The sequence below is a fragment of the Oncorhynchus nerka genome, linkage group LG28 (assembly GCF_034236695.1).
Source record: "Oncorhynchus nerka isolate Pitt River linkage group LG28, Oner_Uvic_2.0, whole genome shotgun sequence".
NCBI lineage: Eukaryota > Metazoa > Chordata > Actinopteri > Salmoniformes > Salmonidae > Oncorhynchus > Oncorhynchus nerka.
In genome coordinates this window covers 77,960,391-78,032,479 of record NC_088423.1, presented here as the reverse complement: position 1 = coordinate 78,032,479, position 72,089 = coordinate 77,960,391, and the positions used below count along the sequence as shown (strand labels likewise).

The 72,089-nt window shown below is 44.5% G+C and overlaps 1 protein-coding gene across 1 annotated transcript; it reads right to left on the bottom strand.

Annotated features, from left to right (window-relative positions):
• Positions 1-58,628: 58,628 nt before the first annotated feature.
• LOC115112827 (serum amyloid A-5 protein-like) lies at positions 58,629-59,876 on the bottom strand. The gene is made up of 4 exons (XM_029639823.2): positions 59,767-59,876; positions 59,546-59,651; positions 59,181-59,319; positions 58,629-58,977 (listed from the first exon to the last, which is right to left on the bottom strand). Exons 2-4 carry the CDS (start codon positions 59,631-59,633, stop codon positions 58,839-58,841), a joined length of 366 nt encoding a protein of 121 aa, XP_029495683.1. The 5' UTR covers positions 59,634-59,651; positions 59,767-59,876; the 3' UTR covers positions 58,629-58,838.
• Between the last annotated feature and the right edge of the window lie 12,213 nt (positions 59,877-72,089).

Here is a 72,089-nt window from a genome sequence, read left to right as displayed (position 1 = left end):
TCTCTGTATACATCAATGATGTCGCTCTCGCTGCTGGTGATTCTTTGATCCACCTCTACCCAGACGACACCATCCTGTATACATTTGGCCCTTCTTTGGACACTGTGTTAGCTAACCTCCAGATGAACTTCAATGCCATACAACTCTCCTTCCGTGGCCTCCAACTGCTCTTAAATGCAAGTAAAACTAAATGCATGCTCTTCAACCGATCGCTGCCCGCACCTGCCCGCCTGCCCAGCATCACTACTCTGGACGGTTCTGACTTAGAATATGTGGACAACTACAAATACCTTGGTGTTTGGATAGACTGTAAACTCTCCTTCCAGACTCACATTAAGCATCTCCAATCCAAAATTAAATCTAGAATCGGCTTCCTATTTCGCAACAAAGCATCCTTCACTCATGCTGCCAAACATACCCTCGTAAACCTAACCATCCTACCGATCCTCGACTTCGGCGATGTCATTTACAATATAGCCTCCAACACTACAAATTGTATGCAGTCCATCACAGTGCCATCCGTTTTGTCACCAAAACCCCATATACTAACCCACCACTGTGTATGCTCTCGTTGCTCTCATTGGCTGGCCCTCACTTCATACTCATCGCCAAACCCACTGGCTCCAGGTCATCTAGGTCTCTGCTAGGTAAAGCCCCACCTTATCTCAACTCACTGCTCACCATAGCAGCACCCACACGTCGCACACGCTCCAGCAGTTTTACCTCACTGGTCACCCCCAAAGCCACTTCTTCCTTTGGCCAACCTTTCCTTCCAGTTCTCTGCTGCCAATGACTGGAACGAACTGCAGAAATTACTGAAGCTGGAGACTCATATCTCCCTCACTAGCTTTAAGCACCAGCTGTCAGAGCAGCTCACAGATCACCTGTACATACCCCATCTGTAAATGGCCTATCCAGCTACCTCATCCCCATACTGCATTTAGTTATTTATCTTGCTCCTTTGCTCCCCAGTATCTCTACTTGCACATTCACTTTCTGCACATCTACCATTCCAATGTTTAATTGCTATATTGTAATTACTTCGCCACCATGGCCTATTTATTGCCTTACCTCCCTTATCCTATCTCATTTGCACACACTGTATATAGACTTTTTCTACTGTATTATTGACTGTATGTTTGTTTATTCCATGTGTAACTCTGTGTTGTTGTATGTGTCGAACTGCTTTGCTTTATCTTGGCCAGGTCACAGTTGTAAATGAGAACTTGTTCTCAACTAGCCTACCTGGTTAAATAAAGGTGAAATCAAATAAATAAATAAATAAAAATCTATTTTCTTTGTAGCCCCCGTGCAGCTGAAAAATGTTCCCTCAACGCAGAGGCAACATTGCCTATCATCCGGAGCCCTGGCAGTCCCAACAAAACGCTCTTAAACCTAATTTATTTGATTGGCAGGTGTGTTTATCCGGGCAAAACATCCAAGCAGTTCACAGGCAGGACCCATCAAAGGCCATTTCTCATAGCCATGCCTTTACTGAGGAAGATTCAAAGGTTTGTTTTGAGCGACAAGGCCATCTATGGCTGAGTGTGTGCAGTTGAGTCATCATAACTCAGGGACAGATGCAGAGGTGAAGAGACTGCAGGTGAGAGAGGGGGAGTGGAGGTCAGAGAAGCCACTGTAAGAGACCGAGTGATTCTGAGAGTAGAGAAGGAGCAGCTGCATTAAAATTTGAGCTTTCTGTGGGGTTACAGGTGTCACGGGTCAACTGAGGGAGAGGAGTGGAGGGACAAAGACAAGAAAGGATCATGTGTTGAATTGCTTTTCAGAGCAACTGCCCCTAAAAAGCAACTTCTTGTTTTAAAAATGGCCTACGTGGCATCGATGTGGTCATAAATTCTGCCTGGACCAAAACTGAGATTTGTGAGACGATAGGAAAAAAATGGTATGTTACAGAAAGAAGAGTACTGTAACAGTTTTCCTTGGGTTGGGTTTATTTCAATCCTGTCCACATACCCACAGCTGGTAGCACCCAAGTAATCATCAATTTGGAGCACAGTGACCGAATAGTAATAACCATGGTCAATTTGGTTTGACATTTGATATCCCTATGAGGCTAGTTAGGGACCATCAGTAAATCACACAATATACATGGAACAATATTTTAAATGTCAATAGCTCCAAATTTCAATGACTTAAAAACCTTAAACAAACTATAAATTGTGAAAATTCAAATACAAATATTGAAAGCATTTAATGAGACAACTAAAAGATGTGCAACATGAAAATATTGTCCCATTTACATTGAGTCATTTATTGACGGTCCCTAACTATCCCCAGAGATAACAAAGTTGGTTTGACATTGGATAGCCTAACAGTTACTTCAAGATACAATACCTGGTTAGAGTGTTAAGTTATCTAGAAGGGTGAGTGGCTAACTGTGCACTGTTTAGACAGAAAGAATGTGCAAACGTTTGCCACATGCGAACATACAAGAGACACCCACATTAACCCCCACCCCACCCCAAGACAACTCTCGTTTGGCTTCAGTCATGGCCGCTGCATTTCTTAATGACCAAGCCAAAAAAACGATGCCAAATCAGGAAGTTCAGCCCCCTTTTAAGAGCAAAGAAAATAACACCCAAGTAAGGAGGAAGAATATATTTAGGGGTGGTGAGGAGAGAGAGGGGTAGAGGTTGGGTTGAGAAGGGGGAGAGGGGAGGATGAAAGAAATGTAGTATTTTCAGTCCAGTTGGCAGTTCGCCTGCAGCTCTTACACATTCTGAATGTAAAGTTGAGTTTTCCCTCCAATAAAACAAAAATATTTCTGAAAGTCCACTGCTAAAGATCTCAGAGGTGCTGTTGTCTAAAGAGAAGAGAGAGCCAAGAAAAAGCTGGATTGCAAGTTGCGGAGGCGAAAGAAACACACACCTGTCTAGGCGAGGTGCTGGCTAGAAGAGTAGAACACTTGAAAAATAAAAGGAGAGCCTCACACTAGGAGCACAGATGCAATAATTTAACAAGCTGTCTTTATCAGGGTATAATGACAAACGGATTGCAAGTTGCAACAAAGAGAAATGTGCATAACAATTCACACAGAACATCCACAACACCTCCAGGAGAGTATCCTACTACCAACAGAATGTACAGCTGAGTGAGCTATACAGAGCTACACTACATGACCAAAATTATATGGACACCTGCTCTTCTAACATCTCATTCCAAAGTCATGGACATTAATATGGAGTAGGTTCCCCCGTTGCTGCTATAACAGCATCCACTCTTCTGGGATGGCTTGTTGGAACATTGTTGCAGGGACTTGCTTCCAATCAGCCACAAGAGTATTAGTGAAGTCGGCCACTGATGTTGGGTGATTGGTCCTGGCTTGGAGTTCCAATTCATTCCAAAGGTGTTCGATGGGGTTGAGGTCAGGGCTCTGTGCAGGCCAGTCATGTTCTTCTACACCAATCTCGACAAAACATTTCTGTATGGACATCGCTTTGTGCATGGGGGCATTGTCATGCTGAAACAGGAAAGGGCCTTCCCCAAACTGTTGTCACAAAGTTGGAAGCACAGAATCGTCTAGAATGTCATTGTATGCTGTAGCGTTAAGATTTCAATTCTCTGGAACCTAGGGGCCTAGCCCGAACCTAGAAAAACAGCCCCAGACCATTATTCCTCCTCCAGCAAACTTTACAATTGGCACTATACATTGGGGCAGGTAGCGTTCTCCTGGCATCCGCCAAATCCAGATTCGTCTGATGGATTGCCAGATGGTGAAGCGTGATTCATCACTCCATTGAATGCGTTTCCACTGCTCCAGAGTCCATTGGCGGCAAGCTTTACACCACTACAGCCGACGCTTTACATTGCGTATGGTGATCTGAGGCTTGTGTATGGCTGCACAGCCATGGGAACCCATTTCATGAAGCTCCCGATGAACAGTTCCTGTGCTGACGTTGCTTCCTGAGGCAGTTTGGAACTCAGTAGTGAGTGGTACAACCGAGGACAGACGATTTTCACGTGCTACGTGCTTCAGCATTCGGTGCTCCCATTCTGTGAGCTTGTGTGGCCTACCACTTCATAGCTGAGCCGTTGTTGCTCCTAGACGTTTCCACTTAACAGCACTTACAGTTGACCGGGGAAGCTCTAGCATTGTAGAAATTTGACGAACTGACTTGTTGGAAAGGTGGCATCCTATGACGTTGCCATGTTGAAAGCGACAGAGTTCTTCAGTCAGGCCATTCTACAGCCCATGTTTGTCTATGGAGATTGAATGACTGTGTGCTCAATTTTACACACCTGTCAGCAATGGGTGTGGCTGAAATAGCCAAATCCACTCATTTGAAGGGGTGACCACATACACTATATATACAAAAGTTCATTCTACACATAAATTCACTTAGATCTCGCTCACTATATCTACACAATCAGTAACCATCAGGGTAACCGTGCTCTCCTTACAGTTAGTGCCAAAATAAACCAAAGAAATCTTATTTCAATGTTCTGCATGTGACACCATTACCCGATATTATCATCCTCCCATCAGCTCTTCCCTTCCCTTTCCTCCTCCTGTATAATCTAGCTGTGGTCTCTCTCTCTAACACAGATGGGGAGAGTAGGGATGGTGAGGCAGAGTTGGAGCGGGAGATGGGGATGAACCTTGATCTCTTAACAAGCTACTGACAACCCTGCTTACACCGGAACAGAACACAGACCTATACATTCACAAACACATTACATGACACATACATGCTCTGTAAATCCCAACTTCACCCAGACCCATTATTGAGGAGCATGCTCACACATACATTATGCACACTCTCTGAACCACATCACATCATTTCACATCAGTCCAGGGTGTGAGGGGAGAGGAGAAGAGAGAATTGGGAGGAGAAGAGAGAGCAGGATTATGGGAATAAAGTCATGCTACTGCTCTATAGCAGGGTCCCCAGAGGGGGCAGAGGTGTCTGGGTGCATTAGGCAGGACTCTGTGACAGGGCTGTGCTTGGGCGAAGGGTGCCAGCCAGTCTCATGGTGAATCAGTCACACTCGCACACAGGTCACGTAATCCGTGCACCTGACGGGGTTTACTAAGGGGTTTGAGTCTTTCCAGCACCGCAGCACTGTCCAACTCTACACAGGACTAATTTTCTCTTGCAATGACTGTTACGGAGAAACAGACACATGGGGCCCTATAAAATCTATTTTATTTTCCGCCTGATTTCGTTTATTTTTTTTTCCCCACATTCCGTTTCTCTGTTTTGTTTTTCCAGGTTTCCTTTTCCCTGGTTTTTTTCAGGTTTTCGAACTCAAAATCACACTTTTTTGATATAGATTTTGGGGTTGTAGTTCATTCCAGTGCACACCGAGGAATTTTGTAGCACACACAAAGTTTGCTAAACAAATTGATGCAAATAATCATTATATCATTCTGCTAGGTAAGCATAGGCTACTTTGTAGTTAACATTTAATTTAAAAGGTTTTTGGGAAAGCTTTCCATCTACCAGAAGATGTTTCATTAGCATCATCACTAACGGCGACACAAAGTGCTAGCAGGCACTACACATACACAGACAGGGGGAATTCTCATTGTCTCTTCAGACGGTGACAGGAAATACAAATCACTGATGCATTCTGTTAATGTCTTATAATAAACTTGACTAATTAATTCATTTCCAATACATTTAGTTGATTCCCTACTAAGTTCAATGTTTAATATTGTTGGATTTTATAGGGCCCTTACACACATCTCTCTCTCTCAGTTTTTCAGTCCCTCAGCCAGACACACACAGACGCCTTGGCCTTTGGAGCCATGTGGAAAGGCCAGTCTTTTGTGGTCAGATGCATACACCTGGGTCTGATAACCTCAGTGCAAAGATAATTAGCCAGTGGCGGTGCCTCCGTCTGGCTCTGTCACTTTAAGGTCCCTGTGTGGAGGGCTTTATGACTTCATTACTGGCAGTTAAACCCGAGAACAGTGTTAACCCTGCCCCACAACACAGTGATGGACTGGAGTGCTGAGTGCTTTTGACAGGGGAGTCCATTAAACATAACCCCAAATGGACACACCTCCTCTGGCCCATGCTTTTGCGTCCACAGCCTGTCTGGCCGTTGGGCTGGGGGCCTGTATGTGGAGCGATATGTCACTCGCGCTCTCTTTGACTCTCTCTGTTTTCAGGAGTCTGTCTATTTAGGTGTCTGCTGTCGGGTGCCTGCTCGTTGTCTGTTCTTTCACATCTGGTCAGTTCGTCTGTCTGGTCGACTATCTCTCCAACCATCTGTTTGCCTGCCCATCACATAACCCTTCTGCCAACATCTTGCATATCCATCTCTCTCCCTCTTATCAGCGTGGCAATAGGTTAGTCTCTGTGTCTCTGTGGAGAGAGACAGATGTGAACAAGGGAGAGATGGAGGGGAGAGAAGAAGGGGGCGAACCGAGACAGAGATAGAAAGGCAGAAAGAGAGAACAGAAACAGCCTGGGGATCATCAGATCATCACTCTGTGTGTCTGTGTGGCAGAGGGAGAGAGAGAGTGGGGTCACAGACAGGGAACGGATGCCATACTGAACAAGCGTTACCACCCATTAACATGCATTAGCACTTTTAAAGGGTCCTTTATTAGAGGCAACACTGCTGGAATGAGCTCGGCCTCCCAAGGTCATGTTCAGAGACAGCGAGGAGGAGAGATGTGAACCTTTTGTTAACATGGCTATTCTGAACTTCACTGCACAACTCTACAGACCTCATGTCTGGGACAAAAATAGTGCAAGATGAATTTAGGCATTAGAATAATTTTTACTGTTCGAGTACTTGCATGAAAAAAATGTGTCCATTTATCATAACCACTACAGATAACAAATCATAACAGCTATATTGCCCCATATATGCCCAGCAACAGCCCCAAAATATCACTGCTCTAGAGGAGATCTGCATGGAGGAATGGGCCAAAATACCAGCAACAGTGTGTGAAAACCTTGTGAAGACTTACAGAAAACGTTTGACCTCTGTCATTGCCAACAAAGGGTATATAACAAACTATTGAGATAAACTTTTGTTATTGACCAAATACTTATTTTCCACCATAATTTGCAAATAAATTCATTCAAAATCCTAAAATGTGATTTTCTGGATTTTTTTTCTCATTTTGTCTGTCATAGTTGAAGTGTACCTATGATGAAAATTACAGGCCTCTCTCATCTTTTTAAGTGGGAGAACTTGCACAATTGGTGACTGACTAAATACTTTTTTGCCCCACTGTATACAGTTGAAGTTGGAAGTTTACATACACTTATGTTGGAGTCATTAAAACTAGTTTTTCAACCACTCCACAAATTTCTTGTTAACAAACTATAGATTTGGCAAGTCGGGTTGGGACATCTACTTTGTGCATGACACAAGTAATTTCTACAACAAGTAATTTTTCCCACAATTCCAGTGGGTCAGACTTTTACATACACTAAGTTGACTGTGCCTTTAAACAGCTTGGAAAATTCCAGAAAATGGCTTTAGAAGCTTCTGATCGGCTAATTGACATCATTTGAGTCAATTGGAGGTATACCTGTGGATGTATTTCAAGGCCTACCTTCAAAACCAGTGCCTCTTTGATTGACATCATGGGAAAATCAAAAGAAATCAGCCAAGACCTAAGGAAAAAAATTGTAGACCTCTACAAGTCTGGTTCATCCTTGGGAGCAATTTCCAAACACCTGAAGGTACCAGGTTCATATGTACAAACAATAATATGCAAGTATAAACACCACGGGACCACGCAGCCATCATACCGCTCAGGAAGGAGACATATTCTGTCTCCTAGAGATGAACATGCTTTGGTGCAAAAAGTGCAAATCAATCCCAGAATAACAGCAAAGGACCTGGTGAAGATGTTGGAGGAAACAGGTAAAAAAGTATCTATATCCACAGTAAAACCAGTCCTATATCGAAATAACCTGAAAGGCCGCTCAGCAAGGAAGAAGCCACTGCTCAAAAACTGCCATAAAAAAACCAGACTATGGTTTGCAACTGCACATGGGGATAAAGATCATACTTTTTGGAGAAATGTCCTCTGGTCTGATGAAACAAAAATAGAACCGTTTGGCCAAAATCACCATCGTTATGTTTGGAGGAAAAAGGGGGAGGCTTGCAAGCCGAAGAACACCATCCTAACTGTGAAGCATGGGGGTGGCAGCATCATGTTGTGGGGGTGCTTTGCTGCAGGAGGGACTGGTGCATTTCACAAAATAGGTGGCTTCATGAGGAAGAAAATTATGTGGATACATTGAAGCAACATCTCAAGACATCAGTCAGGAAGTTAAAGCTTGGTCGCAAATGGGTCTTCCAAATGGACAATGACCCCAAGACTACTTCCAACGTTGTGTCAAAATGGCTTAATTAAGGACAACAAAGTCAAGTTATTGGAGAGGCCATCACAAAGCCAAGACCTCAATCCTATTGGAAATTTGTGGGCAGAACTGAAAAAGCATGTGCGAGCAAGGAGGCCTACAAACCGGACTCAGTTACACCAGCTCTGTCAGGAGGAATGGGACAAAATTCACCCAACTTATTGTGGGAAGCTTGTGGAAGGCTACCTGAAATGTGTGACCCAAGTTAAAACAATTTAAAGGCAATGCTACCAAATACTAATTGAGTGTATGTAAACTTCTGACCCACTGGGAATGTGATGAAATAAATAAAAGCTGAAATAAATAATTCTCTCTTTTGTTATTCTGACATTTCACATTCTTAAAATAAAGTGTTGATCCTAACTGACCTAAGACAGGGCATTTTTACTCGGATCAAATGTCAGGAATTGTGAAAAACTGAGTTTAAATGTATTTGGCTAAGGTGTATGTTAACTTCCGACTTCACCTGTACGTATTTAGTCAATAGTGAGGCAGGTAGCCTAGTGGTTAGAGCATTGGGCCTGTAACTGAAAGGTTGCTGGATCAAATCCCCAAGCTGACAAGGTAAAAATCTGTCATTCTTCCCCTGAATAAGGCAGTCAAACCCAATGTTCCCCGGTAGGCTGTCATTGCAAATAAGATTTTTTCTTAACTGACTCAGTTAAATAAAGGTTAAAAAAGCAGTGCCATTTAAAGTGCCATTTAATAATAATTTATTGAAACCGTAACATCAACTGGTTATATTATATCATGGAACACAATCTTCAAAAAGGAAGTAACCTCAGTAGTGGCACTTGCTAGTAGAAGCATATGGCTGTGAAATGGCATAGCTTTGTTAATTTAGCAGACACAACACTCTTATTTCCCAACCCCTTATCACTGTCAAGACACACCTATTTTATAGTAAAAACATGATGTAATATAACCGAATACAATATAACAATATTTTTCCAAATAAAAACGTTTCCAGCGTGAAGTAATGCACATCTCACTTCTGGAACAGTTATTCTCAAAAAGTGATTATTTGAAAAGGGCTCAATTTGGCGAGTTGAAAGTCTTCTTTTTGATATACTGTATAGACGTTCACATTTGTTTATTCTGTCTGCTCTTTGGAATTTTCTAAATGGATAAACAATTCCACATTGAACACTGCAAGGTGATGAATTATGACCGGGACATCTGTTTGGTAAGTAGCCTTATGCTCAATGATTCTAATGAAAATACGCTCTGTCTTTATCAAAGTAATGTTTTTGCATATTTTCAGTGTGGAACCTGTGTAGCCTAGGCTAGTCAATTCTAAATGGCACTAGCAGTTCGCAAAGTAGCCTAAGCGGAAAATAGACAGCATGCAATTATTCCAAAACTGCAGCTCATTGTTGTAACACATATTTTTCCTACTTCAATCAACCAGTCCATTTTGAATTTGTGATTAAACTGTCATCATTTGGCATGGAATGTAGCTTGTGTATCTTATCAGTTTGATCCGTTTTTACAGGTATTTATTTCTGTAGCCTTAACAGGACATTGTGTTCACACCTGCGCACTCAGCCCGTGTGTGTGGAGGGAGCACTCAGCCCGTGTGTGTGGAGGGAGCACTCAGCCCGTGTGTGTGGAGGGAGCACTCAGCCCGCGTGTGTGGAGGGAGCACTCAGCCCGTGTGTGTGGAGGGAGCACTCAGCCCGTGTGTGTGGAGGGAGCACTTAGCCCGCGTGTGTGGAGGGAGCACTCAGCCCGCGTGTGTGGAGGGAGCGGTCAGCCCGCGTGTGTGGAGGGAGCACTCAGCCCGCGTGTGTGGAGGGAGCACTCAGCCCGTGTGTGTGGAGGGAGCACTTAGCCCGCGTGTGTGGAGGGAGCACTCAGCCCGCGTGTGTGGAGGGAGCGGTCAGCCCGCGTGTGTGGAGGGAGCACTCAGCCCACGTGTGTGTGGAGGAAGCACTCAGCCCACGTGTGTGTGGAGGAAGCACTCAGCCCACGTGTGTGTGGAGGGAGCACTCAGCCCGTGTGTGTGGAGGGAGCACTCATCCCACGTGTGTGGAGGGAGCACTCAGCCCACGTGTGTGGAGGGAGCACTCAGCTCGCGTGTGTGGAGGGAGCACTCAGCCCGCGTGTGTGGAGGGAGCACTCAGTCCGCGTGTGTGGAGGGAGCACTCAGCCCACGTGTGTGGAGGGAGCGGTCAGCCCGCGTGTGTGGAGGGAGCACTCAGCCCGCGTGTGTGGAGGGAGCACTGAGCCCGCCTGTGTGGAGGGAGCACTCAGCCCGCGTGTGTGGAGGGAGCACTCAGTCCGTGTGTGTGGAGGGAGCACTCAGCCGCGCGTGTGTGGAGGGAGTACTCAGCCCGTGTGTGTGGAGCAGCCCGCGTGTGCAGAGGGAGCACCCAGCCCGCGTGTGTGGAGGGAGCACTCAGCCCGTGTGTGTGGAGGGAGCACTCAGCCCGTGTGTGTGGAGGGAGCACTCAGCCCGTGTGTGTGGAGGGAGCACTCAGCCCACGTGTGTGGAGGGAGTACTCAGCCCGCGTGTGTGGAGGGAGCACTCAGCCCGCGTGTGTGGAGGGAGCACTCAGCCCACGTGTGTGTGGAGGGAGCACTTAGCCCGTGTGTGTGGAGGGAGAGGTCAGCCCGCGTGTGTGGAGGGAGCGGTCAGCCCGCGTGTGTGGAGGGAGCACTCAGCCCACGTGTGTGTGGAGGAAGCACTCAGCCCACGTGTGTGTGGAGGGAGCACTTAGCCCGCGTGTGTGGAGGGAGCACTTAGCCCGCATGTGTGGAGGGAGCACTCAGCCCGCGTGTGTGGAGGGAGCACTCAGTCCGCATGTGTGGAGGGAGCACTCAGCCGCGCGTGTGTGGAGGGAGTACTCAGCCCGTGTGTGTGGAGCAGCCCGCGTGTGCGGAGGGAGCACCCAGCCCACGTGTGTGGAGGGAGCACTCAGCCCGCGTGTGTGGAGGGAGCACTCAGCCCGCGTGTGTGGAGGGAGCACTCAGCCCGTGTGTGTGGAGGGAGCACTCAGCCCGCGTGTGTGGAGGGAGCACTCAGCCCGCGTGTGTGGAGGGAGCACTCAGCCCGCGTGTGTGGAGGGAGCACTCAGCTCGCGTGTGTGGAGGGAGCACTCAGCCCACGTGTGTGGAGGGAGCACTCAGTCCGCGTGTGTGGAGGGAGCACTCAGCCCACGTGTGTGGAGGGAGCACTCAGTCCGTGTGTGTGGAGGGAGCACTCAGTCCGCGTGTGTGGAGGGAGCACTCAGCCCGCGTGTGTGGAGGGAGCACTCAGCTCGCGTGTGTGGAGCGAGCACTCAGCCCACGTGTGTGGAGGGAGCACTCAGTCCGCGTGTGTGGAGGGAGCGGTCAGTCCGCGTGTGTGGAGGGAGCACTCAGCCCGCGTGTGTGGAGGGAGCACTGAGCCCGCGTGTGTGGAGGGAGCACTGAGCCCGCGTGTGTGTGGAGGGAGCACTCAGCCCGCGTGTGTGGAAGGAGCACTCAGCTCGCGTGTGTGGAGGGAGCACTCAGCCGCGCGTGTGTGGAGGGAGTACTCAGCCCGTGTGTGTGGAGCAGCCCGCGTGTGCGGAGGGAGCACCCAGCCCGCGTGTGCGGAGGGAGCACTCAGTCCGCGTGTGTGGAGGGAGCACTCAGCCGCGCGTGTGTGGAGGGAGTACTCAGCCCGTGTGTGTGGAGCAGCCCGCGTGTGCGGAGGGAGCACCCAGCCCGCGTGTGCGGAGGGAGCACTCAGCCCGCGTGTGCGGAGGGAGCACTCAGCCCGTGTGTGTGCGGAGGGAGCACTCAGCCCGTGTGTGTGCGGAGGGAGCACTCAGCCCGAGTGTGTGCGGAGGGAGCACTCAGCCCGAGTGTGTGCGGAGGGAGCACTCAGCCCGAGTGTGTGCGGAGGGAGCACTCAGCCCGAGTGTGCAGAGGGAGCATTCAGCCCGAGTGTGCGGAGGGAGCACTCAGCCCGTGTGTGCGGAGGGAGCACTCAGCCCGAGTGTGCGGAGGGAGCACTCAGCTCGAGTGTGCGGAGGGAGCACTCAGCCCGAGTGTGCGGAGGGCCCGTGTGTGCGGAGGGAGCATTCAGCCCGTGTGTGCGGAGGGAGCACTCAGCCCGAGTGTGCGGAGGGAGCACTCAGCCCGAGTGTGCGGAGGGAGCACTCAGCCCGAGTGTGCGGAGGGAGCATTCAGCCCGTGTGTGCGGAGGGAGCACTCAGCCCGTGTGTGCGGAGGGAGCACTCAGCCCGTGTGTGCGGAGGGAGCATTCAGCCCGTGTGTGAGGAGGGAGCACTCAGCCCGTGTGTGCGGAGGGAGCACTCAGCCCGTGTGTGCGGAGGGAGCACTCAGCCCGTGTGTGCGGAGGGAGCACTCAGCCCGAGTGTGTGCGGAGGGAGCACTCAGCCCGAGTGTGCAGAGGGAGCATTCAGCCCGAGTGTGCGGAGGGAGCATTCAGCCCGTGTGTGCGGAGGGAGCACTCAGCCCGAGTGTGCGGAGGGAGCACTCAGCTCGAGTGTGCGGAGGGAGCACTCAGCCCGAGTGTGCGGAGGGAGCATTCAGCCCGTGTGTGCGGAGGGAGCACTCAGCCCGAGTGTGCGGAGGGAGCATTCAGCCCGTGTGTGCGGAGGGAGCACTCAGCCCGAGTGTGCGGAGGGAGCACTCAGCCCGAGTGTGCGGAGGGAGCACTCAGCCCGAGTGTGCGGAGGGAGCATTCAGCCCGTGTGTGCGGAGGGAGCACTCAGCCCGTGTGTGCGGAGGGAGCACTCAGCCCGTGTGTGCGGAGGGAGCATTCAGCCCGTGTGTGAGGAGGGAGCACTCAGCCCGTGTGTGCGGAGGGAGCATTCAGCCCGTGTGTGAGGAGGGAGCACTCAGCCCGTGTGTGCGGAGGGAGCATTCAGCCCGTGTGTGCGGAGGGAGCACTCAGCCCGTGTGTGCGGAGGGAGCACTCAGCCCGATTGTGTGCGGAGGGAGCACTCAGCCCGAGTGTGCGGAGGGAGCATTCAGCCCGAGTGTGCGGAGGGAGCATTCAGCCCGTGTGTGCGGAGGGAGCACTCAGCCCGAGTGTGCGGAGGGAGCACTCAGCTCGAGTGTGCGGAGGGAGCACTCAGCCCGAGTGTGCGGAGGGAGCATTCAGCCCGTGTGTGCGGAGGGAGCACTCAGCCCGAGTGTGCGGAGGGAGCACTCAGCCCGTGTGTGCGGAGGGAGCATTCAGCCCGTGTGTGAGGAGGGAGCACTCAGCCCGTGTGTGCGGAGGGAGCATTCAGCCCGTGTGTGCGGAGGGAGCACTCAGCCCGTGTGTGCGGAGGGAGCACTCAGCCCGTGTGTGCGGAGGGAGCACTCAGCCCGTGTGTGCGGAGGGAGCATTCAGCCCGTGTGTGCGGAGGGAGCATTCAGCCCGTGTGTGAGGAGGGAGCACTCAGCCCGTGTGTGCGGAGGGAGCATTCAGCCCGTGTGTGCGGAGGGAGCACTCAGCCCGTGTGTGCGGAGGGAGCATTCAGCCCGTGTGTGCGGAGGGAGCATTCAGCCCGTGTGTGCGGAGGGAGCATTCAGCCCGTGTGTGCGGAGGGAGCATTCAGCCCGTGTGTGCGGAGGGAGCATTCAGCCCGTGTGTGCGCATTCAGCCCGTGTGTGCGGAGGGAGCGGTCACAACGCAATTGAGTGAGACAAGGAGGGAAAAGGGAATTTAGGGAGAAGAACAGTGTGATTGCTTAGCTTCTTTTTTGTTGTGCCTAGCTAATGCACATGTACAACTGGAACACTAGAGTCAAAGCAAATTAACGTCTTCATGACAAAATGTAATTTGCCCATTCGGGCAGCCATAAAAGCACATTCCACCAAATAGTTTTACAGTATTTGAAGATTGTTTAAAGATTGAGCTTTGACGTCCGTTCGCGTTCTCAAGTACTCGATTACTCATGCCCATTCCTAGTATAGAAATTAGAATTATTCCCAGCTTCATCATAAATCTTACAAATCCAAGCCTAAACCTATAGCCCTTACTTTCACCCCTTTTCAAAATCCTAATCCTAATACCAGCCTAATGGCAAGACCATTTCAATCCTCTAGGCCTATAGGTCAGGGTTTAAACAATAAGAATAGTCATATCCCACCTTGCTGAGGGAACTCTCTTTGCACTCCCGAGTCCCGACTGTGTGGAGACGCAATAAATAGGGAAAGAGGAAATTCATTTACGTGCATGACTTTAATTACTCAGGTGTATCCAATTTGTCCAAGCTAGCATTCTACAGTCTGGCTGCTCCTGTTATGTTGGCAATGGTGGCTTTTCCCTCTTCGGGTAACATAGCGAATGTTTCTGAATAACGGAAAATTAGATAACACTTCTTCTATTACCAGAATTATATTACTGTAATTCTTTTTCACCCTCCACTTGCTATTAAAATACCTTGGCACAGTGACCAAGTGATGTAAAACATCTGACAGCACATTAAAGCGGTGTGACTAACAGTACACATGAGATATATTTATCAAAACAGACGGAGAGTTTAATTCTGTGTCCTACTGTAACACACACTTTCTGTCACAGCGGTGGAGCCTAATGGAGGGAGCCAAATTAGACCATTAGTAGCATGTCGAATAGCACCTTGCACTTTCCAAAGTCAGCTGCAACATGTGCAAAAACATTGAATAAACACGAACAGGGCATATGCAAAGCACTGTTGGCCAGCAGCATAGATAAAACCCAAGTTTTAAAATGATTGGGTCCCTCAATGAACAGCTAAGCAGCTTACAGAATCCCCAGTTCAACAGCTTGAGAAATAGCTCAACAATAGGCCATGCTAATAAAATGACTTGTTCTGCTAACACAACCGGAGTGTCTGACCTTTTGAACTCGTGGTCAGGGCTGTCACACACACACACACACACGCATGCATGATCAGCAGTCATTTGCTGACATGACTATGCTACTTGACATAGTAACGACAGGTGTGTGTGTTCAGACAGCAGTCATTTGCTGACATGGCTATGCTACTTAACATAGTAACGACAGGTGTGTGTGTTCAGACAGCAGTCATTTGCTGACATGACTATGCTACTTGACATAGTAACGACAGGTGTGTGTGTTCAGACAGCAGTCATTTGCTGACATGACTATGCTACTTGACATAGTAACGACAGGTGTGTGTGTTCAGACAGCAGTCATTTGCTGACATGGCTATGCTACTTGACATAGTAACGACAGGTGTGTGTGTTCAGACAGCAGTCATTTGCTGACATGGCTATGCTACTTGACATAGTAACGACAGGTGTGTGTTCAGACAGCAGTCATTTGCTGACATGGCTATGCTACTTGACATAGTAACGACAGGTGTGTGTGTTCAGACAGCAGTCATTTGCTGACATGGCTATGCTACTTGACATAGTAACGACAGGTGTGTGTGTTCAGACAAAGGTGGTTTGAAATGTGGCTTGAAATATCAGATTCCATGTGCTTTTTAGATGTTCAGACTGCAGGAAAAAGAACAGATTCAAATCAGATATGGAAAATTGGCTTTGAGTCACTTCAAACTGCCAATGTGAACAAAGGACTTAGACCTTTCTTCCATACAGAATCTTTCCAGAACCTTGATATCCTTCGTATACTCTTACGGACGGACCTCTTCAATTCAAACCACACGTTTTCATTGGGATTCAAGTCCGGAGACTGACATGGTCATTGCAAAATGTTGATTTTGTGGTCAAATAACAATTTATTTGTGTATTTTGATGTGTGCTTGGGGTTATTGTGTTGCTGGAAGATTCCCTTGCGGCCAAGTTGCAGCCTCCTGGCAGAGGCAACCAGGTTTCTGGATAAAATGTCCTTGTACTGGGTAAGCTTCATGATGCCTTTGACCTTAACAAGGGCCCCAAGGACCAGTGGAAACAAAATAGCCCCATAACATTAAAGATCCTCCAACGTATTATACGGTAGGGATGAGGTACACTTTATATACAAAAGTATGTGGTCACCACTTAAAATGAGAGAATTCAGCTATTTCAGCCACACCCGTTGCTGACAGGTGTATAAAATCGAGCACACAGACATGCAAAATAAACTTTGGCAGTAGAATGGCCTTACTGAAGAGCTCAATAAGGCACCGTCTGCCCTGCTAGAGCTGTGAAGTGGAAATGTCTAGGAGCAACAACGGCTCAGCCCCGAAGTGGTAGGCCACACGAGCTCACAGAATGGGACTGCCAACCGTCCTCGGTTGCAACACTCACTACTGAGTTCCAAACTGCCTCTGGAAGCAACGTCAGCACAAGAACTGTTCGTCAGGAGCTTCATGAAATTGGTTTCCATGGCTGAGCAGCCAAACACAAGTCTAAGATCACCATGTGCAATTGCCAAGCGTCGGCTGGAGTGTGGTAAAGCTTGCCGGTCCTGAGCTACAGGCAGTTAGATTTGGGTATGTCATTTTTGAAGAAAATTGAAAGAAAGGGTCGGATCCATAGAAATGTCTGTTATTAATAAATCAGGAAATCAGATTATACGTGTCTATTAAAATCCTTTATAAATCCACTTCACAATGGCCTATCAACTTGAAAATGTTAGGGTCATCAAAGTCAGATTCAGTCCAAATTTGGTCTGTGGACTCATCACAATAATCCCTAAAGAGTTTGAGAAAATAACATTGATGCATTGAAAGATGGCCACACTATACCAGTAGATGCATATTAGCACATACGCAACTCTTCTTCTTGTGAACCATAGGACCAAATGACACCAAATTTGGAAGGAAAGCAAAGGGATATGTTGAAAAGATGACTGAGTTATTGGCAAATCCATAATCAGATTTTACGCGTATCAATTTAAATGTGTCACTGCTGTCATGGACATCCCTAAGATGAACCTCACTGAGTTTGGTATTGACATATCAGAAAACAAAGTATTGACAACTAACTATTTGCACATGTAACGCTACTGTTGAAAATCATGAATCAGAAGTCAGATTCAGTCCAGATTTTGTAGTTGGACACATGATTGCACATAAAGGTCGATAGTTCCTACATGATAGAGTGCTTGCTTTGTTATCCAACTGATCTTTGTCATCCTGTGAACCCCATTTCATTGTGGCTCTTTTTGACTCATCTTTATCAAGGGTGCCAATAATTATGGACCTGGCTGTATATGTCATGTGTGAATTCTAAATGTATGCATTTGTTTATTTCTCTCTCTCTGTGTGTGTGTGTGTGTGTGTGTGTGTGTGTGTGTGTGTGTGTGTATAATTACTCAGAGCATGGAAAGTGACTCACCAGGCTGTTCTGGAAGATCCCAGCATAGGCCAAGAGGCAAAGAGAGGGGGAGAGATGGAGGGGAAAAGCAAAATAATGAGGAGAATGGGGTGATGATTATAGAAGGAATTGATGCTATGGTCAAATAGCTAGGTGACAGAAAATAGTAAGGAAAGATAGCAAGGGGATAAACAATACAGATTCATTTTATAAATGTTTTTTTATGTCACTTTCACAAAATGTTCAAATCAAATCAAAGTTTATTGGTCACGTGCACTGAATACAACAGGTGTAGTAGACCTTACAGTGAAATGCCTACTTACAGGCTCTAACCAATAGTTCAAAAAAGGTATTAGGTGAACAATAGGTAAGTAAAGAAATAAAAGCAACAGAAAAAAGACAGTGAAAAACAGTAGCGTGGCTATAACAGTAGCAAGGCTATATACAGACCCCCGGTTAGTCAGGCTGATTGAGGTAGTATGTAGATATGGTTATTGTGACTATGCATATATGATGAAAGTGACTACAGAGAGTAGCAGTAGCGTAAAAGAGTGGTTGGTGGGTGGTGGGTGGCGGGACACAATGCAGGAGCACTTGTCGGTCGGGCCAATTGAGGCAGTATAATAAACAGAGAGTAGCAGCAGTGTAAAAGAGGGGTTGGGGGAGGCACACAATGCAGATAGTCCGAGTAGTCATTTTATTACCTGTTCAGGCTTGGGGGTAATAACTGTCGAGGAGCCTTTTTGTCCTAGACTTGGCACTCCGGTACCGCTTGCCATGCGGTAGTAGAGAGAACAGTCTATGACTGGGGTGGCAAAGGGTGGCTACTTTGAAAAATGTGAAATATAAAATATATTTTGATTTGTTTAACCCTTTTTTGGTTACTACATGATTCCATACACGTTATTTCATAGTTTTGATGTCTTCACTATTATTCTACAATGTAGAAAATTTTTAAAATAAAGAAAATCCCTGAAATAAGTAGGTGTGTCCAAACTTTTGACTGGTACTGTAAATGTGCCCAAAATACTATATATACTGTTTTTGTTTCATCATTATTGTCAGATGTGTGCATGCTGGTAGCGAAGTCAAGTGCAGGAGAGCAGAGATTTGTGAACTGTCACGTTCTGACCTTAGTTATTTTATTATGTCTTTGTTTTAGTATGGTCAGGGCATGAGTTGGGTGGGTTGTCTATGTTCCTTTTTCTATGTTTTGGGATTTATGTGTTTGGCCTGGTATGGTTCTCAATCAGAGGCAGCTGTTTATCGTTGTCCCTGATTGAGAACCATATTTAGGTAGCCTGGTTTCACTTTTGAGTTGTGGGTGATTATTTTCCGTGTCAGTGTTGGTGCCACACGGGACTGTTTCGGTTTGATTTCTTCATGTTTATTGTTTTGTTCAGTGTTCATTACTTTATTAAAAAACATGAACACATACCACGCTGCGCTTTGGTCCTCACCTTCTTCCACCACAGACGATCGCTACAGAACCACCCACCAAGAAAGGACCAAGCAGAGTGGTGACGAGAGGCAGAGATACCTGGAGAACTGGACTTGGGAGGAGATCCTGGACGGCAAAGGACCCTGGGCACAGGCTGGGGAATATCGCCTCCCCGAGGCAGAGCTGGAGGCAGCGAAAGCTGAGAGGCGGCGGTATGAGGAGGCAGCTGGAAGCCCAAGAGGCAGCCCCAAAAATGTCTTGGGGGGTGGCACACAGGGAGTGTGGCTAAGTCAGGTAGGAGACCTGCGCCAACTCCCCGTGCTTACCGTGGAGAGAGAGGGACCTGGCAGGCACCGTGTTATGCCGTGAGGCGCACGGTGTCCCCGGTGCGCAGGCATAGCTCGGTGCGTTACAGCGCAGCGCCTCGTATTGGCCGTGCTAGAGTGGGCATCGAGCCAGGTGCCATGAAGCCGGCTCAGAGCATCTGGTCTCCAGTGCGTCTCCTCGGGCCAGGGTACATGGCACCAGCCCTACGCATAGGGGGCCCCGGTTCGCCAGCACAGCCCAGTGCGGGCTATACCACCTCGCCGCACTGGCCTGGCTACGGGGAGCATTCAGCTGCGGTTGGGTCCTCACCTTCTTCCACCACAGACGATCGCTACATGAACAGGCGCACACATTATTTAGGCAAATGTATAAAACGAGCCAAAACAGTCACAAGAATTATGTTTAAGAATAAAAATCTTTGTGAAAAATAACACGGAAAAAACAAGCCAGTCTGGCGTGTCAACAATACACACGTAACAAACAATCTTACACAAAGACATGATGTGGAACAGAGGAATAAATACATGTAGATTGATTGGGGAATGAAAAACAGGTGTGCAGGGAACAAGACAAAACAAATGGATACATGAAAAATGGAGCGGCGATGGCTAGAAAGCCGGTGACGTCGAACGCCGCCCGAACAAGGAGAGGAGCCGACTTCGGTGGAAGTCGTGACAAATATGGAGTACTGTGTGTAGATTGACGAGGGGAAAAAATTATTAAATCCATTATAGAATAAGCTGTGACGTAACAAAATGTGGAAAAAGTCAAGGGACCTGAATACTTTCCGAATGCACTGTAGTTTCAGCCCCCTGTTATTTGCTCAACAAGCTTCCCAAACATTGATGGTATACATGCTACATGTGCAGGGCGGATGTGAGTAAGGAATCACATTTCATTTGAGATCTGATTTGAGATCTGATATTTCTGACTGGCTGTCCAAAAACAATTTCTTACATGCCAGGTTCCATTCTGTTTGTCCAGACAGTGATTATATTTGTGTCTGCCAACGACCGTTTTGAAATGAATGAGAAATTAGAGATGTCAGCGGATATGTAAATAAAATGGATACTACGGAGACATCGTAATACGGGGACACTGTGGATACTTCGGAGACATAATAGCCTCCCGGCCTCTCCTAGACAGTTAGCTGTTACTCAAAAGCTAGAATTATACCACTTCTTCAGTTCACACAGTTTGTAGTCCTCAATCATCTTGTACTGTTCACTAGTCAGACGCAACAAGGCAACACACTTGGCTGAACAAGTTTGTAGTGAATTATTTTAATGAGACTGGATGACGAAACCAGCAGAAACGTGTTTATGTACAGACTGGACAGCAAAAATGCAGACTATCACTGATCTGATGTACGTAGTTCTGATCTGAACGTGTTGATTTTAACCCCAGTATAAACAGGATTTACACTTCGCTTGAATGTAGGACACTCTCTGTCAGTGTAGGACACTCCCTGTTGGGTGCTTCTAAAATATCTATTTTTAATGCATCTGACATGTTTGTTATTTTGAAGAAATTCACAAAGTAGTATGTCTTGGTAAAGTGATTTAAAATACATTTTATCTTGACTTCCATTTAGTATCCATCCATTTTGGGACAGCTTTGACGCATTTTGGATAAAATGTCTTCTAAGCATATAAATAACATGGAAAGCCAATAATAGTTAAAGACAGCTAGCCTGAAAGCAGAGCAGTTGAGTTGGCAGAGGCCTCAATAGTATAGTCCTGGCAGAAGACCCCACATCACTCTCAGTGGGTAATGAGTATGTATGGCACTGAAACAACTAGGCAGACAACAAGTACAGCAACCCTCACTCACCCTTTCAACTTTTACTCCATTTCAGTCTGTCTGTCCTTCAGTCTCCATCTGTCTCGTTTTTATTTCTCTCTCTCATTCTCTTTCTGTCTATTTTACTTTCTTTCATCTCTCTCCCTCCCATCTTTCTGACTGGTGCTCCTCTGATCCATGCAGTGTTTTATGGTCGTGGGCCTTGGTGCCAAAGAGATCGGAGAGGCCATTATGAGGAGCGCCTGTGTGAGCAGGAGAGATTTAGGAAGAGAGAGATATACCCAGTGAACAGCTGACAGCATGAAGGACTAGGTTTTCTTAACGTGATATGTGGTCTCTTCCCACTTCAATAGAAAACACCTGGAGTGGATTAACGGGCCACAGAGAGGTGAGGACAGCATGGAGGAGACTGACAGGGGATGGGGATTCTACTACTGTGTTCTGCTGTTGTGTCAGTGTGAATTTCCTCACAGTGTTTGTCAGTTTGTGTTTGCTGAGCATATGTGTTGTGCCGAGGCCCCATATCTCTGTCTGTGTTTCCTTTGAGGCACCTGCTGAGCTGTGGTATGTGGGTCCGTCTCTCTGACAGTGTGTCAGTGTGTGGTTCCCTGAAATGTGTGTGTCTGGGTCCTTCCCCTGCCTGTCCATTAAACTTGGGCAGAGTTGGCCACTTAAAAGCTCTACTAAATGATTCAAAGCATTTACTTATAAATAAACACAGGCTGCTCCCTTCTTCCTTCTCTACTGCTGCACCCTCATAGCTCTCAGTACCTCCTCTATCAGCCTCTGTTTCAGACTCACCCTCCCACTAACTCCTCCTCCTAGTCACCGGTCCTCTCTCCCTCTTACCTCTCCCTGGCTTTTCCCTCTCTCCTCTCCCCTCTGAACCTCAAACACTCAAGTGAGATCCCTCATTGCTCTTTGTCCTCTTCCTCCCCCTTTCTCTGGTTCTCTGTAATTACGTTGACTGTTTGTGTGTGCATTGGCCTGAGAGACGGGTACAAACTCAGTCCCTTAAGAACAGAGGGAGATAAATCGAATGACAGAGAGAGAAAAAGGTAGGGTGTTATGACAGCTGGCAAACCAGTTAGTAAGTAATTGATACATGCTACCCCTCTGACAGGCATCGAGGAGTATTACCTCACTCACACACACAGATAATAACAACACACACAACCAAATATGTTACTTTTTTTATCCATTAGGCTAGTGTGCACAAACACCAAGAAAACACAGCCACGTCTCCTCATATCCGTACACATCCCATGGGACAACAGAGTGGATATGGATAGCTGATAATGATGAATTAGCAATTATGACCATAATATACCAAATCTACGCCACTAAAAGGTCACATGTGGTGTAGGATGGAGTGTGGAGAGTAGCTAGCTCTGGGCCTCAGGTGACTGCTGGGCCCGTCCACCAGATTACAGATTTGGCAGATACGCACGCACACACGCACACACACACACACACACACACACACACACACACACACACACACACACACACACACACACACGTCTGTCTGATTCCCAGCTCACCAAGACCACACTAATTTACAGTACTGGCAAAACAAACAACAGACGATAAGCGTTGTCATCCAAGAGTGAGCAGACTACTGATGAAGGAGGGGAGCAGAGAATACAAATGTGTTTGTTTACTAGAAACCTAGGGAGAACACAGCCAGATAACAGAGGAAGTAGGACAGGAGATCAAAGGGAAGAGTGAGCTACAGGAAGGAAGGAGACGGGGAAGAGGAGGAAGAGATAGACAGGCAGGGGGGAAGAGGACAGGAAGAGAGGGAATGAGGAAGGTAGAGAAAATATCTAGTAGAGGAGGGTGGAGAGTCTTGATGGGGGGGAAAGAGATGGGGCAGTAGTTGATGAAGGGGATGGAAAATAAAATAAAAGAGAAGGAGAGAGAGAGAGAGAGAGAGAGAGAGAGAGAGAGAGAGAGAGAGAGAGAGAGGTTGGAAAAGAGGGTGTTGGAGGGTGGACATAGTCCCAGATTCTCTTTCATCTCCAAGTGTTTGAAGGCATAGTACTTACTGAGACACTTGGGTTTGACTGACAGTCTGTGTGTGTGTGTGTGTGTGTGTGTGTGTGTGTGTGTGTGTGTTTTACTATACTTGTGAGTACCATAAGTCCTCACAAGAATAGTAAACAAACTAAAATTCAGAGAAATTAGAACATTTTGCCAGTCCTCACTTGTAAAAAGGCTATTTTAGGCTTAGGGGTTAGGTTAAGGGTTAGGGTTCGAATTGGGGTTAGTAGCTAGGTTTAGGGTTAGGTTTAGGGGTTAAGGTTAGGGTTAGGGAAAATAAGATTTTGAATGGGAATCAATTGTTTGTCCCCAAAAAGTCCTCACAAGTATAGTAAGACATAGCTGTGCGAGCGTGCATGCGCGTGTGTGTGTATGTCAAATCAAATCAAATTTATTTATATAGCCCTTCGTACATCAGCTGATATCTCAAAGTGCTGTACAGAAACCCAGCCTAAAACCCCAAACAGCAAGCAATGCAGGTGTAAAAGCACGGTGGCTAGGAAAAACTCCCTAGAAAGGCCAAAACCTAGGAAGAAACCTAGAGAGGAACCAGGCTATGTCTGTGTGTGTGTGTGCATGTGAGTGCATGTGTGTGCGTGTGTGAGAAGGGGTAGGGGGCACAGTGTGTGCATGGTGTGAGTTTGTTCTTTCAGACTGGTATTGGCAGGCTGGGTCTGTCTGTGGGAAGATCTGTCCCACCATCTGTTCCTGGCAATATGAATGTCTGTGGCTGTTTTTAAAATGCTTCCTCTACCATTACAAGACTTAAAATATGCCCCCATCTTTTCCTCTTTTGTTAAAAACTTCTTTCCATTTACTGTCCATAAATCCATCCTCCATTAATCTATCCATCCATCCATTCATCTATCTATCCATCCATCTAGTATTTCCATTACTCAAAAGGTGACAAAGGTATTGTATAGAGGAGAGTGTGATAATGCTGTGTGCAGTGTGAGTATGTTAGGTGATATAGAAATTAGGCTTGGACGGTATACTGTATATACTGTCTACCGAAAAAAGCCACAGGATGGTATTTAAATACTGTCAAAACTATTTATTTGAAGTCTTTAAATAAATGTGAACATTTGTAGATGCTTTTTAAGTTATAATACTGTAAATCCCGGTATGACAGAAGGACAGTATGACAATATGTGGATCTGGACAAGCCTAATAGAACTGGTGAAGTTTGACATGTGAGAAGGTGCATGTGTCTGTGGTGACCTCACTCCCCCACTGCTTCATCTCTCTCTGATGTCCATTCAGCTCCCCTGAGACACACACAGTCCTCCCCTTCCTCGCCCTCTATCCTGAGTGCCACCATGACTCACTGTTACACCTGTACTCTGTGGATTGACAGAAAGTTCACACCAAAAACCACAAATCCTTGTATTATTCCTTCTTATAACCTCCTCGATCTCGCTTTCTCTCATGATGAACTTATAGTAAATGCTATAATGTCTCATGTCTTCTACAAATGAGAATGAGCTCGTCAGGAACTCCAGTCCTCCTGCTAGTAGGATGCTTTAGGGAGGATGACTTCCTCTATCTTCTCCACTCAATACTGGATCAACCTTCACTGTTGTCATGCATGTTACATGCCAATCTGAATTACCGAGCATGCATGCTATAGTCCCATGCTCTACTTGGTAGAGTAACATGCTCAATGCCTGTGTATTTGAGGGAGGATGGTTATCTTCAACAAAGTGAGCTGCTACTGGATAGTCAGTGTTCTTACACCTGATTGAGCTGCGGTGTTCAGCTATGTGTTATTTGAATTGTCTTTTTGTTTGTCCAACGTAGGCTTTTCCACATGAACATGTTATGATATAGATGACTTCCTTTGTCATGCATGAGATGATACCCATAACAGTATGTGGGTGTCTGAAGAAGGATGTTTTTGTAGTGTTATGGTCTGGTCTATAAGCGTGCTTGCAATTTTGGGGGTAGCTTAGTGAGATCTGACCTGCCCCCTGAGCCCACTCAGACACTCTTGACACCTATTCCAAATGAGAACAACAAAAGTGGCTCATGCACACAGTGCACAGTGCAATACACAAGGAGAGGAGGTAACGTGGAGATCCTACTTCTACAGAGGGAGGCCTACTGGATTTCTTTTCTAAAAACATTGACCCCTAGTGGTCTGAATATTGACTTTGATCTCAGGCCCTTTAATGAACAAATCTTCTTTATTCACTCTTCTTTATGAACACGTCTTATAAATGAATATATTCTTTCTACAGCTTATCAGCGTACACCCAATATGTTTCCACTGTTGATGATGCTTATTATGCATTATGGTTGAACCAAAAGAATACACGTAACAAAAATTAAATGAGATTGGAAACAATGAAATATACATGTGAAATTAAATTAAACAATAATGTATGTTGATACTAATATTATGTATAATATCTAATTATGTTTCCATATGATAACAATAGCCTAATATATTATATATGCTGTAAACTATTGTCTTTTAACAGTTTCACCTAATAATGACACACCCCTCACTATTGTCATTGGTTGCACTAATTGCACTGTTTGTCTACATAACCTGGTTCAAGCATTAAACTACCCTGAAGAAGGCACATGGATGCTGAAAAGTTGGTGTTTATCCCAATAAATGACTGGGAGTTTATATACAGAACTGTACCAGTCAAAAGTTTGGACACACCTGCTCATTCAACGGTTTTTCTTGATTTTTTTATATATTTATGTCACGACTTCTACCGAAGTCGAAGCCTCTCCTTGTTCGGGCGGTGCTCCGCGGTCGACATCACCGGTCTTCTAGCCATCATTGATCCATTTTTCATTGGTGGTCTTGTCTTCCTACACACCTGGTTTCAATCCCATTCATTACCTGTTGTGCATTTAACCCTCTGTTTCCCTTCATGTCTTTGTCAGAGATTGTTTGTTATTCAGTGTTGTGTTGTTTTTGTATTGGTGTGCGACTGGTCCTCGTACCCACTTTTTTTATTGTTACATTTAGTGTTTGGAGTATGTTTTGTTTATTTGTTATTAAATACTCCTTTACACTCAGTTTGATTCTCCTGTGCCTGACTTCCCTGCCACCTATAGACACGACTCTGACAGAATCTCTGACCAAAAAATGAAGTCAGCAGGAGCAGGTACACCGGCCATGGAGGTGGAGGAGCTCGTCATGGAACACACGGAGATGATTGACAATCTGAGAGCCGCCATGGATTGCGTTGTCCAGAATATGGACCGCTGGGAGACACTGAGTTTTTCCAGCACCTCCACCAGCACAACCGGGGTCTCCCCTGAGCGCCCTTTTCCCGCCTGAACCCAGCAGGATCCATTTATCCCTGCCTAAGGGGTACGACGGAGATACTGCCGGCTGACAGGGTTTTTCTCCTCAAACCAGCTCCATCGGACCGTGAGAAGAGTTACGCCCTCGTCTCGTGCCTCACCGGGAAAGCCCTGGAGTGGGCCAGCGCTGTGTGTGGAGAAGAGGATGCGGTGTTGGACCATTTTGAGGAGTTCACCTGCCATTTCAGGACAGTATTCAACCACCCACCTGAAGGCAGAGCGGCGGGTGAGCGCCTCTACCATCTGAGGCAGGAGACAAGGAGTGCTCTGGAGTTTATGACCCTGGCTGCCGGCGCTGGATGGAGCGACAGGGCCCTGATGGACCATTACCACTGTAGTCTACGCGAGGACGTCTGTCGGGAGCTGGCCTGTAGAGACACCACCCTCACCTTTGACCAGCTGGTGGACATGTCCATCAGGCTGGAGAAGATGCTGGCTACTCGTGGATGTCTAGATCGGGGTCTGGTTGTTCCATCCTCCCGCACCCTCTCTCCTGTACCCATGGTACCATATTGAGCACCATATGTGGTCGCAGAAGTCACACTGCTGGTCGGTGCCGGGTTGGTTCCTCTGGGAATCAAGGCAGCAAGCAGGGCACTCTGGCATCACCCCAGGTGAGTAGGCACCATTCTCATCCAGAGCCCTCTGTTGCACATATGTTTGTCTCTGTCGCTTTTCCTGATTTTTCCCCACGTTCCCAGTATAAGGCGCTAGTAGATTCAGGTGCGGCTGGGAATTTCATTAATAAAAGTTTAGCTCATAGTTTAGGGATCCCCATTGTTCCTGTGGATATGCCTTTCCCCGTTCATGCCTTAGATAGTCGACCATTAGGGTCAGGGTTTATCAGGGAGGCCACCGCTCCTTTGTGTATGGTAACGCAGGGGGGTCACAAGGAAAATATTAGTCTTTTCCTTATTGATTCTCCTGAGTAATCTGTGGTACTAGGCCTACCCTGGTTAGCTTGTCATAACCCCACTGTTTCTTGGCCACAGAGGGCTCTCATGAGGAGGTCGCGAGAGTGCTCAGGTAGGTGTTAATGGGTTTCCGTTGGTGCTACTATGGTGGAAAGTCCAGACCAGGTCTCCACCGTGTGCATTCCCCCAGAATATGCTGTAAAAAGAAGGCGACTCAATTACCACCCCATCGACGGGGGGATTGTGCGATAGATCTCCTGGTAGACGCTGCATTTCCCAGGAGTCACATATCCCCTGTCGCAAGCGGAGACGGTGGCTATGGAGACATATGTCTCTGAATCCCTGCGTCAGGGGTACATTCAGCCCTCCATTTCCCCCGTCTCCTCAAGTTTCTTTTTTTGTGAAGAAGGATGGCGGTTTGCGCCCGTGCATTGATTATCGAGGTCTCAATAAAATCACGGTGAGATATAGTTACCTCTTATCGCTACGGCGATTGAGTCAATGCACAGGGCGCGCTTCTTCACTAAACTGGATCTCAGGAGTGCGTACAATCTGGTGAGTATTTGGAAAGGAGATGAGTGGAAGACGGCATTTAGCACCACCTCAGGTCATTATGAGTACCTCGTCATGCCGTATGGGTTGATGAATGCTCCATCAGTCTTCCAATCATTTGTAGACAAGATTTTCAGAGACCTGCACGGGCAGGGTGTAGTGGTGTATATCGATGATATCCTGATATACTCCGCTACACGAGCCAAGCATGTGTCCCTGGTGCGCAAAGTGCTTGGTCGCCTGTTGAAGCATGTTCTATATGTCAAGGCTGAGAAATGCTTGTTCTTCCAACAATCCGTCTCCTTCCTAGGGCATCAGATTTCTACGTCAAGAGAGGAGATGGAGAGCGACCGCATTGCAGCCGTGCGTAATTGGCTGACTCCCACCACGGTAAAGGAGGTGTAGCGATTCTTAGGGTTTGCCAACTACTACCGGAGGTTTATCCCATTACCTCACTGCTAAAGGGGGGCCCGGTGCACTTGCAGTGGTTGGCCAAGGCGAACAGGGCTTTTAGGCACCTGAAGGCTCTGTTTACCTCGGTTCCGCTGTTGGCTCATCCGGATCCCTCTTTGCCATTCATAGTGGAGGTGGACGCATCCGAAGCTGGGATAGGAGCAGTGCTCTCTCAGCTCTCGGGTACGCCACTGAAGCTCCGCCCCTGTGCCTTCTTTTCAAAGAAGCTCAGCCCGGCGGAGCGAAACTATGATGTGGGGAACCGGGACTGTTGTCTGTCGTAAAAGCCTGGAAGGCGTGGAGACATTGGCTTGAGGGGGCTAAACACCCCTTTCTCATCTGGACTGACCATCGCAATCTGGAGTACATCCGGGAGGCGAGGAGACTGAATCCTCGTCAGGCAAGGTGAGCCATGTTTTTCACTCATTTTGTGTTTACCCTCTCTTACAGACCAGGCTCCCAGAACGTTAGGGCAGATGCATTGTCCCGGCTGTATGACACAGAGGAGCAGTCCATGGAACCCACTCCCATACTCCCAACTTCTTGTTTGGTGGCGCCGGTAGTGTGGGAGCTGGACGCGGACATTGAGCTGGCTCTCCCCCTCAGTGTCCAGCTGGGCATCTGTACGTTCCGTCTGCTGTCCGCGACCGACTGATCTATTGGACCCACACGTCACCCTCCTCTGGTCATCCGGGGATAGGTCGGATGGTGTGCTGTCTTGATGGGAGGTACTGGTGGCCCACTTTAGCTAAGGACGTGAGGATTTATGTTTTCTCCTGCTCAGTATGCACCCAATGCAAGGCTCCTAGACAACCCTTACCCGTTCCACAACGGCCGTGGTCGCACCTGTCGGTGGATTTTTTAAACTGATCTTTCACCTTCACAGGGTGACACCACGATCCTGGTCGTTGTGGATCGTTTTTCTACGTCCTGTCATCTCCTCCCTTTGCCCGGTCTCCCTACGGCCTTACAAACTGGGGAGGCCCTGTTTACACACGTTTTCTGGCATTATGGGGTGCCTGAGGATATAGTGTCTGATCAGGGTCCCCAGTTCACATCAAGGGTCTGGAAGGCGTTCATGGAACGTCTGGGGGTCTCGGTCAGCCTTACCTCAGGTTTTCACCCCGAGAGTAATGGGCAGGTGGAGAGAGTTAACCAGGATGTGGGTAGGTTTCTGCAGTCTTATTGCCAGGACTGGCCGGAGGAGTGGGCGAAGTTCGTGCCCTGGGCAGAGATGGCCCAGAACTTGCTACGCCACTCCTCCACTAACCTTTCTCCCTTTCAATGTGTATTAGGGTATCAGCCGGTTCTGGCTCCTTGGCATCAGAGTCAGACCGAGGCTCCTGCGGTGGACAATTGGTTCCGGCGCGCGGAGGAAACCTGCGAGGCCGCCCACGACCACCTTCAGCGCATCATACTGCTTCAGAAAGTTGGCGCAGACCGTCACCGCAGTGAGGCCCCGGTGTTCGCACCAGGGGACAGGGTCTGGCTCTCGACCCGAAACCTGCCCCTCGGCCTGCCCTGCCGGAAGCTGGGTCCGCGGTTTGTGGGGCCGTTTAAAGTCCTGAGGAGAGTGAACGAGGTATGTTATAGGTTACAGCTACCCACTAATTACCGTATTAACCCCTCGTTCCATGTGTCTCTCCTCAGGCTGGTGGTGGCTGGCCTGCTCCAGGAGGCTGAAGTGCGGGATGTTCCTCCGCCCCCTCTGGACATCGAGGGGGTTCGATCCATCTTGGAATCGAGACGTCGGGCGAGGGGCCTTCAGTACCTCGTGGACTGGGAGGGGTAAGGTCTGGAGGAGAGATGCTGGGTTCCGGTGGAGGACTTATTAGATCCTTCCATGCTGCGAGAATTCCACCGTCTCCATCCAGATCACCCTGCACCTCGCCCTCCGGGTCGTCCCCGAGGCCGGTGTAGACGCGCTGATGGAGCCGTCAGTGTTTGGAGTATGTTTTGTTTATTTGTTATTAAATACTCAATAACACTCAGTTTGATTCTCCTGCGCCTGACCTCCCTGCCACCTATACACATGACTCAGACAATTTATTACATTGTAGAATAATAGTAAAGACATCAAAACTAAGAAATAACACATATGGCATCATGTAGTAACAAAAAAAGTGTTAAACAAATGTATATTCTGGACACTAACATTGGTTGTCAGATATTTCTGAATGATATATTTAAAAACGTTGGGGATTATGTGTTTATTATTGTATTGCTAGATATAACTGCTGCACCTGCGATAACAACTTCAAATGTGTGTACGCAACCAATACATTTAGATTTGATCTGATACAGTAAAATGCACCTAAATGCAGTCCATTACCATGATCAACATCCAAAACAAAACGGAGCTAAGAACTTTGAGAAATAGAAACAAAACATTGCATCACCCCTCCCGTTTCCCTCCCTCATTCCCTTCCTCTCTCTCTATTTTACTGTCCATGTAGAGCCTCTGGGAACCAACACGCCTTCAATGAGCTCACTGATTAAAAGGCATACATTCTCTCTCTCTCTCTCTTTTCTGCCTCTTTAAAAGCACTCTCTTCTGGGAGGCATAGCCTAGATGTTCTCTCAAAGTGCAAACCCTCTCTCTCTGTCTCTATCTCCAATTCTCATTTTCCATCTTTCTCCATAAACCTTTTTGTCCACTTATATCATTCTCAACAAACACTTGCTGCTGAGAGAGTTTCTTGCCTGCGCCTCACCAGATTCCATCATTACCTTTTCCCTTCCTGGTGCTCTGCCTGAATGTATGCATCTACTTGTGGATAATCATTAGACAAGAAGACAGGGAGGCAGTGGTGGCAAGGGGAAGAGACTTGAGTCGTGCACATGAGACACCACCATCTCTAGTGAACCAGAGAGTGTTCTGTAACAGTAGAGAGAAACTGGTGTGTAACCCTACGCCCATCTTAATGCACCCACGTACACACACACACGCACAAACACACACACACCTCTCTCCTTCCCTCCTGATTCCCTTCAATCCAAGTCAGGTTCCGTCTTGGTTAATCAATGTGACGGTTTACTGAGGCTGTGTGGGACAATGTCTGACCCAGGCAAAACACCCATTCCATGCCCTGCTTCTCATCCATGCTTTTCTCACTTTCTGTCTCTCTCAAATAATTTGCCCTAGTATCACAAGTCTCACTTTCTTTATCTTATGTACCAGTCTGATTTCCCCTCTTTGCCTTTTGTGTAAAAACAAACAGAAGCACATCTTCTCCAATCCTGCCTTCCAGTCTCTGTACTTCCTGAGTCTGTATGATAGTAAGAGGAACTGATCTCTGTGCCTTCCCCCCATTACACACCAGAGTTATACCACCACTGGATAAAAATACATTCATTTCAGATGGCTATTATTGCCAGCACCTGACTAATAGCTGCTTTTTCCTCCCTCCATCTCTCTCTCTCTCCTCTCCCTCTTTCCGGCTCCTCCTCCCTCTCCTCATATAAAACACTGATAAGCCAGATGATTGGAGCTCATTATTTCTCCTTCTAAGGAATGTAATATTAACAAGACATTTGACAATGGATCTGGATACTGGTATTAATAGGCAATTACCTCAGACGTTTACAAACTGCCGGGATGGAAAAAGCTCCTCAGCATGACTGACCAATGTGTGCATCCATCTCCCCATTTGTCCCCTCCCTCCCTATTGTCTCCCTCCCTCCCTCCATGCTTACTGTCTCCCTCCCTCCATGCCTTCTGTCTCCCTCCCTCCATACCTACTGTCTCCCTCCCTCCATACCTACTGTCTTCCTCCCTCCATACCTACTGTCTGCCTCCCTCCATACCTACTGTCTCCCTCCCTCACTGTCTCTTCTCTGCGTTTGGCCTTGACAGAGTCATGGTGCCACAATCTCCCAGCACATCTCTTATCCACAGAACGGATGATAGAACTAGAGCGATGCCATGGCAAACTCCCAGATCACTAAAGACACAGTAGAGTGAAACCATTTCACTGTCCTCCACTATCAATGATCTAGCCCACATGAGACAAGGCGCACTAGACAGACATTACAGACACCCTGCAGCAAAGCTATCACAGATTCCATCCACACTAGAACACATCAGGTAAAGGCCATAAAAAGGGCATGGAGTGTATCTGCAGTACAGGCGGTTATGTGAGTAGTCCATGTCCAAAAACACAGACTTTGTGAATGTAGCTAGATCTAAGCTGATAATTCATGTATTGTATATGCATAATGACCACAATGCTTTGAGAGGAGTGGCAGGTTGTTTTCCAGTGAAGACGTATTACCCTGATCTAACTTATCTAACATGGGAGACCTGAACACGTTAGATAAACGTCCTGACATCTAACACAATACCTCTGACCTTCTTCCAGTGTTTGGATTATTGCTCTGCTATGACAGAGCCACCCTGCAGGAATACTAATAAACAGGATGGATAAAGGTGGTAAACCCTCCAATTACATAACATTTACCATTAATATGACATTTAGCATAGCATTATTAATGGTATGTTTGGATTTTGGCCGCCAGCAGGCTCAAGATTCTGAAATCACTGAAAAATCTTTGACAGATAAAATCTATACCTTTTTCCCTTGGCTTTGTGACCTCTATAAATAGTGGTAGGAATTTCATCACAACATATGTATCACCATGTTGAGCTTCCACCTATCCCCACTGATCAAAACCTACAACCCCCTAAAACTGCTTTTCCACGGAAAGGCCATTGGTTGTGGCGGTTGAAGAATTCCCTACTAAATGTAGTCATTGCTGTTGTCTGATAAGTGAGTTAGGGTTCAGATGTGGTCTAATCTTTACCTAGGGCTGAGATTAACCAGAGTCAATAGCGCCAGTGTGTGCCGATGTCAGATCACCTGACACTGCAGGGATCCCCCCACAGCACAGCACAGGCTGCCTGTCAGGGAACCATTCCTGATGGGAAATAGATTCCCTGCTGGGAGATGGATTGGTGGAAACCATTCCAGAGTGGAATTAAGACATACTGGACATTCTGGATTCCACAGCCTTGTAGTCCTCTGTGAAGGCCAACATTTTGGATGTATGTGATTTACTGATAATGGAGGGACAGACATCTGTATTGGAAAGGATTGCTGTGATATAAACACACCATCATCTAACTGTCATATTGGCCACCCAGTGTGGGATGCAATTTGGCAGAATTGTGCTAATATTAATCAACTTAAAAATACAAATAAATGATTTGACTGTTCATGATAATCAGGCCTACCTGTGGCATGTTGTTCTTTCCCCCACTTGTTATAGAAAGAATCATACCATTAGAAAATATACTATGATACATTTATAGGCAAACAATAATTATGCCAATAACCATTGATGAAACCTGCCAGTAAAACACTTGTGTAATATAAACCTTTCACCCCACCCTAGACAGGGAAAGGGAGACAGAGCATTCCATGACTATGTGTATTTTCACATATCCACTGCAGTGCCAGTGGCCTTGTGAGGAGAGGAAAAGCTGCCTACACTTATCACTGTAATAAAATAGTGATAGCCCAAATCTGCAAGGGGCACAAAGTATTTCAAACACCTGACAAAGCTTTTCCTGCAATCTAGAGTCTTAATCATTATGCCTAATTCTATATAAAAAATATGTATATTTTTCTGCACTGGTCATCTAGCATACCTCTTTACCTGTTCAATTGTCATTTTAATGAGGGTGTCATTTTGACTGTTGTAAATCACAGATCTCAATATACTGCACTAACATGCCTAGGACATAAAAATTACAACACAGTACACGGGATACAGGCACATATCATGGTAACATAATTCATACACTAATATCATGATTACATTTAAACCAAGTATTTTTTTTAGCATATCTAAGCATACCTGGTGGTTCTATAAAAAAAGTGATATGTGACTTGTTTCAGGAAACTAGGCGAATGTTGGAAGTCACGACTTCACAGGAGAGTCATTTGAACATTATTCTTTTAATCAAAATGTGTTTTTTTTTGGCAGAAATGCCTTCTGGAACATTTGAACTTTCATGTGGCTTAATAACAAACTTATATGCCATCTGTAAATGTGAATAAAGTTGTTAAATTACGAGCCAAGTTGGTTTAGCCACAGAAAAAGACAGGAACCTTCCCGCTAGCCATGATTGGCTGAGATAATGAGTGGGTTGAACATGCAGAGATGAGTTTCAGATTGGTCTGCGGTGTAGCATCTAATGTCTATAAAATGAGCTGCTCGTTATGCTTAGATAATGCTTATCAATGGAGAACTGCAAATATGTTGCTACTCCTCCCAATAACATTGCTCCCCTGAATTTAAAGGTCAGTGGGGAAAGGTTGTGATGGACTACTTTCTGGAGGATGATCGTGCCATGCTGATTCTCTCTGACTCTGAAAATGAATCAGATGATTAGGAAATCTCTGATTTAGGTAAAAACATTTTCTTTGAAGAAGACATTGTAGTGTCTTCTGATGACAGTGATGGGGAATAAACAGAGATCAACAGTGTTGTTGTCACGGAAGAAGTTGACCGAGTTTTGAAATCAGTGGAATGTCTGGTAGAGATTAATAGAATTTTGCCATTTGATTGCAAATGCAGAGGGAGTTGAAAAGAGAACACCTGTTTCCGGATTATATCTTCAAACTAAGGGCAACCATGGCATTCGTGACAGAGAGGGAAAAAGATCTGATGATTCTTATGGCATTGCACACAGTCAGTGTGAACCAGAGTGACTTGACACAAAGAAGAGCTCTCCAGTAGGTTCCAAAACATTCAAAGGGAATTTTCTCAAAAGTGAGGTTATAAGTTTATCAACTTCCAAAGCAGAATTACTGTCCCATTGTGCCTCAAATGTAGTGTATGATATACCATTTTGTAGCTCTGTGTCTCTGCTTTTATCCAATGTAAAAAACACAATTTCAAATTTTGCTACATAAGCCCCGAATCAAGGCGGTCGGTCACATATGCTTCTCTACATCTCTGCTAAAATCTGGGTAAAAGATTGAAAGGAATGTGAGTTTTATTCAGTACATTTAGTAATTGCTTGCTTTTCTAAAGTCTAGAAACCTTGCCAGCAGGCTTTCCAGCTAAGATAGTCAGACAAGCTACTTTAACTTAATTGATAGCCTGAAATGGCTTGGTAGATAGTTTTGATGTTGGGAGATTCGGAACCTATCTAGCTGGCTAGTTAAAGCCAACGTCATAAAATGGCTAGGTGGCTAGTATTACAGAGAAACAACAAAACATTTTAGTTTTATTTATTTATGAAGAAGAAATCAAAAGGCTACATAGCTTGATTAAATTCCTTTACCAACATACCTCCTGTGAGTCCTGCCCATCACCCGCAGGTAAAATAATGTTTACATTTCTTTCATTACTCATCTCATATGTACAGTGGGGCAAAAAAGTATTTAGTCAGCCACCAGTTGTGTAAGTTCTCCCACTTAAAAATATGAGAGAGGCCTGTAATTTTCATCATAGGTACACTTCAACTATGACAGACAAAATGAGGGAAAAAATCCAGAAAATCACATTGTAGGATTTTTAATGAATTTATTTGCAAATTATGGTGGAAAATAAGTATTTGGTCAATAACAAAAGTTTATCTCAATACTTTGTTATATACCCTTTGTTGGCAATGACAGAGGTCAAACATTTTCTGTAAGTCTTCACAAGGTTTTCACACACTGTTGCTGGTATTTTGGCCCATTCCTCCATGCAGATCTCCTCTAGAGCAGTGATGTTTTGGGGCTGTTGCTGGGCAACACGGACTTTCAACTCCCTCCAAAGATTTTCTATGGGGTTGAGATCTGGAGACTGGCTAGGCCACTCCAGAACTTTGAAATGCTTCTTACGAAGTCACTCCTTCCTTGCCCGGGCGGTGTGTTTGGGATCATTGTCATGCTGAAAGATCCAGCCACGCTTCATCTTCAATGCCCTTGCTGATGGAAGGAGGTTTTCACTCAAAATCTCACGATACATGGCCCCATTCATTCTTTCCTTTACACGGATCAGTCGTCCTGGTCCCTTTACAGAAAAACAGTCCCAAAGCATGATGTTTCCACCCCCATGCTTCACAGTAGATATGGTGTTCTTTGGATGCAACTCAGCATTCTTTGTCCTCCAAATATGACGAGTTGTGTTTTTACCAAAAAGTTCTATTTTGGTTTAATCTGACCATTAGACATTCTCCCAATCGTCTTCTGGATCATCCAAATGCTCTCTAGCAAACTTCAGACGGGCCTGGACATGTACTGGCTTAAGCAGGGGGACACGTCTGGCACTGCAGGATTTGAGTCCCTGGCGGCGTAGTGTGTTACTGATGGTAGGCTTTGTTACTTTGGTCCCAGCTCTCTGCAGGTCATTCACTAGGTCCCCCCGTGTGGTTCTGGGATTTTTGCTCACTGTTCTTGTGATCATTTTGACCCCATGGGGTGAGATCTTGCGTGGAGCCCCAGATTGAGGGAGATTATCAGTGGTCTTGTATGTCTTCCATTTCCTAATATGGAAGACATACTGCTTACCTACAAGCTGCTTACCTATTGCAGATTCAGTCTTCCCAGCCTGGTGCAGGTCTACAATTTTGTTTCTGGTGTCCTTTGACAGCTCTTTGGTCTTGGCCATAGTGGAGTTTGGAGTGTGACTGTTTGAGGTTGTGGACAGGTGACTTTTATACTGATAACAAGTTCAAACAGGTGCCATTAATACAGGTAACGAGTGGAGGACAGAGGAGCCTCTTAAAGAAGAAGTTACAGGTCTGTGAGAGCCAGAAATTCTGCTTGTTTGTAGGTGACCAAATACTTATTTTCCACCATAATTTGCAAATAAATTCATTATAAATCCTACAATGTGATTTTCTGGATTTTTTTCTCATTATGTCTGTCATAGTTGAAGTGTACCTATGATGAAAATTAAAGGCCTCTCTCATCTTTTTAAGTTGGAGAACTTGCACAATTGGTGGCTGACTAAATACTATTTTGCCCCACTGTATATACTGTAATCTATAATATGTACTGCATCTTAACCTATGCCGCTCGGTCATCGCTCATCCATATATTCTTATTCCATTATCAAGTCAGTGTGCCCCCTCCGCAAAATCCCACTCTGTCGGCTCTGTGCCAGCCGGGAGCAGCCGGGAGCAACCGGGAGACCCATGGGGCGGCGCACAATTGGCCCAGTGTCGTCTGGGTTAGGGGAGGGTTTGGCCGGCAGGGATGTCCTTGTCCCATTGTGCTCTAGCGACTCCTGTTGCGGGCCGGGCGCAATGCACACTGACACGGTCGCCTGGTGTATGGTGTTTCCTCCAACACCTTGGTGCGGCTGGCTTCCGGGTTAATCGGGCATTGTGTCAAGAAGCAGCATGGCTGGTTTGTGTTTCGGAGGATGCTGCCCCGGTCAACTGTAAGTGCTGTTATTGTGAAAGTCTAGGAGCAACAACGGCTCAGCCCCGACGTGGTAGGCCACAGAAGCTCACAGAACAGGACCGCCGAGTGCTGAGGCGCGTAGCGCATAAAAATCATCAGTCCTTGGTTACAACACTCACTACCAAGTTCCAAACTGCCTCTGGAAGCAACGTCAGCACAAGGCTGTTCATCGGGAGCTTCATGAAATGGGTTTCCATGGCCGAGCAGCCACACACTAAGATGCGCAATGCCAAGCTTCGGCTGGAGTGGTATAAAGCTCTCCGACATTGGACTCTGGAGCAGTGGAAATGTGTTCTCTGAAGTGATGAATCACACTTCACCATCTAGCACTCTGAAGGACAAATCTGGGTTTGGTGATTGCCAGGAGAATACTACCTGCCCCAATGCATAGTGCCAACTGTAACGTTAGGTGGAGGAAGAATAATTGTCTGTGGATGTTTTTCATGGCTCGGGCTAGGCAGCTTAGTTCCCGTGAAGGGAAATCTTAATGCTACAGCATAAAATGACATACTAGACGATTCTGTGCTTCCAACTTTGTGACAACAGTTTGGGGAAGGACCTTTCCTGTTTCAGCATGACAATGCCCCCATGCACAAAGCAAGGTACATACAGAAATGGTTTGTCAAGATCAGTGTGGAAGAACTTGACTGGCCTGCACAGAGCCCTGACCTCAAGACCATCAAACACCTTTGGGATGAATTGGATCGCAGACAGCGAGCCAGGCCTAATTGCCCAACATCAGTGCCGACCTCACGAATGGTTTTGTGGCTGAATGGAAGCAAGTCCCTGCAGCAATGTTCCAACATCTAGTGGAAAGCCTTCCCAGAAGATTGGAGGCTGTCATGGCAGCAAATCCAGATTAATGCCCATGACTTTGGAATGAGATGTTCAATGAGCAGGTGTCCACATACTTTTGGCATACAGCACATGGCTGTAGGAACTACAGTAAATAAGCCTGTAATTCTAGAGTGGATGATGGAAAATGAACAAATCTCACATTTTCTGTGTTCATGAAAGTTTGCAATTTGCTTTTGCTCTATTATGTGGATAGATTTAGGTCATTTTATAGAGTACAGTGTTCAGAAACACACTTGTTCCAGACACCATCCTCTCTGCAAATGACCCTCAATATATAGGCCTATTTTTCAAGTGATCTGTCACAAAAGGGATGTTCAAAGGGACTACAGCCAATAATATTTATTGGAACTGGGTGATTTATTGGAAGTGCATTTTTCACTGCCATAATGAGGCCATGAATGAATAAAGCTGTTTTCAGCCATTTCACGTTTACTGACAGTCTTCACAGAGGATCATTCAGTTCACACATTTCTCTCCCTGAGCAGCAGGTGTTTGCTGTCAAGGTGTGCAGCCTACTGCTTGCCACCAGGGGCGACACTTAGGGGCGGGAAGAGGGCCACTATTCCTCCATGTAACCTGTCACGCCCCCGATGCACGTGGGATACATTTCTTAAATAGGTGCCCCCCCACCCATCCACACACATACAATATGCTCCTCTCTCCCTCCTTCTCTCAGACAGGGACACAAACACCCGTGGACATGATAGGAGATGAGATGACCTTGTGTGCTTTGCCGCTCAGTTTACCTGACGTAAAAACCGGTGACACTCGGGCATGTAGGCTAACGTTAACAATACTGAGAGAACAACAAGTGCACAAGCATCTTTAACTTACACCCGAGTCTCCATGCTGCCAGCCTAATTTTAGTAATTCCATCTACACAATTGCCTTTGGTGCGGTCTCTGAACGATGATGTAGCCTTTGAATGTCATCCAGGCACATGACAAGGAATGTAACGAGTAAACAACATCATGGGCTATGCATTCTGATAGAGATGACACTAGTAAAATCAGCAATAACATGCTGCTTGTGTTGTGGCGATGACTCCCAGCATCATTACTTGAGACCAACAAATCCTCCTCAAGGGCGTTTTTGAACGATCACAAGAGCCTCAAACAAACTAGCCTAAAAGGGAGACAGACAGTCTGGCATGGAAAATATAAATTGGGGTATTTCTCTCACCTTTGCTGTTCCCTTCTTCTCTGTTCAGATGCATGGCTGTTGCTTTTTTCAGCAAAGCTGTATTCTTATATTTTTATTTTTAAGGAATAGCCTTCGTGTTGAAAACTCAAATTCCAATTTTGGTTTTTATTTATTGCCTTATATTGTCTTGCTACTCAGCGAGTGCGCGTGGACGCGCGCGTACTTCAGCGTCCTCCCCGTATTTCGCTCGAGCAGGTAGGTAAATGTTGGTGCCTGAATCTATTTAGTATCTCTCTCTCTCCAGTTCAGATGCGCTCAAAAGAGATGGTCGCAATAAGATTGCAGGGAGGAGACGGGCAGACGGGCGGGGTGACGTGAAAGCAGTCCGTGCAAAGTACTCGCAGCTGGAGTCAAAATCCGTGTTCGGGCTGGAACCATACACTTTAATGTTGCCTATTTTTTTAAGGGACTTAATCATCTCCAAATTGTACGCTCCTCGTTCGACCTAGTTAGATGTTAGTCTACAGTCACCATTATATCACCATCCTTATCCTCACCTCAATCACTATTATTATTATAATCCCTTCATTTCATAAGCATGTCCTTTGAGAATTCCAGAAACCGTCTCAGATGGCTACTACATATAGAGGGGCGAGAGAGGGATTGATTCACCACAAAAAGAGACCTGGAAATGTGTGTGCCTTTGTGGCCTCATAAGTAACCAAACTGGAAATGTGCGAATATGTGTCTGTAGATGTGTAGTCTCAGCCTGGTCTGGTTGGTAGTCTATGGGCGACAGGTTGTCAGTGACTCCCAACTGCAGGTGGAAAATTAATTGGGGTTCGTGCGTGAGAAACGGTTGCCTTTTCTCGCGCGCACATACTGTAGCCTAACATCCTTCACATTTTTTGTGTGATAAGCGTTTCTTCATCCTCGATTCCTTGAGCCTGTTATTTTTAACACTCAATCTGTGTTCGCCATATGACTGTTATAGCCAATACGAAAAGTTGATTTACTCACCGCTCACGTCCACCCGTAGCAACATGACTGACATGGCTCACCAGCGGTCCCTAGTGTTGTAGATCATCGAATGGCAAACAGTACATTCAATAATTGTTATTTTATGAAGGACTATTAAAGTTTGGTGTAGCCTAATCTTATTTACCCATCTTCATTTGACCACATGCCAAGTATTTAATGACATGAGCTATCAATTACGCATTTAATTGATATTGATAAGTAGGCTAGCCCATATAACATTCTTACTCTAATTTTAAATTTTAAATGTTTCAAACAAAATGTGCTAAAGCAACTGGGTTGTAGGCCTACAAGATGGTCTATGCATAAGCATCTACTTTTGTCTTACCCATCTTTCATTCCTTAACCTTGAGTGCTCAATAATAATGGAAGCCAATGACAACTCCATGAGATTGGAGTGTATATGCTGATCCTTGGAGCGATGCTGGCCATGTGCCTCTTCCTGTCTCATTGTAAGCCTTTTGGCTGCAAGATAATGCTTTCTCTGTCCCAGAACTCAGTTGTCTGTCTGGCATCTCTCTCTCTCTCTCACTGACACTGAGTGGACAAAACATTAGGAACACATTTCTATTATTGAGTTGCACACTTTTGCCCTCAGAACAGCCTCAATTCGTCGGGGCATTGACTTTACAAGGTGTTGAAATCGTTCCACAGTGATGCTGGCCCATGTTGACTCCAACGCTTACCACAGTTGTGTCAAGTTGACTGGGTGTCTTTTGGGTGGTGGACCATTCTTGAGAAACACAAGAAACTGCTTTGCTCAAGGGCAGAACACCACATTTTTCCACTTCTCCAACTCTGGGATTCCTACCAGCAACCTTTTGGTTATTGGCCAATCGCTCTTAACCACTAGACTACCTGCTGCCATTATAATGTTATTAACTTTATATTAAAATATGTAATTTGCAACAATATTCAAGAAACATTTTATTTTGTAATATACAAACTTAAAATGATTGACCAGAATGACATTTACTCTCATGGGTGGACAAAAATAGCGAGATTAAAGCCACACCCATAATAGGCCAAGTCTCCTTAAAATAACCTAGAATTACATTAAAAAAGACCCAGCATGAAAGTGAATAAAAAAACAATTGATGGTTAAATTAACCCATGTTTGGTAATTCAAACAACCCGACATGTTGGGTTATTAACGCAACCCAACAGGCTGGGTCAAAAGACCAGCATGTGTCCTGTCCAATATTTACCCAGCGCAGGGTTACTAAATAACCCAAATTGAGTTGTTTTTAACCCAGCATTTTTTAGAGTGTAGGTTACAGCCCACTCAGAGCTACACGCTGGATCTCAAACAAATATTCCAAAACCCCTCTCTACATCTCTCCTAGGACTTGCTCCTTCCTTCCTTCCCTCTCTCCCTCTCTCTCTCTCTCTCTCTCTCTCTCTCTCTCTCTCTCTCTCTCTCACTCTCTCTCTCCCATCAACTCTAGCATGAATATTAATTAGCCTGTCACACTGTCGCCTCCGAACTCAAGGCAACTCTTTCATCAACGCAACTTCAGCAATGCTTTGATCCTCAAGGGTTTTCATTGACATTATGTCATTTTGCAGCCGCCAGCTTGCCCCAGTACCAATCTGCTGGGGGGGGCATAAAGTGTAGACCTATAAAGTGCAGTTTTCAAAAGTGTTATGTCAATTTTACAGTAAATTAATTGTTGCTGAATCAATGCCATTTACTGTACTGTAGATTGCAAATAATGACAACAGAACCATAACAGATTTAGATCACTTAGCTACATACAGTAGATATTCCTATCCATTTCAGCCATACTTGCTGGTACAATTTCTTCCACTTTCATAGCCCTGAGACACAATTCCTGCCTGTTATACACCATCAAATGAGGTAGAGGTCATTTCTCGAGCCATTTACACACCATACTCTCCCATTCCCCTGAAAAAGGGTGAATAATACAGCTATTGCAATTCCCCTTGAGAATGTAATTTCTCAACACATGAAATGTCATAGTAAATAAGCTAATTGATCACTAGGAAGGCAATTTAAGTCTTATGAAAGTGAAAGGTATGGCACTGCCTGTAACAGTAGGCCTACGATAAATTGGATCTAGATTAATATAATGAAATTGATCTAAATAATGGTGGGGCATCTACATCCCCTCTGGTCTGTGTGTGTTTGACAGTCCTTGACAGTAGATTCTCACCCTCCAGGAACTCACTTCTTTTGTAATCTATGCCCTGATTTGGTTGAGTGCCTCGATCTCCCCATCTCTAATCTCTCCCTCTTCCCCTCCCTTCTCTTCTTCCCATTTCTTATCGGTTTACCCTGTTCCTTGACTCCACCTGTATTAGCCATATTCCCATGTGCAGCATACAAAATACACAATAATAACATATTAGAATGATTATTAATAATTAATCATATCAATAATAATCATAGTACAAATATCTCCTTCTTGTAATTGTATTCAATTCTATGAAATGTAGTATACATTAAATGCATGCCGGCTTGCAGCTGCTCCATCCACTGGACAGATGCTAACACTGTAATAATCACGTAACAATGGGAGGTGTAAATAATGTGTCCTCTATACACAGTGTCTCTGCTTGCTTGTTTTGAAATGGGATCTGAGTGGTATCCATGGGAGTGGAGAAAGACAAACACTGCAGGTGGGAAATGGATCTGGAGGAGACAATGCCAAGAAAGCAACAGGACACAAGGATAGCCATGCCCATATGAACTAGAGAATCTGGCTATTGGATGGACACATGGTTCCGTAGGAATGAGACAGGCCGACAGAGACAGCGAGATACTGAGATAGATTAATTTGGTGAAGCCCTCCCTCCATTGTTTCCTTGGTTACCACAGTCCAGGGGGCCTCTTCAGATTTCCTTGAGACTTGTTACGGTAGAATGAGGACAAACCACACACCAAAGGCTGTCACACAACTAGAGAGAAAGAATCATAAGGCAACACAGGTAGCACAATCCCATTCATTTTTCAGACAGCAATATATATGAGAGGAATACATTTTTTCCTTTCTTATTTTGCCTCAAATGAATTATAAAATAGCTGTCAGTCTGTTTTACACCTTCAGTGCACATCCATATCCAAACTGATAACCCAACACCCACCATATCTACAGGGGAGGGAAGAGGGGTGGCGACATAAAAGTGCTTGGACGTGCATGTGTCCTCCTGAGAAGAGGGAATAACGGTCCAGGGAAGAACCAGCACAATATAATCTAGGTTACTATGATACAGGGTCATACAGGGTCTACAAATGTACCTTTCAGTAATGATAATGGCGATGGGCTTGCACAAATGTCAAGGGTGGGTTTTTATCTTTTTGATTTGATGACTTGACTCTGGCTGAGTGCTGTGAGTGAAGGGCCACTCTCAGAACCCTGGGTTGTATTAATTTAGCAGATTCTGTTGCGAAACGTTTTGTCTGTTGCAAAATGTTTTCTAACAGAAAATGTTTACACCAAATGGAAAACATTTTGCCCACAAAAAGGAGAGTTTCTATCAGCAAAATTCAGGCAGGTACCTAAACTGACATCTAGTCACAAAATGGTGCCAACATGGTGGCTGGGCAGCAAATTGTGTTTGGTGTGTAATCACCAATGTCACCAACCAGCTACGTTTGCTGCAGCCAATGTTGACTCTTTCTAGGCACACAGCTTGAGTACATTGTTTCCAACCTCTGCCAACATCTTATGTTATCTTTGGTAATCCTGAATACACCCCAGATCAGCTCTTAGTATCACTGTGATAAAATACTCATTGCATTCTTGGAAGAAGAATGCAATTCTAAAGCTTCTTCATGGATGAAGAGGGAAACACAATTTGGAAAGAGGTACAGAAGCTGTGCAAAACAGCCACAAAACCACAATAAAACATAGCATCAATACAGACAGAAGATATTACAGTACAGTCATGTTGAGACAGATATACACTGAGTTAATATGATTTGACAGATTTATATATCATGATAGCAACATCTTAGTAAAAACAATAAAGAGAATTCCATGACTTAACCTTGATAAGGCACTACTAAAAGTACACTTGAAATGATATTGAATGATTATTTTGTAGTTATAAATCAGACCTAAATTTAAATATTTACAGTAATTCATCTCAGGTAGGGGATATAAAAAAGGATGACCTATCAGAACACCCTCAACAGGTGCAGAGGGCAAACTCTGGTCTAGAACACACACACCGTTCTGTCTGTCTCTAACTAACTCCTTAGGGCTTTGGCCAATGTGGGCTGTGTCTGAGAGGAAAGTGACAGATTACCTGGCTCCAGTGTGGGCTGTGTATGAGAGGAAGGTACCAGATTACCTAGCTCCAATGTCGGCTGTGTGTGATAGGAAAGAGACAAATTATCTGCCTCCATTGTGGGCTGTGTATGAGAGTGCAAGACCAGTTGTTCCATTGAGGCAGGAAGCTGAGAAGGAACTCTCCCACTCCCAGGAAGTAGACCACCTGTGCGATGCCAAAGAGGGGAGCAATGACGGCAGTACGCCCCCTTCTGGAAAGCAGAGGGACACTCTTGGTGCAGAATCTTCCTGTTAGACAAGAGGGTCGTGATATAGTGGTGTATCTACAGTACCAGTCAAAAGTTTGGACACACCTACTCATTCAAGGGTTTTTCTTAATTTTTTACTATTTTCTTAATGGTAAAATAATAGTGAAGACATCAAAACTATGAAATAACACCCATGTAATCATGTAGTATCCAGAAAAGTGTTAAACAAATGAAAATATTTATATTTGAGATTCTTCAAAGTAGCCACCCTTTGCCTTGCTGACAGCTTTTCATACTCTTGGCATTCTCTCACCCAGCTTCATCTGGAATGCTTTTTTGAAGGAGTTCCCACATATGCTGTGCACTTGTTGGCTGCTTTTCCTTCACTCTGTAGTCCAACTCATACAAAACCATCTCAATTGGGTTGAGGTTGGGCAAAGGGTGGCTATTTTGAAGAATCTAATATATAAAATATATTTTCATTTGTTTAACACTTTTTTCTTTACTACATGATTCCATATGTATCACGTTTCAGGTAAGACCCAGATGCAGACTAGGTCGAAGTAACAACAGTTTATTAATTCGAAAAGGGGCAGGCAAAAGGCAGGTCAAGGGCAGGCAGAGGTCAGTAATCCAGATAGGTGGGGCAAAGGTACAGGACGGCAGGCAGGCTAAGGGTCAGGGCAGCCAGAATGGTAAACACAGAGAAAACTAGGAAACAGGAACAATCGAGAGACAGGTAGGCTTGGTAGTCTTGACGAAACAAAACGAATTGGCAACAGACAAACGGAGAAAACAGGTATAAATACACAGGGGACAATGGGGAAGATGGGAGACACCTGGAGGTGGGTTGAGACAATCACAAAGACAGGTGAAACAGATCAGGGTGTGACAATAGGTATTATTTCATTTTTTTGATGTCTTCACTAATATACTATAATGTAGAAAATAGTAAAAATAAAGAAAAACCCTTGAATGAGTAGGTGTGTCCAAACTTTTGACTGGCACTGTATATTCTAGCCTAAAATGCCTTCTCCGTTTATTTCATAGTACCAGTAGATGTTGTCATGTTCTACCATCAGATAATATGGATATAATCGATCAGAAAAGGCCTGTCAAAACCAGGAGGGAAGCAGTGGAAGAGTTAGAGTGAGAATGAGAGTTTACCTGATGCATTCTGTCACTCCGCCGTAGGTGTCCTCCTGACTTCTCTGTGTCATGGTCTGAATTCTGGTCTTAATCGCTGAAACACACTAACTGTATCAAATGGTTTACAGGGCACACGGCAGGCATAATCAAATCAAATCACATTTTATTTGTCACATGCACCGAATACAACAGGTGTAGACCTTACCGTGAAATGGTTACGTACAAGCCCTTAACAAACAATGCCGTTTTAAGAAAAATAATAGTTAAGAAAAGAAATGTGAGCCTTTCTCTGACACCGACTGGTAAATAGGTCCTAGATGGCAGGAAGCTTGGCCCCAGTGATGTACTGGGTCGTACGCACTACCCTTTGTAGCCCCTTGCGGTCGGAGGCCGAGCAGTTGCCATACCAGGCGGTGATGCTCTCGATGGTGCAGCTGTAGAACTTTTTGAGGATCTGAGGACCCATGCCAAATCTTTGGGGGAATGGGCATTGTCGTGCCCTCTTCACGACTGTCTTGGTGTGTTTGGACCATGATAGTGTGTTGGTGATGTGGACACCATGGAACTTGAAGCTCTCAACCCGCTCCACTACAGCCCCATCGATGAGAATGGGGACATGCTCGGCCCTCCTTTTCCTGTAGTCCACAATCATCTCCTTTGTCTTGATCACATTGAGGGAAAGGTCGTTGTCCTGGCAGCACACTTTCAGGTCTCTGATCTCCCTATAGTCTGTCTCATTGTTGTCGGTGAACAGGCCTACCACCATTGTGTCATCTGTAAACTTAATGATGGTGTTGGAGTTGGAGTTGTGCTTGGCCACGCAGTCATGGGTGAGCAGGGAGTACAGGAGGGAGGTGTTTAGTCCTAGGGTCCTTAGCTTAGTGATGAGCTTTGAGGGCACGATGATATTGAACACTGAAATCTGTAGTCAATGAACAGCATTCTCACATAACTGTTCATTTAGTCCAGGATGGAAAGGATAGTGTTGAGTGCAGTTGCGATTGCGTCATCTGTGGATATGTTGGGGCGGTTTGCAAATTGTAGTGGGTCTAGGGTTTCTGGGCTGATGGTGTTGATGTGAGCCATGACCAGCCTTTCACAGCACTTCATGTCTACAGACGTGAGTGCTACAGGTCGGTAGTCATTTAGGCAGGTTACCTTGGTGTTCTTGGACACATGGACTATGGTGGTCTGCTTGAAACATGTAGGTATTACAGACTCGGTCAGACTGCAGCCTTGTGAATGTTGACCTTTTTAAAGATCTTACTCATGTGCCTCCTGAGTGGAGCAGTGGTCTAAGGAGTCATCACTACAGACCCTGGTTCAATCCTGGGCTGTATCAGAACTGGCCAAGATTGGGAGTCCCATAGGGCAGTGCACAATTGGCAGTGTTTCCTCCAACACATTGGTGCAGATGGCTTCCGGGTTAAGCAGGTGGGTGTTGGTGGGTCATATTTCAGAGGAGGCATGACTCGATCTTCGCCTCCCTAGCCCGTTGGGGAGTTGCACAAAGGAGACAAGATCAAAATTGGGTAGAAAAAGCAGGTAAGCGAGCGTGATCTAGAACAGCTGGTGCTCTCATCCATGCTTCAGTGTTGCTTGAATAGAAGTAATTTGGTTCATCTGGTAGGCTTGTGTCACTGGGCTTCCCTTTCTAGTCTGTAATAGTATGCAAGTCATGCCACATCTGACAAGCGTTGGAACCAGTTTAGTAGGATTCAATCTTAGTCCTGTATTTACACCTCATCTGTTTGATGGTTCATCTGAGGGCATAGTAGGATTTATTGTGTGTGTGTCGGGTTAGAGTCTGGCTCCTTGAAAGTGGCAGCTCTACCCTTTAGCTCAGTGCGGATGTTGCCTGCAATTCATGGCTTCTGGTTGGGGTATATACGTACGGTCCCTGTGGGGACAATGTCATTGATGCACTTATTGATGAAGCTGGTGACTGATGTGGTATACTCCTCAATGAAATCAGATAAGTCCCGGAACATATTCCAGTCTTTGCTAGCAAAACAGTCCTGTAGCTTAGCATCTGCGTCATCTGACCACCTCGGTATTGAGCGAGTCACTGGTACTTCCTGCTTTAGTTTTGGCTTGGAATCAGGAGGATAGAATTATGGTTAGATTTGCCAAATGGAGGGCGAGGGAGAGCTTTGTACATGTCTTTGTGTTTGGAGTAAAGGTAGTCTCCTGTTTTTTCACCTTTAAGTTTCTCCCCAGCCACTAGGAGAGCCACCTCTGGATGAGCATTTTCTTGTTTGCGTATGGCTTTATACAGCTCGTTGAGTGCGGTCTTAGTGCCAGCATTAGTTTGTGGTGGTAAATAGACAGCTACGAAAAGTATAGATGAAAACTCTCGTTAAATATTGTGGTCTACAGCTTATCATGAGACACTCTACCTCAGGTGAGCAAAACCTTGGGACTTCCTAAAAATGTGATTTTGATCACCAGCTGATATTGACAAATAGACACAGACCTCCACCCCTTGTCTTACTGGAGGCAGCTGTTCTGTCTTGCCAATTCAAGGCAAAACCATACAACTGTATACACACTCATACCTGTATACACACACACAACTGTCCTACCATCCACAGGATTAACTCCCACAGCAACTGTACTGCCAGCGAAGTAGCCTGATGCAAAGGACACATAGAAGGGAGTGGGGCCATTAGCCAACACGGCCACCAAGACTTTTCAGATTGGCAAACAGGGAAGTAGATTATGGAGAATGGCACGTCCCTAAGCGAACAGAGGAATGATCCAACAAATGTGAATCATCTTAATTTGTTTGTGTTCTTGCAAGGCTTCTATTGTGTCTCTGTGCAGGTTACCTCAGGAGTGTGGCCCCCAGGCCCTTGTAGAGCCCTGCGATGCCCTGGCTCCACAGCAGCTGAGCTGCATTGCTGCATGGGACCTCAACTCCACTGGGCCCCCAGGGGCCCAACTACAGCCTGGGACGTCAGCTTCCTCTGAGCCTCTACGTGTGTCATAACACACACAACATCATCATTATCATCAGTGTGACATCATCAACCAGGGACAGAGAAGCAGAAATGCCTCAGGAGGTTGGAAAATAAAAATACATTTGGGGAATCACAGGAACACAAGGAAGAGTCACAAATGTGGTCAAGCAATAAAATAACAATTTTACATTGATACAATAACAATGCTGGTTGTTACTGGTTCTAACTGATCAGATCCCTGTGATCTGTTTGTGTTTGTTTGGCTCACAAGACATTGGTTAGTCATGAAACAGTGACTGGGAACAGGGGAACATCCAACCTCCTCTCTCCTTCTTTACCCATCTCTCACCTATCCGCCCTGCATCCTGTAACTGAATCTTTAGCATCTCCATGGGAGTGGTGATGATGACCTGCACCAAGAGATGGAGAGATGGAGAGACAGAGAGATGGAGACACAGAGAGATGGAGAGACAAAGAGATGGAGAGAGAGAGAGATGGAGACACAAAGAGATGGAGAGACAAAGAGATGGAGAGATAAAGAGATGGAGAGAGAGAGAGATGGAGACACAAAGAGATGGAGAGACAGAGAGATGGAGAGACAGAGAGATGGAGAGACAAAGAGATGGAGAGACAAAGAGATGGAGAGACAAAGAGATGGAGAGACTGTGACTGTGTTTCAGAAGAGTTCTAACACCCAGGCAGACACACAACTAGTGTGCATAATTACTGTTGAGCCACAAGATGGTAGTAGAAAGCTGTCTGAGGCTGATACCCCAGCTGAGTTTACCTGACATGTTTTTTTATATTTTATTTTTCATTTCACCTTTATTTAACCAGGTAGGCCAGTTGAGAACAAGTTCTCATTTACAATTGCGACCTGGCCAAAATAAAGCAAAGCAGTGCGACAAAAACAACAACACAGAGTTGCACATGGGATAAACAAAGGTACAGTCAATAACACAATGGAAAAATCTGTATACAGTGTGTGCAAATGAAGTAAGGAGGTAAGGCAATAAATATGCCAATAGTAGCAAAGTAATTACAATTTAGCAATTACACTGGAGTGCAGATGAAGATGTGCAAGTAGAAATACTGATGTGCAAAATAGCAGAAAAACAAATACAGATATGGGATGAGGTAGGTAGTTGGTTGGATGGGCTTTTTACAGATGGGCTGTGTACAGCTGCAGCGATCAGTAAGCTGGATCGGTAGGATGGTCAGTTTTACGAGGGTATGTTTGGCAGCATGAGTGAAGGAGGCTTTGTTGCGAAATAGGAAGCCGATTCTAGATTTAACTTTGGATTGGAGATGCTTAATGTGAGCCAGACACCTAGGTATTTATTGTTGTCCACATATTCTAGTTGTCCACCATTCAGGACCGTTCAGAGTAGTGATGCTAGTCGGGCAGCGATCGATTGAAGAACATGCATTTAGTTTTATTAGCATTTAAGAGCAGTGTTGTATGGCGTTGAAGCTCGTTTGGAGGTTTGTTAACACAGTGTCCAAAGAAGGGCCAGATGTATACAGAATGGTGTCGTCTGCGTAGAGGTGGATCAAAGAATCGCCAGCAGCAAGAGCAACATCATTGATATATACAGAGAAAAGAGTCAGCCCTAGAATTGAACCCTGTGGCACCCCCAGAGACTGTCAGAGGTCCAGACAACAGTCCCTCCAATTTGACAAACTGAACTCTATCTGAGAAGTAGTTAGTGAACCAGGCGAGGCAATCATTACAGAAACCAAGGCTGTTGAGTCTGCCGATAAGAATATGGTGATTGACACAGTCAAAAGGCTTGGCCAGGTCGATGAAGACGGCTGCACAGTAGTCTTTTATCTATGGCAGTTATGATATCGTTTAGGACCTTTAGCGTGGCTGAGGTGCGCCCGTGACCAGCTCGGAAACCAGATTGCATAGCGGAGAAGGTACTGTGGGATTCGAAATGGTTGGTGATCTGTTTGTTCACTTGGCTTTCGAAGACTTTAGAAAGGCAGGGAGGATGGATATAGGTCTGTAACAGTTTGGGTCTAGAGTGTCTGCCCCTTTTGAAGAGGGGGATGACCACGGCCGCTTTCCAATCTTTAGGAATCTCAGACGATACGAAAGAGAGGTTGAACAGACTAGGAATAGGGGTAACAACAATGGAGGCGGATAATTTTAGGAAGAGAGGGTCCAGATTGTAGGGATCCAGATTGTGCAGCTCTTTTAGAACATCAGCTGTCTGGACCAGCACCACAACCCACCAGCATCTCCCTCAGCAGGGTGAGCTTCTGACTGAGAGAGAAAACAAATGTCATAATTAATTTAGTTTAATGACTTTGCTAATTTCTCTAAATGGTCTGGTGCTATCTCAAGTGTTTTACATACATTAAACAACATGCATACAACTTAAAACTCCCTGTTTCTACATGCAAAGGGCATGACCATAAACATGCATAGAGCAATAAACATACCATTAATGATACACATGAAGAAACATACATAAACACACACACACACACAGTCTTAGAAACATGTAAATAATTCACGAGCGCTGGTCACTCAATAATTTATCAGCCATGTTCTTGGTCCCCATGGAAATGTTGAGGGATGCTAGATAGCCCACGTAAAGATAGCCCACGTATGTCATGCGGATAATGCTGCAGGGGCCTATGGGATCGGTCCTATCATCCATGCTGTATGTTTACAAAATATTTATACCTCTAATGTATTACAACTAGATCCCAGCACATGGTGAAGATATTATTAGAATCCTATTTGTGATATGTATATCAAATCCAAACAAGAAGTTAGTTAAAGCTGATATAGTATACACTACACCTTTCAAGTACATCTATTCAAAGAGATCAGAGTGGGCAAGAGGTTGGTGTACCAGTCAGTTACGACAGGTGTATGATTGTATTTGACAGGTAGGTGTTTGAAAGAGGCCTCTGAGCACTACTCACCCATCCTTGGACAGGTGTTGTCTAAGGAAGTCAATGGCAGCTAGTTTGATGGCCTTCTCTGGAGTGACCAGAGTCAGGTTCACAGCAGCACCTAATGGTCAAAGAAATAGAGAGACACAGAGTCAAAAACAAAGAACATGCTCAAACACACACACACACACACACACACAATTTTGTCCTACCTCTGTACATGCCAAAGTATCCCTCTGATCGGATGGTCTTGATAAGGCAATGTGACCTGTGTAGTGAACATTAATAAGGATTGCTGTGTAAAGACCTCAGAGAATCAACCAGATTCTACAAGGTAAGCAGATACTACAAGCAAACTACACGTTTGTTTGAGAATAAATTCACCCAGCTGGAGGTAAGGCAGGTGGAGCTGCAACAGCAGGTGATTACACTCCAGTCAGCACAGACCCAGACAACAGTCCAGATACAAAAACACCCCCTTATCCAGACCTGGAGAGCTGGAGGTAGAGAGAGATATATCTGCACTCTGAGACAACATCAACAGGAGAAAAAGAAGGAGCAGGAGAAGAACAGAGCACTAGAGGGGAGGATCAGACTACTGGAGGAGAGGGTGAGGGGGATGTCGTGTGACAGAGAACAACCCACTAGAGATGTGGCCACCCCCGCAGGGAAGCAGGCAGAACAACCAACCTCAGCTCCCAACAAAAGTCTTGACACCACAGCAGAACAGTCCACCCCAGACCCTGACCACGTCGACATCACAGCGGAACAGACAAATGAAGAACCCCAAGCCTAGGGGATCTTACCCCCTCTGAGCACCCCCACTGTCAGCCACCCTGATAGCCCTCCTGACAACTCCCCCACACCCACTGAGGACATACACAAGACATAGATTGTCCTCCTTATGGACTCAAACGGGAAATATATACAAGAAAAAAACTTTTTCCCAAACACAGTGTGTCTAAACCCTGGTATCCAAACACCCAACGCGCCCTAGAGATTCTGTCTGAGGACCAACTAGGTTCACCTAGCCACATAATAATACACACAGGCACAAACGACCTGAGAGCACAGCAGGAAAGGGTGGCCACAGTACTCAAGGGAGTGATTGAAAAACCTTCTACTTTCCCTAATTCACAAGTGGTTATATCCACTCTGCTACCACAAAAGGACTTCCACCCTGCTACCATACAGCAGATAAAAGCAAGTTTTTCCCGTGACTGTTACTCAAAACCAAATGTTTACCTGGCCCACCCTGAACTTGGACTGCCTTTATGACCAGGTCCACCTAGACAAGGCGGCAGTGCCCACCTTCACCCGGACCGTAAAGGACATCGCTCTCAAACGCAGCCCCAACACTTCACACAGGAGCAACAGATCAATAGACACCCCGCCCACACCAGCGAGACACTCTACCAGACCTGCGGAACCCCCTCCCCAAGACCTACACATAGAGGACCCACATCCAGACCACAACACCACCAGCCACATCCACACCCCCACCCCAACCAATCAACACCCCCCCAAGTCAACATGCACACACCCCATTTAGGACCTCTCAGATCAGACAGCCCACTGTCAGAGAAAAATCACAGTCTACTTCAACAGAGCAGTACTCAATCATGAGGCATCAAAGCCAAAGGTACTGAGTAATATTAAGAAATGCTATCGATGGAAGGAATGTAGTGTGGAAACCTACCTAAAAACAATTAGACAACCACAAATTAAATCCCTTTTAGACAACTTCCTGGACAAAACGTTCCACTGTAATAGTGAAGGTATAAACTTGGCAGTAGAAAATCTTAAGAGTATATTTGACCTCTCAGCTAAAAATCTCAAATAGAAAACTGAAGACAATGAACAACAAAGACAAATGGTTTGATGAAGAATGCAAAAACCTAAGAAAGAAATTGAGAAACCTGTCCATCCAAAAACATAGAGACCCAGAAAACCTGAGTCTATGCCTTCACTATGGTGAATCACTAAAACAATACAGAAATACTCTATGGAAAAAGAAGGAACAGCACATCAGAAATCAGCTCAATGTTATTGAAGAATCCATAGACTCTAACCCCTTCTGGGAAAATTGGAAAACACTAAACAAAAAACAACACAAAGAATTATCTATCCAAAATGGAGATGTTTGGGTAAACCACTTCTCCAATCTTTTTGGCTCTATAACAAAGAACAAACAGCAAAAATATATGCATGATCAAATACAAATCTGAGAACCCACTGGATTTTCCATTTGCCTTGAATGAAAATAAAAACTCTCCAACCCAAAAAGGCCTGTGGTGTTGATGGTATCCTCAATGAAATTATAAAATATACAGACAACAAATTCCAATTGATTATACTAAAACTCTTTAACATCAACCTTAGCTCTGGCATCTTCCCCAATATTTGGAACCAAGGACTGATCACCCCAATCCACAAAAGTGGAGACAAATTTGACGCCAATAGCCGCCGTGGGATATGCGTCAACAGCAACCTTGGGAAAATCTTCTGCATTATCATTAACAGCAGACACGTACATTTCCTCAGTGAAAATAATGTACTGAGCAAATGTCAAATTGGCTTTTTACCAAATCATTGTACGACAGACCACGTATTCACCCTGCACACCCTAATTGACAAACAAACAAACAAAACAAAACTTCTCATGCTTTGTTGATTTCAAAAAAGCCTTTTACTCAATTTGGTATGAGAGTCTGCTATACAAATTGATGGAAAGTGGTGTTGGGGGAAAACATACGACATTATAAAATCCATGTACACAAACAACAAGTGTGCGGTTAAAATAGGCAAAAAACACACACATTTCTTCCCACAGGGCCATGGGGTGAGACAGGTATGCAGCCACACCCTCTTAAACATATATATCAACGAATTGGCGAGGGCACTAGAACAGTCTGCTGCACCCGGCCTCACACTACTAGAATCTGAAGTCAAATGTCTACTGTTTGCTGATGATCTGGTGCTTGTCACCAACCAAGGAGGGCCTACAGCAGCACCTAGATCTTCTGCACAGATTCGGCCAGACCTGGGCCCTGACAGTAAATCTCAGTAAGACCAAAATAATGGTGTTCCAAAAAAGGTCCAGTCACCAGGACCACAAATACAAATTGAAGCTAGACACCGTTGCCCTAGAGCACACAAAAAAAACGATACATACCTTGGCCTAAACATCAGCGCCACAGGTAACTTCCACAAAGCTGTGAACGATCTGAGAGACAAGGCAAGAAGGGCATTTTATGCCATCAAAAGGAACATAAAAGGACATACCAATTAGCATCTGGCAAAAAATACTTGAATCAGTTATAGAACCCATTGCCCTTTATGGTTGTGAGGTCTGGGGTCCACTCACCAACCAAGAATTCACAAAATGGGACAAACACCAAATTGAGACTCTGCATGCAGAATTCTGCAAAAATATCCTGTGTACAACGTAGAACACCAAATAATGCATGCAGAGCAGAATTAGGCTGATACCCACTAATTATCAAAATCCAGAAAAGAGCCGTTAAATTCTACAACCACCTAAAAAGAAGCGATTCCCAAACCTTTCATAACAAATCCATCACCTGCAGAGAGATGAACCTGGAAAAGAGTCCCCTACGCAAGCTGGTCCTGGGGCTCTGTTCACAAACACAAACAGACCCCACAGAGCCCACGGAACGCAACACAATTAGACCCAACCAAATCATGAGAAAATAACAAGATTATTACTTGACACATTGGAATGAATTAACAAAAAACAGAGCAAACTAGAATGCTATTTGACCCTAAACAGAGAGTACACAGTGGCAGAAACCCTGACCACTGTGACTGACACAAACTTAAGGAAAGCTTTGACTATGTACAGACTCAGTGAGCATAGCCTTGCTATTGAGAAGGCCACCATAGGCAGACCTTAACCATTTGCATATCGTTACAACACCGTATATATACATAATATGACATTTGTAATGTCTTAATTATTTTGAAACTTCTGTGAGTGTAATGTTTACTGTTAATTTTTATTGTTTATTTCACTTTTGTATGTTATCTACTTCACTTGCTTTGGCAATGTTAACATATGTTTCCCATGCCAATAAAGCTAATTGAATTGAATTGAATTGAATTTAATTTAATTTAATTGAAAGAGAGAAGGGTGAGAAGGTATCAAAAGGTGACATTGACCAATCAATAACAAAAGAGAAAAACAAGAATGAGAGAGAGGGATAATGGTGGAGGAATTAGTGCAAGATTCAGCACTAGAAAACATCATTTAAAACATTTGATAAAATCCTCTCAAAATCCTGTTTCCATCCATATCCTTATCCGCACTTACCTGATCTGCTTGTTAGCCATCTATCTGAGATACAGTTACTCTGGCAGTTTCTCTGTCTGTGTATCTGTAAACGTGATCTGCACCTCCGTGTTTAAGGAAAACAATGGATTAGTGGAAGATAGATGGAGAATACCTCAGTCAACCAGCCAATGTTCAACCGTCAGTTTCAGTCAGTTAGTCAGTCAGTCAAGTAATTGGCCAGCTATGAAGGAGAACTGGAAAAGAACAGAGTAGAAATCCATATCAGAACAGTAGTCTGACACTCAGTTAAAGCTTTGAGAAACATCTGTGCATGGAAAGTACTTGGCTTATCCCTGGGCATAATAGTATTTACCTCATTGTTGTGTTGCCTGGCTACCTGAAATGAAGAGTGTTCATTCATTGAGCCATGCTTTCAGAAGAAGCTGATTGTATAGCCACCCTCCTTCTGGACCAATCACATCAATCCTTCCCCTCCACCCCTCCCTCAATGCTAATTCTAACCCCCACTCTTTCTATTTCCTCTACTCCTTCCTACTCCTCCCATATCTCTCCTGATTCGTGTATGTGCATTGTATTTGAAAGGAGCAAGAGAAAGCAGAGAAAGAGAGAGGGAGATGGGACATCCAATACTGTGATTAAAAATATGGGTGTATATCTGTTTGAGGTCTAGTCTGTCAGCTCACAGCACTCCTTCTCTCTTTGCAGGTTTGTAACAACATACCTTTGACCAAATATTTCACGTTGTTGTCTTTATAAAATGATCTTCTGTGCAAAAACCTTGGTCATAGAATAGTACCTAAGAGAAGCCACGGGAGTGGTCTGTCTACTCAATGTCTGCTTTCATTTATATGTACAGTACGAGCTCATGTATTTTTCATTGCCAGGAATAGATTACATGTGATAATGGAGAGACTTACCACATCTAGTTTGTCAATACATCATGAATAGATACATCCACATAACACTATACCCATTCTACCACCTATCTGCCTTGCACATTCAGATTTGAGTGTTATGATTGTCAGGTAAACCTGACTTAACATTGTTCACCCATTAACTACACATCATTGCTCACCCGGTGAACCTTCCACATAAATGTAGGGGATCAAGACATGATGCTTATGTTTTCCTAGCTGCATTTCAGGGCTCATCACATAGATGCTGAGTGCAACTGCTGAGGCTACTTATTTCTACTTGGTGAAGCTGAACCCTGTTGCTAACCATTACACATTTCAGGTGAAGTTTATCATGATATAGCGGAATCTATGATATTGATATTGCAATATCTATTGCTATTGACATCACTTTGAGCCCTAAAGTTCATATTTTCAAATTAAGAGTGACAAAAACTGAAAACCTAGGAAAGCCATATACCTGGGTTACAATTCCTCTGTGTTACAATTCCTCTGTGTTACAATTCCTCTGTGTTACATTTGTATGTCTGTGCATATTTTACAGTATGCCTGTAATTCTGCATTCTGTAATAATGAGTGGTTATGTTCAAAAGCCTAACTGTATACTAATTTTATGCATATTATCTATCTACGTTAAATTATACATAGCCTACTCATCTAACCTCCGGTCTCAATAGAGTTGCATAGTGTGTTGAATCGAATCCTCATTCAAACTGTCATGTTCCATTAACATTAGGGGCATCCATCCTCTCCCCTTTGGCCCTTATCCTATGTTTTTCTCAGTTTCTTCTATGTCTATCCTATGAAAAACATGTACTATGTACGGCTGACCCACTGTCCAAATGTCCCAGTTACTAGTTGTAAAGGGCTGACCCGTTGCCAGTTGAAAGCTGAGAAAATGTCAACCCCAGATCATTTGAGTATACATTTCAGGATTTGAACATTTCTTTCCAACCTTCCCAGTCGTATCATACTGATTACAGAAAGAGATTCAGTCTCTAGTTACGTAATCACTTTATTTTTGCAACACTTTTGAAATACATTGTATACTAAGTTTCAGTACCATGTTCCTGTCTATTATCAGAACATTTGGGCAAAATCATTTTTGAGAATATGACATTTTTTTACCAAAAGCAGTAATTAAGTGCAGTATAGTTGTTTGGATTGTGGTCCTTTCAGTTTGGCTAGTAACCACCTTTTTTTAGGTTCAGTAGTTCTTGGGGAGTCCTTGGGGTCTGAATCGGTTGGGGTCCCCTCCATTACGTCCCCAGCGGTTAGCCTCCTGGTCAGCTGCTGAGTCCTCATGTCCTCGACCACTGGAACCCTGAACCATCTCCCGGCCATCACTGAGAGAGGAGAAATATTACATAAGTCACACATCAACCACAGTGAACCAATAATGGTAAAATTGACTTTCTGACCAGACATTTATTTTTATTTTTTACAAAATGTGGCATAAAGAACTAAATGGAGAAAGTTTTGATCAGATAATTTGATGAGCAACTGAACCACATTATAAGCGTCTCTCAGATATTTGAGAATCACCCACCTGATGACTGTTGCTGCCCACCTGCCCCCTGGTCCTCTCCTGGCAGCATCATAGTTGCCCCGAGCGTGGAAGTACTTGTCTGAGTTTTTCCAGTTGGCGTCCTTCATGTCGCCGTATGCACGCCACATGTCTCTAGCACCTGCAGGGTCAGGAGGACACGGATGTTGAGTTTGACACTTACAAGGAACTTTACAACATTTCAAACCACTAGCCTCAAGAAACAACAATGACTTTAAAGGAGTCCTCGAATACAGTACATTGTTACTCTTGAATTATTTGTTACTCTTGAATGATTTGTTACTCTTGATTTGTGTATCTATTTCTGTCAACAATGAAGAAATAATGATTAAAGTGTATAAACGGACCTTGAGCAGCTTCACCAGGGAAGCGGTACCACTGAGCTTGAGCCCCCACAATAAGGGTCAGAACAAGTCCAGCTAGAAGCAGCTTCATACTTGCAGATGTGACAGACTGAAAGGAACATGGACAGAGAGAACGTAGGCTACTATATGAATTGCTAACATATTTACAGATATTTTATTACATTTAAACTGTGACCGCCTCATATAACAGAGTTATCTCTTACCTTTCAGCTCCTTAGTTAGTTAGTCAGTCAGGCAGTTTGATCTCCCTTGTGTTTTGTGTTGGTTTATGGTCCGCAGCTTGTTCTTATATTCCACTCAGACCAAGGAGGAGTTTAGTTTTGCAAAAGCTGGAATTCCCTAACTTAGTCCTCCCAAGTTTTACACTCAGAAGTGTCTGTCCGAAACACAAGATGAGGAATTTCCAGGTCATTACAAAATTAGATTACCTGCTCTGAAGTCTTGGGCAATAAGGAGGATACTCCTCAATTGTGTAACTCGGCCTACTGCTTTAAAAACCAAGACATCAAAATGGGATGTGTCAACATTAATAAGACTAATGGGGGCAATGAAGTTTGTTTTTCTGCTTTTAATGTCGTAATTGTCATGATGGATGAGGTTCCAAACATTTGCCTCTCACCTAATATGAGAGAATGATTCCTTATGGTATGAGTCATTATAGACTACTATAGTAGGGTAGAATACAGATATTTAACAGACATAGACATGAAAAGCACTTTACATGTCCACATCGTACAGATTGCACCTGTATCTTACAGGTTACACAATCACTGCTCCCCCTCACACCTATGTTGCTGTTCATTGATTATTGATTTCCATTACCATTAGTATCTATCTTTTTTATCCTACTACTGGTCACAATTACACTTGTTTACAAATCAAATCGCATTTTATTGGTCGCATACACATATTTAGCAGATGCTATTGCGGGTGTAGCAAAATACTTGTGTTCTTAGCTCCAGCAGTGCAGTAATATCTAACAATTTACAGCAATATACACAGATCTAAATGTAAAAGAATGGAATTAAGAAACATATCAATATTACGACAAGCAATGTCGGAGTCCGAAGTATAAATATATATATATGTATGTAAACGTTATTTAAAGTGACCAGTGGTTCCATGTCTATGTACATAGGTTAGCAGCCTCTAAGGTGTAGGGTTGAGTAACCAGGTGGTAGCTAGTGACGAAGTTCAGGGTAGGGTACTGGGTGGAGGCCGGCAAAGGATGGCTATTTAACAGTCTGATGGCCTTGAGACAGAAGCTGTTTTTCAGACTCTCGGTCCCAGCTTTGATGCACCTGTACTGACCTCGCCTTCTGAATGATAACAAGGTGAACAGGCTGTGACTTGGGTGGTTGTTGTCTTTGATGATCTTTTTGGCCTTCTTTTGACATCGGGTGCTATAGGTGTCCTGTAGGGCAGGCCTTGTGCCCCCGGTGATGTGTTGGGCAGACCGCACCACCCTCTGGAGAGCCCTGCGGTTGCGGGTGGTGCAGTTGCCGAACCAGGCAGTGACAGGATGCTCTCAATGGAGCATCTGTAAAAGTTTGTGAGGATCTTAGGGGCCTAGCTGGATTTCTTAAGCCTCCTAAGATTGAAGAAGTGCTGTTGAGCAGGGGAACTTGGAGCTTTTCACCTTCTCCACTGCGGCCCCGTCGATGTGGATGGGACGTGCTCCCTCTGCTGTCGACATGTGCAGTACCTTCAGAAAGTATCCACATCCATTTACTTTTTCCACATTTTTTTGTGTTACAGCCTGAATGTAAAATGTTTCAATTAAGATGTTATGTCACTGGCCTACACACAATACCCCATAATGTCAACATGGAATTTGGGTTTTAGAAACGTCTACAAATTAATTCAAAATGAAAATCTGAATTGTCTTGAGTCACTAAGTATTCAATTCCTTTGTTATGGCAAGCCTAAATGTGTTCAGGAGTAAAAATGTGCTTATTAACAAGTCACATAATAAGTTCCATCGACTTATTCTGTGTGCAACAGTAGTGTTTAACATGATTTTTGAATGACTACTTAATCTCTGTACCATACACATACAATTATCTGTAACGTCTCTTAGTCAAGCAGTGAATTTCAAACAAAGATTCAATAACAAAGACCAGGGAGCTTTTATGGGGCATACTGCAACAACAAAAATGTATATGGATAGTTTAAAGTACATAGCCCTCTTAGCATCTAGTGAGGCCTACCAGTTTCTGGATATAACCCCTGTCTGGCCTCTTGAGAATGGCTAACTAACAATGCCTCTTCTAGTCAGCAACAACACATCAGAAAAAAATATACAGTATTTAATGCTTTACTGTACTGTCCTATTTAGTTTTAGTCCTCAATTGGTAATCATTGTTTTTTGGTGGAAAACACTGTCTCAGGCGCTGCTCCAGAATCTCCCATAAGTGTTCATTTGGGTTGAGATCTGGTCACTTAAACAGCCATGGTATATGGCTCAGCCAACCAGATCAGTGACCACTGTGGATGGGGGCAATGTCATCCAACGGGGCATAGCCATGATAGCAAAAATAATGGCCTGCCCAGCATTCTTATACATGACCCTAAGCATGATGGGATGTTAATTGCTTAATTAACTCAGGAACCACACCTGTGTGGAAGAACCTGCTTTCAATATACTTTGTATCCATCATTTATTCAAGTGTTTCCTTTATTTTGGCAGTTACATGTACTTAAAACACACTTAAAATAGTACCTTAATGTAAAGTGTCACCAAATATTACAATTTTAAAAGGTAACAAAAAAAAGAAAAAATGTAAACTAGTTTTAAACTTTTATGGCCATGATGACGTCATGTTGGTAGCATAATGACATGCCAGTGTGGAGACAGAACAGCAAGGTTGTGTTTTTATATTTGTTTTTATTTCTGTTAGTTTTTACATAACTTTATTTAATTTAAGTTGTATAAAAAATATTTATATTTCATTTTATATTATTTTGTTTCAGTTTTAGTGTTAAGAGCATTAAGCATTTGTGGGAGGCTAGAAGAAATATGGGTTGTAGAGTTTTTGTGTGTTTTTTGGGATGTCATAACTGGGGGGCAGTAATATATAAGGTGATGGGTCAGGTCAAAGGTTAGCCCTTCTCATGACTCCAATTTTACATTGGAGTCATTCCACGTTTCAGAATACTTTTAGTTTTTCAAATAGGTCTGTTAATGACTTTATTTCAAGTTTCAGTTTCAAGTTTTAATGTCACATGCATAAGTACAGTTTGGGCACTGCATCTCAGTGCTAGAGGCATCACTGCAGTCCCTGGTTAGAATCCAGGCTGCATCACATCCGGCTGTGATTGGGAGTCCCATAGGGCGGTGCACCATAGGCCCAGCGTTATCTGGGTTTGGCTGGGGTAGGCTGTCATTGTAAATAAGAATTTGAGCTCTAACCCTAACAATGCTTTAATCAAGGGAGAACAAAAACCCACGAAATATGGAAATAAAAAGATGATAAAGTAAGCATGCTATGTACAGGGTCAGTTCCAGTACCATATTTACAATGTGCAGGGATACTGGATCGATTGAGGTAGATATGTATAAGGGTAAGGTGACTGGGCATCAGGATATATGATGAATAGAGTAGCAGCAGTGTTTCATGAGTGTGTGTAGTCAGTATAAATGTATATGCATGGCATGTGTATGAGTATTCATTTTTTTCATGATTAATATTTGTTTTAGTTTCAGTTTTAGTTGAACATTATAAACTTGCAGCACAGTAATGTTTTGTTGGCAGTGAAAGCCAGCTGAGATGCCAGTTCTCCTTTCCTGACTAACAGTTCTGACTGGAAATGAAACTTCGGAATTTCCTCAACATCACATCCTGTTTTTGACAGTGTTACTATTGTCCTGTCCAAAACAAACAGTAGCCCCAAATAGACAGTTGACATGAAATAAAGACAGATGTGTTTTTCCCCATCGGGGCATGGTTATTAAATAACAGACGTGTATTTGTTTGAAATCTATCATTAGATGGTTTCATTTCAAAGAGACTATTATATTCTGTTGCAAAATGCCATAAATCCACCTCACTCAGAGAAAACAGTACCACTGCAATGTTTTATAGTCAAATGTGACAAATATATATATCCATATGGTTATACAGTATATTTAAGAACTGTACAAATGACACATTGGTGATCATAGATATAGATCCCTAGATAGACCCCCTTGTACATGAAGGGCGGGGTTGGGGAGTAATGAATTACATCTAATCCGTTACATGTAAAGGATTACAAAAAAACAGTAACTGTAATCCATTTCGTTAGCAGCAAAAATATTGTAATCAGATTACAGATACTTTTGAAAAACGAAATGATTACTTTGAAGGTTACTTTTACATTCAGAAAGGATGTTTGAGAAAAAAATGGACACTTCTCTGTTTTCTCAATGACATTCAAATTAGCATTGAAATAAGGCGCAAGCATAGGTGGTTTCGCACGAGCGAGTCTGACCACAAGTCAGAGACTTAAATGTTAAATTGGTTTCCATCACATTTTAAACTGATGGTTTTGTTACATAAAATATTGAGTTAATATAGCGAAGTGGAAAAGTAGGTGAAAAAGTGTGTTTTATGGTCGGTCACAATTGTGACCGGTGGGATAATGTTAGTTTACTAAATTAACATATTTCTCCTATGCAGTTATCAAAGTTCTTATAAATCCCAACCCAGTTATTAACACATTTAAAACTCTGTCACTGGCAGTCCCCAACAGATGTGTTGTTGCCCAACCTTACCACCTGGGGGCGGCCGGTGAGGGTGTCCAGGATCCAGTTGCAGAGGGAGGTGCTTAGTCCCAGGGTCCCTAGTTTAGTGATGAGCTTTGAGGGCACGATGGTGTTGAATGCTGAGCTGTCATCAATGAACAGCATTCTCACGGAATTGTTAATTTTATCCAGGATGGATATGTTGGGGCGGTTTGCAAATTGTAGTGGGTCTAGAGTTTCTGGGCAGTGTTGATGTGAGCCATGACCAGCCTTTAAAAGCACTTCATGGCTACAGACGTGAAAGCTACGGGTCAGTAGTCATTTAGTTAGGCTACCTTAGTGTACTTGGGCACAGGGACTATGGTGGTCTGCTTGAAACATGTAGGTATTATAGACTCGGCCAGGGACAGGTTGAAAATGTCAGTGAAGACACTTGCCAGTTGGTCAGCGCATGCTCGGAGTACAGGTCCTGGTAATATGTCTGGCCCTGCAGCCTTGTGAATGTTGACTAGTTTTAAATATCATACTCATGGGCCTGCCAAGTGGCACAGTGGTCTAAGGCAGTGCTAGAGCCGTCACTACAGACCCGGGTTCAATCCCAGGCTGTATCAGAACTGGCTGTGATCGGGAGTCCCATAGGGCGGCTCACAGTTGGTGGTGTTTCCTCCAACCCATTGGTGCTTCTATGTTAAGCGAGCGGGTGTTCACCTCTCTTGTGTAGGGGGTAGTATTTTCACTTCTGGATGAAAAGCATGCCAAAGGTAAACTGCCTGTTACTCAGGCCCAGAAGCTAGGATATGCATATAACTGGTAGATTTTGATAGAAAGCACTCTAAAGTTTCTAAAACTGTTAAAGTTATGGCAGGCGAAACCCAGAGGACAAACCATCCCAAAAAAACACATTTTCAGCCTATCACTTTCCAATGGCTGTCACTTTTATTATAAGGCGAACTCTTCCCAGATTGCAGTTCCAAGATGTCAGTTGCACTAGATGTCAACAGTCTTTAAAAAGAGTTTCATGCTGGTTTTTGGAAAAATCTGCCAGAAATTGTAGTTTTTCTAGGTGACTCACTACCATTTTGGCGGTAGTGTTTCCAAGCGCGTGGAAGAGAATGCGTTTATGTGGTATTTTTCTCTGGTAAAGACAATAACGATTCTCCATCTTAAATTTGATCGTTTATTTACATATTAGGGTACCTAAGGTTTGATTGTAAACATTGTTTGACTTGGTTGGAAAAGTTTATTAGTAACATTTGGGATTCATTTTGAATGCATTGATGGAGGGAAACTGAGTGAATTATTGACTGAAGCACGCCAGCTAAACTGAGTTTTATGGATATAAAGAAGGACATTATCGAACAAAAGAACCATTTGTGATGTATCTGGGACCTTTTGGAGTGCCAACAGAAGAAGATCATCAAAGCTAAGGCATTTATTATATCGCTATTTCTGACTTTCGTGGCGCACCTGCCTGGTTGAAATATGTTTTTCATGCTTTTGTATGTGGGGCGCTGTCCTCAGATAATCGCATGGTGTGCTTTCACCGTAAAGCCTTTTTGAAATCTGACACAGCGGCTTGATTAACAAGAGGTTTAGCTTTATTTTGATGTATTACACTTGTGATTTTACGAAAGTTAAATATATATAATTCTGTAGTTGTCACACCCTGGCCATAGTTTGCTTTGTATGTTTCTATGTTTTGTTTGGTCAGGGTGTGATCTGAGTGGGCATTCTGTTACATGTCTAGTTTGTCTATTTCTATGTTTGGCCTGATATGGTTCTCAATCAGAGGCAGGTGTTAGTCATTGTCTCTGATTGGGAACCATATTTAGGTAGCCTGTTTGGTGTTGGGTTTTTGTGCGTGAATGTTCCTGTCTCTGTGTTTGCACCAGATAGGGCTGTTTTAGGTTTTCACGTTTCTTGTTTTTGTTAGTCTGTTCATGTATAGTTTTCTTCATTAAAGAACCATGAATAGAAACCACGCTGCGCTTTGGTCCGCCTCTCCTTCACCGCAAGAAAACCATTACAGTAGTTTGAAATTCGCGCTCTGCAATTTCATCGGATGTTGGCCAGGTGGGACGCCCATAAGAAGGTAAAAGCAAGGTTTGGTGGGTCATGTTTCGGAGGATAGAGGACTCGACCTTTGCCTCCTGAGCCTGCTGGGGATTTGCAGCGATGAGACAAGATCAAAATTGGGGGGAAAAAGGCGGGTTAACATTTAAAAAAAAAAAAAAATGTATAAGGTCTTACATCGACTGCGGTGAGTGTGATCACACAGTTGTCTGGTACAGCTGGTGCTCTCATCCATGCTTCAGTGTTGCTTGCCTCAAAGCACGCATAGAAGTAATTTAGTTAGTCTGGTAGGCTTGTGTCACTGGGCAGCTCGCGGCTGGGCTTCCCTTTGTAGTCTGTAATAGTTTACAAGCCTTGCCACATCCGACGTAGTAGGATTCAATCTTAGTCCTGTATTTACACTTTACCTGTTTGATGGTTCACCTGAGGGCATAGCAGGATTTCTTATAAGCGTCTGGGTTAGAGTCCCGCTCCTTGAAAGCGACAGCTCTACCCTTTAGCTCAGTGCGGATGTTGCCTGCAATTCATGGCTTCTGGTTGGGGTATATACGTACGGTCACTGCGGGGAAAACGTCATTGATGCCCTTGTCACAGCTGTTAAAAGAACTGGACCAAGGTGCAGCGTGGTGAGGGTACATATTATTTTATTTAGAAAAGATGCCGAACAAAACAATAAACACTACAAAACAAACCGTGAAGCTAAAGGCTATGTGCCATAAGCAAAGTCAACTTCCCACAAAGACAGGTGGGAAAAGGGCTACTTAAGTATGGTTCTCAATCAGAGACAACGATAGACAGCTGTCCCTGACTGAGAACCCTACCTGGCCAAAACATAGAAATACAAATAATAGAACATAGAATACCCACCCCAAATCACACCCTGACCAACCCAAATAGAGACATAAAAAGGATTTCCAAGGTCAGGGCGTGACAGCACTTATTGATGAAGCCAGTGACTGATGTGGTATACTCCTCAATGAAATCGGATAAGTCCCGGAACATATTCCAGTCTGTGCTAACAAAACAGTCCTGTAGCTTAGCATCTGCATCATCTGACCACCTCCGTATTGAGCAAGTCACTGGTACTTCCTGCTTTAGAATTATGGTCAGATTTGCCAAATGGAGTGCGAAGGAAAGATTTGTACGCATTTCTGTTTTTGGAGGAAAGGTAGTCTAGAGTTTTTTCCCTCTTTTTTCACATGTAACAGGTAAAACGGATTTATGTTTCTCTGCATTAAAGTCCCCGGCCACTAGGAGAGCCACCTCTGGATGAGCATTTTCTTGTTTGCTTATGGCTTTATACAGCTCGTTGAGTGCGGTCTTAGTGCCAGCATTGGTTTGTGGTGGTAAATAGACAGCTACGAAAAATATAGATGAAAACTCTTGGTAAATAGTGTGATCTACAGCTTATCATGAGATACTCTACCTCAGGTGAGCAAGACCTCGAGACTTCCTTCATTTTTTATTTTTCACACCAGCTGTTATTGACAAATAGACACAGACCTCCACTCCTTGTCTTAACGGAGGCAGCTGTTCTGTCTTGCCGATGCACGGAAAAACCTTACAACTCTATAGACACTCAAACCTGTATAAACACACACGACTGTCCTTACCATCCACAGGTAAGCTGCATTGCTGTATGGAGATGTCCTTACCATCTCCTGGGTGAGCTGCATTGCTGTATGGGACCTCAACTCCACTGGACCCCCAGGGGCCCCACCTGCAGCCTGGAACATCAGCTTCCACTGAGCCTCTACATGTGTCATAACACACACAACACCGTCATTATAATCAGTGTGACATCATCAACCAGGGACAGAGATGCAGGAATGCAGCAGGAAAAGTTGGCAAACAAAAATACATTTGGGGAATCACAGGAACACAAGGAAGAGTCACAAATGTGGTCAAGCAATAAAATAACAATTTTACATTGATACAATAACAATGCTGGTTGTTACTGGTTCTAACTGATCAGATCTCTGTGATCTGTTTGTGTTTGTTTGGCTGACAAGACATTGGTTAGTCATGAAACATTGACTGGGAACAGGGGAACATCCAACCTCCTCTCTCCTTCTTTACTCATCTCTCACCTATCCGCCCTGCATCCTGTAACTGAATCTTTAGCATCTCCATGGGAGTGGTGATGATGACCTGCACCAAGAGATGGAGAGATGGAGAGATGGAGACACAGAGAGACGGGGAGACAAAGAGATGGAGACACAGAGAGATGGAGAGACAAAGAGATGGAGAGACAAAGAGATGGAGAGACAAAGAGATGGAGAGACAAAGAGATGGAGACACAGAGAGATGGAGAGACAGAGAGATGGAGAGACAGAGATGGAGTGACAAAGAGATGGAGAGACAGAGAGATGGAGAGACAGAGATGGAGAGACAGAGATGGAGAGACAGAGAGAGTTCTCATTTACAATTGCGACCTGGCCAAGATAAAGCAAAGCAGTGCGACAAAAACAACAACACAGAGTTACACATGGGATAAACAAAGGTACAGTCAATAACACAATGGAAAGATCTGTATACAGTGTGTGCAAATGAAGTAAGGAGGTAAGGCAATAAATATGCCAATAGTAGCAAAGTAATTACACTTTAGCAATTACACTGGAGTGCAGATGAAGATGTGCAAGTAGAAATACTGATGTGCAAAATAGCAGAAAAACAAATACAGATATGGGATGAGGTAGGTAGTTGGTTGGATGGGCTTTTTACAGATGGGCTGTGTACAGCTGCAGCGATCAGTAAGCTGCTCCGACAGCTGACTCTTAAAGTTTGTGAGGGAGATAAGTCATTTTTGTAATTTGTTCCAGTCATTGACAGCAGAGAACTGGAAGGAAAGGCGGCCACTGAGGGTGTTGGCTTTGGGGATGACCTGTAACGGCTGTTGGAAGGAGAGGACCAAGGTGCAGCGTGGTACATGTTCATGGTAAATTTAATAAAGAAACTGAACACTAGAACAAAAAAACAACAAAGCGGAACAAACAAAACAGTTCTTTGGTGCAGACACACAAAGACAGAAAACAACTACCCTCACCCATAGTGGGAAAACAGGCTGCCTAAGTATGGTTCTCAATCAGAGACAACGATAACCAGCTGCCTCTGATTGGGAACCATACCAGGCCTAAACATAGAAACACAACACCTAGACCTACAACATAGAATACCCACCCACATCACACCCTGACCAAACTAAAAATAGAAACATACAAAGCAATCTACGGTCAGGGCGTGACATGACCAGTGAAATATACCTGCTGGAGCGCGTGCTACGGGTGGGTGTTGCTATGGTGACCAGTGAGCTGAGATAAGGCGGAGCTTTACCTAGCAAAGACTTATAGATGACCTGGAGCCAATGGGTCTGGTGACGAATATGTAGCGAGGGCCAGCCAACGAGAGCATACAGGTCGCAGTTGTGGTAGTGTATGGGGCTTTGGAGACAAAACGGGTGGCACTGTGATAGACTGCATCCAATTTGCTGAGTAAAGTGTCGGAGGCTATTTTGTAAATGACAAGTCAAGGATCGGTAGGATGGTCAGTTTTATGAGGGTATGTTTGGCAGCATGAGTGAAGGATGCTTTGTTGCAAAATAGGAAGCCGATTCTAGATTTAACTTTGGATTGGAGATGTTTTATGTGAGTCTGGAGGGAGAGTTTACGGTCTAGCCAGACACCTAGGTATTTATAGTTGTCCACATATTCTAGTTGTCCACAAGTCAGAACCATCCAGAGTAGTGATGCTAGTCGGGCAGCGATCAGTTGAAGAGCATGCATTTAGTTTTATTAGCATTTTAGAGCAGTTGGGGGTCATGGAAGGAGTGTTGTATGGCATTGAAGCTCGTTTGGAGGTTTGTTAACACAGTGTCCAAAGAAGGGCTAGATGTATACAGAATGGTGTCGTCATATATATCAACATCATTGATATATACAGAGAAAAGAGTCGACCCTAGAATTGAACCCTGTGGCACTCCCATAGAGACTGTCAGAGGTCCAGCAACAGTCCCTCCAATTTGACAAACTGAGCTCTATCTGAGAAGTAGTTAGTGAACCAGGCGAGGCAGTCATTAGAGAAACCAAGGCTGTTGAGTCTGCCGATAGGAATATGATGATTGACACAATCAAAAGCATTGGCCAGGTCGATAAAGATGGCTGCACAGTAGTCTTTTATCGATGGCAGTTATGATATCGTTTTGGACCTTGAGCATGACTGAGGTGCACCCGTGACCAGCTCGGAAACCAGATTGCATAGCGGAGAAGGTACGGTGGGATTCGTAATGGTTGTTGATCTGTTTGTTCACTTGGCTTTCGAATACTTTAGAAAGGCAGGGCAGGATGGATATAGGTCTGTAACAGTTTGGGTCTAGAGTGTCTGCCCCTTTTGAAGAGGGAGATGACCACGGCCGCTTTCCAATCTTTAGGAATCTCAGACGATATGAAAGAGAGGTTGAACAGACTAGGAATAGAGGAAACAACAATGGAGGCGGATAATTTTAGGAAGAGAGGGTCCAGATTGTCTAGCCCAGCTGATTTGTAGGGATCCAGATTGTACAGCTCTTTTAGAACATCAGCTATCTGGACCAGCACCACAACCCACCAGCATCTCCCTCAGCAGGGTGAGCTTCTGACTGAGAGAGAAAACAAATGTCATAATTATTTTAGGTTTGCTAATTTCTCTGGCTGGTCTGGTGCTATCTCAAGTGTTTTACATACATTAAACAACATGCATATAACTTAAAACTCCCTGTTTCTATATACAAAGGACATGACCATAAACATGCATAGAGCAATAAACATACCATTAATTATACACATGAAGAAACATACATAAACATACACACACACACACACACACACACACACACACACACACACACAGTCTTAGAAACATGTTAATAATTCACGAGCGCTGGTGACTCAATAATTTATCAGCCATGTTCTTGGTCCCCATGGAAATGTTGGGGGATGCTAAAGATAGCCCAGGTATGTCATGCGGATAATGCTGCAGGGGCCTATGGGATCGGTCCTATCATCCATGCTGTATGTTTACAAAATATTTATACCTCTAATGTATTACAACTAGATCCCAGCACATGGTGAAGATATTATTAGAATCCTATTTGTAATATGTATATCAAATCCAAACAAGAAGTTAGTTAAAGCTGATATAGTATACACTACACCTTTCAAGTACATCTATTCAAAGAGATCAGAGTGGGCAAGAGGTTGGTGTACCAGTCAGTTACGACAGGTGTATGATTGTATTTGACAGGTAGGTGTTTGAAAGAGGCCTCTGAGCACTACTCACCCATCCTTGGACAGGTGTTGGCTAGAGTCAGGTTCACAGCAGCACCTAATGGCCAAAGAAATAGAGAGACACAGAGTCAAAAACAAAGAACATGATCAAACACACACACACACACAATTTTGTCCTACCTCTGTACATGTCAAAGTATCCCTCTGATCGGATGGTCTTGATAAGGCAATGTGACCTGTGTAGTGAACATTAATAAGGATTGCTGTGTAAAGACCTCAGAGAATCAACCAGATTCTACAAGGTAAGCAGATACTACAAGCAAACTACACGTTTGTTTGAGAATAAATTCACCCAGCTGGAGGTAAGGCAGGTGGAGCTGCAACAGCAGGTGATTACACTCCAGTCAGCACAGACCCAGACAACAGTCCAGATACAAAAACACCCCCTTATCCAGACCTGGAGAGC

Bases quoted from the DNA above. Each gene is read 5' to 3' on its own strand.
- LOC115112827 (XM_029639823.2), bottom strand. From the start codon at position 59,633: ATGAAGCTGCTTCTAGCTGGACTTGTTCTGACCCTTATTGTGGGGGCT. The intron at 59,320-59,545 runs GTCCGTTTATAC...CTGACCCTGCAG, and splicing joins CCCTGGTGAAGCTGCTCAAG to GTGCTAGAGACATGTGGCGT. The intron at 58,978-59,180 runs GTGGGTGATTCT...CTCCTCTCTCAG, and splicing joins TGGGCAGCAACAGTCATCAG to TGATGGCCGGGAGATGGTTC.